Here is a 65,955-nt window from a genome sequence, read left to right as displayed (position 1 = left end):
AAATAGTATCACACTTGGCATGGCATTAGGGTTGGTAGTCCAACCCGCCCCTGGAGGGTTTCAACCCGACTCGACCTCATAGGGTTGATTTTTTTTTTTTTATAAAAAATTAAGTTTCGGGTTGGGTCAGGTTAGGTAATGTTAAGAAAAAATTGAGGTCAGATCGGATTTAGGTTTTAGGCAAACCTGATCCGATCCGATATTATATAAAAATTATTTTTTTAATTAATTATTTAATTTTTTATTTATATATATTTATAAAATTATATATTTTATACTTTAAAAAAATATTTTAAATTTATAAAATAATATTTTATTAATTTTGGATAAGATCGGATCAGGTACGATTTATATAATATCGAGTCGGGTCGGATTCAGATATAAAAAAATAAAAAAATTTTGGGGTCGAATTTTATGAATATAAAATCGGATCAGGTTCGGGACAAGCAAAAAACCCGTCCTGATTCAACCCGTTGCCAACCCTACACGACATGTTCCATGTGAGTTATAGGCTACATGCCGTGCTAGGCCATGTTCATTAAAAATTAATATTAGGCCAATATCATCTATTAATATGTGAGTTGATGTTTAAATACGCTACATCTTTGACATATCTAAAGTAAGTTTTAATGAGTATTGTGTTAAATAACATGAAAAAAAATTATGTGATGGTATTAAATAAGGGTGGGATATAAGTTAACATGTTGTAATTGTTTATGCAATTTGTTTATTTTATACATATGAAAAGATAAATAAAATAAGGGGAAAAGAGTAAGGAAAGGTGAAAGTAAAATATTTTTTTCTCATTTGATAGAAAAAGAAAAATGAAAAAATAATGCGTGACCCTATTTCTTACTTTCCTCCAAATTTAATTTTTCAAAAATAAAAATCACTTATTTCAATTTAATTGATATTTTATTTATAATTTTATATATTGTTTTGTCAAAAGTGTTAATATCGTACTGAGTAACGTCTCAATTTTTTTTAAAAAAAGGGGTATACATCATTACAATTGTTTTGACATATTATTTCAATTTTTTTAATATAAATATATTTATAAAAATACATAAATTTGTACATAATAATACTACTAATAATCTATAAAATAAATATGCAATATCTTTAAAAATCAAATAAATAAATTTAAATGTATAAAAAAATAATATCATTAATTTATCATGATATTTTTAAATACTTAATATGATCATATAATATTTAAATGAATTTTTTTATATAAATATTAAGATAAAAAAAATAACCTTGGCTTCATGATTATTAAACCTTAAAAAGAGTACAATTACTTTTTTAAAAGAGATTGAATTATTTATAAACTTTGATTTGAAAAAATAAAGTATAAACGAAAATAGGTTATAGAAAAAAAAAAAGAAAAACTGAACTTTTAAAGGTTATTTTGTTAATTAATTTTATTTTTATTAAATTAAAAATAGTCAAATAACAAAAAATAAGTTAAAACTTACAAAACATGTTTCACATTTATATACTGATTGAAACAAATTAATCCATTAATATTTATTGAAACTAGTTGAAATCAACAAAAACAATCAATATTATCTACTACCGAATTCGATACAAAAAATTATCTTTAAGTATGTTATATGCCAATAAAACTAAAACGTAATAGTTGGTATAATTGATACTAAAACGAAATTAACAGTATTATTTTTATACCCAAATATAGAAAAAGAAATAAAATTTTCCTTCTTTATCTACATTTTGTTTCCTTCCAATAATGACGAGGTTGAATAACATGTTTTAAGAGGTATAAAATTGTAAACATGATTTTTTTTTTGAAAGAAATGGTCATCTGCATTCATCCAGTAGAAAAATTACATTCAGTCATAATAGTCTCATGAATAATGGGTGGGTATTCATCTACCCACTTTAGGTCCCTTGACAATCTTAGCCCAAACCTGGCAAATATATGGGCAGCCTCATTTGCATGACGCCGCACGTACTCCTCCCTAACATAATAGAAACTTTGATTCAGAATCTTAGCATTCTTCAGTATATTATCAATAGCAGATAAGCCATTATTTCCCCACTTTAGTTTGGATATAAATTTAAAAGCGTCACCTTCTAGGATTATTGATCTGAAAGGTAGTTCCTGCGCAAGAGATATTCTAGCTACCGCAGCAATTGCCTCAACTAGCAGCGCATCCCTGATATCTTCAACTCTCTTCACTGCTGCTCCAAGTACTTCTCTAGTTCTCCCTTATGATTTCGGACTACAACCCCAATACCTCTCATTGCAGTTTCGATGTTTAAGGCTCCATCAAAATTAACTTTAACAGCACTTGATGGGGGGTTTTCCACTGGGCAGTGCTTTTCCCTTGGCTCTCTGTTCTACATTTAGTTCTCTTATATTCCTCCAAAAAATCAGCTCCAAATCTAGCCGTGTCATCAACACTTATCACTTCACCATTCTTGACTAGCATGTTCCAGGAATACCATATAGCCCAGCACACTACAAGGCCTTTTTCAAAGCTATCCTTATCCACAGAGATTAACAGGCTAGTGATCCATCCCTTATCCTCTTCGTGTAGTTTGCAGAATCACTTATTATCACACCTTGAAGATAACCAAACTGCCATCGCTTTTTCACAATCTCTTAAAGCATGTAATAACGTCTCCCCAGGCATTCCACATTGTAAACATAGCGTACCTGCATCTATATGGCGCCTTTTCAAGGTATGGAAAACAAGTAATATATCGTGGTTAACTGTGATTTATTGTCTTTATAGAAAAAGAAAATATCTTGCATCAAGTTGATTAATTTTTTTTTTTTGAAATAATAAAATATCCATAGCATAGCGGTTTATGCTTGAAGGATTTCGTAAGCCTCCATGCAGAACATGTGCATAAGTAATCTCATTGAAGATAATTTTCTTGATCAAAAAAGATTTTAATTGCTTTTATTCAATAAATAAACGTGCTAATCGCATTTAATAAAGGTTAAATATTTTATTGAATTAAAATTTTAAAAATATGTTTTGAAATTATTTCATTTATAACTTATAAAAGCATTTTTTTTTTTTACATTTAAATCAATAATAATAAATCTAAAATAAAACAAAGTCAAAATTTAAAAAATTGATCATAAAAAACCCAAAAGTGATAATTTTTTTATGAATAAAATTTTGATAATTTAAAATACGATATGATGATACGACATGTAAATTATATAAATAAAATACACAAAAATAATATAATTTAAAATTTTAATAAAAATTATATAAATTTAATAAAATAAAAAATATATTTTATATTTCATATAAAATATAATATAAATACATAAATTATTAATATTTTATCCTATACAAGTATATAAATTTTTTTTTTCTCAAAACCGAAAAGCCGCTACTGATGTCAGAGTATCAATAAATTTGGAAAGGCTTGAAATATCTCCCCTCTCAATGGCGATAGAGTTTTTTCTTTAACTAAGGTATTAAAATATCTCAATTCTTTGATGGGAGTATTTTTATTCTTATTTCTCAAAATGGTGTGGTTTTTTACAGGTAAGCATAAGAGAAGCTACTTCAGCAAACCACAGAAAAAGTTAGTTTACTTTTATTACCCTTACAATTCCATAGTGGTTTCTCATTCAATTATGCACCTTATTTCTGCAGTTTGCATGGCAATGATTACTCCACTTCCAGAAGATTCCTTAAAGGTTGGCAAACCTAGAGAGGAGCAATGGAAAGCAGTAAGGTGGTGAGAATGGGGCTCTTTCTGGTGACAACGCTGTTGTCACTAATTCGGACCATCGTATACAAACAAGAATGCTTTCTCTTACTGTTCATGAGATTGTTAATCGAGTGACAGTTAATCCTCGAGATCCATGTATCCTTGAGACACAAAAGCTGCTTCAAGATTTAGTTCGGGGAGTTTTGAAATTTTTCTCATCAAAATCAGCACCTTTGGGACCGCTAGGTTGGAAGGCAATTGTTGCCTATGAAAAAGTCCACAAGAAGTTGGTATTGTTTGCAGATTGCAATGGCAAATCAGATTTTAATTCCAGCAATGGCGACTATGAAGTTTCCTGCCGTGGATGTGACGTACCCTAATGGCAGAAAGTTATAGCTACCGATTATTTTTAGTGGAAATGGGGTTGATGCTAACAAGTTGTCAACCCCTAAACCATCTTGTAGACATCAAATTTATTCAGTTTTTAGTCTCACGTGTATTGGGTTTTCAGGCCCAGGTCTGATTTCAATTTGACTGGGCTCTATGCTCGATTTGGGCTCAACTGGGTTTCAAGTGCGATTTTAACTTAATTGGGCTTCAGGCCAGATTTTGACTTAATTGGACTTAATTTGATCCAATTAGACCCAAAACCCGATCTCATTCTTTAAGCCCAAAACATATTTATATTTTATTTTATTTTTTTACTTTAATATTTATTAATTAAACAAAAAATAAAATTAAAAATAAAAAAGAGACAGAAAACAGGGGGCTATGTATGGCGCCGCTGCCGCCCCTGTCTAGCCCCCTGCTTAGTCCCATCAGATCAACCGCCTATCCAGCCTCCTATCCAGCCACCCTTACCCAATCCCATCAGACCAACCACTTTTACCCAATCCCATCAGATCAGTTGCCCTCACCAATCACTCGACCAGTCAACTTACAACCTACCCTACAGCCACTACGTACTCCACCTTACACCACCACCTAGCCCTATAAAGCACCTAGCCTCTCCTCATTTCGTCTCTCTTGGACACATTTCCATTCCTAAAAACACAAAACTCCCACACCCAAAAACTTAAAACCAATCTTAAAAACCTAAACACTCCCTCATCCCCACCTATCAAAAAATAAAAAAAAAAACTCAAAACAGATCCACAAAAACAAAAAAAACAAAATGAAATACAGTTCTCCCTATAAGGAGGAGCCTAAGCACCAAAGCCACTTGCATCAAAGAAAAAAAAAGGATCATTAGTTAATTTGCAAAACAAAAAAAAAAAAGAACACAAAAAACTCAAACCTCGATCTACATTGATCGGAGCTATTTCTTGTGAAAAGGAAAGTGGATCTGAGCTCAGGAGGTCGAAAAGAGTTTTTTGATGAATTTTAAAATTTTTCGATAATCGACGACCACTGGCAATGACCCAAAATGTGGTCGACACGACAGCAGTACACTGAACCCGGCTTGGAGTCAGAGAGACTTTTTGGGGTCGGAAAACTTTTTTTTCTTTTAGAGGGGAAGAAATGAGCTAAAAAAAATTGACTTTATATAGAAAAACCAAAGAGTAAAATGATGTCGTATTGGATTAAGAAGGATCGGTGCATAGACCCGAACTCGACCCAAGATCTGTGCAACCGCCCACTTACCCATTTCCCTTAACCAGCCTTAAACCAATTCAACTAAACCGCACGTCGAACTGCCACTCAACCGGTTCAACTGAGCCGTTTGTCGAACTGTCCTTGTTTTTGGCCCAACTAAACCGATGTTGACTGGACCGTTGATAGGTCTGGTTCAGGTAAAAAAACTTTTTTTATTATTTTTATTTTTATATATTATTTATTTATATCATTTTTAACATTATTATTATTGCTATTTATGCATGTTTTTAAAGTTTTAGAGTTTGTTACAATAATTTTTTTTTGTTTTATAATAATAATTAACAATAATAATCATTAAATGACAATAACAATAATAATAATTCAAATGATTTTAAAACTTTTAAATTCCTTTTAATATTTTTTAATAATCCAAGTATTAAATAAAAAATAAAAAATAATTAAAAAAACTTTCTCTACCTAGATGTTGGAGGGAATACAATTGTACTTTAAATAATAATAATTTCACCTAGATGTTGAGAAATTATTATTAAAAAAAATTTAAAACTAAGTAAATTAATATTAACTCTTTATAATAAAAAAAAGTTAATTTTTGAAAATCATAAAAATCGAACTTACTCCGAAAGTCTGTCGAGATGTTGGGGATTTTTAGAGATGTTCACATTTTTTTAGCCCTAAAATCCAAACCCTTAAATCCTAAACCTCAAACACTAAAATCAAAACCCCAAATCCTTCAAACCGTAAAACTAAATCCTAAAACCTTTAAAGCCAGAAATTGAAACCCTAAACCCTAAAACTAAACCCTAAACTCCCTAAACCCCAAAATTGAAACCCTAAAATTCAAAATTTCAAACCCTAAAAATTGAAACCCTAAAATCCAAAATCTCAAACCCTAAAATCAAAAATCTCAAACCCTAAGAGTCTGAACCCCAAATTTAGCATACACCCCCTAATCATTCCCAAAAAATCATGCAAGTCTTAAACCTCGACGTAAATCTATTTCAAAACTTTAAGGATACGTGTGAAAATCTCACATGAAATGATTTGTTCCCGAATGCTACCTAGATGATGAGGTATCTAGGAAACTTTATTTCATTAAATTTTTTCATACGAATTCTTAATTCACATTAATAATGGGATTAATAAATAAAAAGTATAATAGTAAATTAGGATCCTAAATATAAACAGTCGCGCCTAAGCTTTATCTAGAAGTTAGAGAGTCGGGATGGTCTCATTATACTTAAGAACCCAACTTTAAAATTACATTCCATCTTACATAACATTTATTGGCATACATACGTTTAGGGGTGTAAATGATACATTAGTACTCGCAAGCTACTCGGGTTCGATTCGAAAAAAACTCGAATTCGATTCAATTATTGTCGAGTCAAGCTCGAGCTCGAGTAGCTCGACTTATCGATCGAGCCAAATTCGAGTATTCTTATATCTGACTCGAGTAGCTCGCGAGCCTAATCGAACTTTTATATTTAAATATATTTTTATTATTTTAATTAATAAAATATTTTGAGTCCAAGTTTGAGTTCGAATTCGAGCATGAATAATCGAACTCTTGTCAAATATACGAATCGAGCTTATTTTTACATATTAATTGAGCTTAATCGAGCGAGCTCGAGTAGCTCGAATTTGATCATGAATCGAGCTCGAGCCAAGTATCGAGCCCCGAATTGTGAGTCGAGCTCGAGCTCAAGCTTCTCACTATTCAGCTCGGCTCGGCTTGTTTATACCCCTACATACGTTAACGTGTTATCATTGGTAATTGTCTGCATTCTTCTATCTTTAATTTTTATTTACTACATGATGATAAAATATTTTATGATGAAAAAGGGACAATACATTTTATTTGTGATATTATAAAATAAAATAAAAATAACATTCTGAAGAAAATAATTCTTGGTACTCTACCTAGATGTTGGAGAGTTACCAACAATTATCTTCTATAAAGAGTGTTATTTTATTTTAAGGATTGTTGTGTTAAATCTTAAGCGAAAAGAGTTATTTTAAATTCCGCCTATATGTTTGAGAATTTAAAGATAATTCTTTAACTTAAATATTTTTTCAATATTCCTAAATAAAAAGCTTCAGCAAAATTTTAGTTTTTCAAACGAAAGGGATTATTATTAAATTTCAAATTAAAACTATTTTATCTAACATCGAAAATAGTGCATAATTAATTGGTATGGGCGTTGTAAAGGTGTTAATCCTTCTTCACACGTAACCGACTCCCGAACCCAACTTGGTTTTCATAGACCGAAATTGATCTTTTTGATAAACTTTAAACCTGTTTTTAAAGTTTTGTTAAAAAGATAAACTTTTGGGTGATCAATCACACCCTAAAAGAGATTGGTGATGACTTCTCTCCAGTTTTCTTGATTTTATAAACCCTTTACGTCTAGCGGTCCCAAAATCGTTACGACAACTTGACGACTCCACTAGGGACTAGTTGAGAGTTAGGCCAAAATTTTAATTATGCGCTATTGACTATGGTTGGATTTAATTGGTTTTATTTGATATTTAATTTAATTCCTTTATTTTATTTTTAAAAAATATAGAAGTTAATGAATAAAATAAATTGTATGTTAGTTATTACTTTATTTTGGTTTTGTGCTATGATTTATTTATGTTATGTTGATTAATACATCACTTTGTACACATTTTGCATATTCATTCGCATGCATAAGCTCTAGACCCAAGTTCTATTCCTTTTAGAAGGAAGTGAAGTAGCTACGCTCTTGTAAGTTGATAATCTTCGCATTTACTAGTGAAACACTTTCATTTAGATTGAACCCTTTCCGTTAATAGCTTATAATAGGTAAGGATTGGGGAACCTTACTAGTCTATAATGGATAATGATGTGGGGAATAGTTTGAGAACCTTTAGACATATAAATCTTAACTCGACATATAATGAGCCGTAAGGCGTAGCCTTAAGATATAGCCATGCCATCATTTTTTAAAAAATTACCTAAAATTAAGACACTATATATTATGTTTTGTCATATACTTGTTTATTTATTTGTTTTATTTATATTATTAATTTTTTTAATTCTTTTGTTGCCTTCAAATTTGCTGTATGCATCATATAGGTAGCACATTTCTTAAAAGGGTATTGTTTTGGACCAATCTTTAACAAGAAAAATTTTCAGAAAACCTATTGGATGTCATCCGCGTGTAAGAGCTACTTAGAGGTTAAAAGCCAATCAAAAGATACTCAGGAGAAAGAAGGAGATTGTTTAGTAGATGGTCATATCGCATTGCTACTGCAGTTAGTGCACGTCGATCTTAGTTAAAATGACACATCAGAATTAAAGGCTATCTGGAAATAGTGGGAAACAAAAAGAAATGAATCATTTTCCAAGAAATATGAGGATGTGGCAAAACTCATGTCAGTAAAGATTGATGAATAGCTGATTAGAGCACAGTACAATTCTGGGATCCATTTTATCGATGCTTTGTGTCCAACCAAAAAGACTTGGCCCTTACAATTGAAGAATATTCATCTTTACTTCAGATAGAGTCTACCAATCAAGCAAGATCTATTGGAAGGAATAAAAAATGACTGGATATAGAAAAAAGTTAGCCAAGATCATACAAGTAAGGGTTGAGGAGATAGAAAAGCACAAGAAGAAAAAAAATAGGGTTAAGACTATTCCATCAGCTTTTCTGTTTGACTATATAAAAAAGTATATTGATACTGATCAGGGGTTGGATGTGTTTACTTTGGTCGTGTATGGATTGGTGATATTCCCTAAGGTGTTAAGACATATAGAAGCATCAGTGGTTGACTTTTTTAAGCAATTGGATAAAAGGTATAAACCATTTATCAACTATTTTGGCAGAGACTGTTAGATCACTTAATTTTTATCAAAAGAAGGGTAATAGGTGATTTATAAGGTGTGCTCAGTTACTTTTTGTTTGGCTCAGAAGTCACTTTTGGGAAAAAGAAAAGATATCATTTTGGCCATTCTCTGTTCATTTCGTTCCTATCAAAGAGTTTGTTGCCAAAGAATGGAGAAGGGATTGGACAATAGGACAGTGGATGTCGTTCTTTCTGGAACTCACTAGTGAAGATGTAACATGAATGGCACCATGGACGCTTTCTATGGCCATCTTGTATAGTTGTGGAGATGAGTCATGGGTACCCTTGTTAGAAATATGAGGGGCAGTGAGTTATGCACCTCTTTGGTTCAAAGACAATATAACTCACAACAGTTCATCCCTATAACTTATAGACTGAGTTCACTTAAGATTGATTATGAGGCATTCGATTATGTGAAAAGGGTCTGTGAAATCATCAAAGCATGGAAGTAGGTCAATCGAATAAGCCCAGCTATATTTACAGATAATGTTGCAAAAGGTTACCTTATTTGGAGAATGGAAAAGGGTTGACGAAATCAAGCCTCTATCAGTCGATGTTTCAGAAAACTTACCAACTCCTATTTCAGTATTGGTATTATCAACTCTTGAGATTGCCCAACGAAAGTTTGAGATTGCAAGGAAAAAGTTAGAGAAAGAGAAAATGGCCATGATGGATTAGGTTAACCTATTGAGATATGATTTGATGATAAAAAATGATGCAGTATAGAAGTTGACCAAGGAATGAAAGGTATTAAAAGAAGATCTGTAAAATTTACATCAAGAAAATAAGAAATTAAGGTTGGACAGTAGACTTTTGAAAGGATCTAAGAAGGATATGGAATAATTAAGAGATATGGTGGAGTATTGGAAGAATAGAGCTTGAGGAAACAAGGAAATAATCTCTACACTTACCAAAGAACAGCATGAATGGAAAAAAAAACTTTCAGGAGCTTCTAAAAAGGTAGCAATGTGCCAAAAAGAAAATGAAAAGCTGAAGGCAGAACTAAGGAAGGAACAAAATAGGAACTTCGATTTTCAAAATGAGAATAAGGCTTTAGAGTAGGAGTTGATGAGCTTGGAGCTTTAGTTGATAAGCAATCAAAACCACATAGGCAAGATTTTGGCTAAATGGCAAGAAAATAAGGATTATTGGGCCTGCACTTGTAATATGGAAGTGGATGCTCAAGAAATGTGGAGAACTAAAAGTTTAGGGAGACAACAATACATAGAACATTTGACCACTCAAATTTACAAGGCTATCCGAAAAGTAGGCTACATGGTCGAAAATGCAGAAGGACTGGAACGAGAGATTGTACCCACCCAAGGCCATAGTCAGAGATTATTAAACTTTCTGTGTGAAACTAAAGAGCAATATGCTCAAATCAAATGTTTTTATAGTTTTAATGCAAGGATGATCGGATTGATGTATAAAAATTTCCATGGCTAATGAAAGTTTTTTTTTGTTCTGATTGATCCAAAATAGTACCTACAATTTGCATAACATTCATTCCATACATGCATTTTAATAAAGGCAAATACTAACAATAATAAACAATGATATTATATCATGCGTTTTAATTCATGGTTAATAAACTAAAGTTCAAGGATAGCAAAGCCAAAGAATCTAAGTCAAACAATCCTGTATAGATGTAATACTCATTCTTAAGCTCGAGTTATGGAAGAAGATAACGTAACTAGATTTGAGAGAGTTGAAAGGGCATAAGAGTAAATAAGAGAAAGAGTGATGGAAATACAACAAAGTATCGAAGCACAGATGTTTGAATTAAGACAATTATTAACTGGTTCATTGAAAGGTAAAGGAGTTACTGATGCATCAAAAACAATGAAAGAAGTTAATACAAAGGAACCACTTTATCCTTCGAGATTCACTCCTTCTCAGGCCCAAGCTCAAGCTCTTCATGCCATACATATAAACATGTCTTTGATACGGCCCCTAATAGGCTATCATTACAAAATATGGAGAAAAAATCAACAAAAACCTTTAAAGAATATGCACATCGGTGGAGAGATACAACGACCCAGGTCTAACCCCTATTGACTAAAAAAGAGATAACTGTGCTATTTGTTAACACACTGAAAGCCTCGTACTATGATAGGTTAGTAGGGAATGCCACAAAAAACTTCTCTGATATGGTAATCTTGAGAGAAATGATAGAACATGCCATCAAAAGTGGTAAAATTGAAGAGGTCGAAAGGAAGACAATGAATTCAAAAAGAAAAGAACAGGAGACACTTGTTTTAGTCACATAAATTCCTTATATCGTCTTTTTGTCCCATATAATCCAAACCCGCCATACCCTTCCTATTACCCTGCTACCAACCAAATTTCTCAACAACCTTATTATTATCGAACCCCCTAACAAACACCGCACAGATCGAGCTTTAGCCTTCAACCATCTAATTACACCCTTGCGCCTTCAACCCAACCATTCGCCTAACTAACCTACCAAAACAACAATCAAAGAAACCCATAAAATAATAACAATCGGGAAAGACCTCATTTCGAGCCAATTTTTATGTTTTATATCGATTTGTACCCTCAGTTGATAAGAGACCATCTTATCGCTCATTCTGACGTGAAACCATTAAAGCCACCTTACTTGAGTTGGTATGACCCTAACGTTAAGTGCGATTATCATTATGGTGTTCAAAACACTCTATTGAAAATTGCATGGCATTTGAACATAAGGTGTAGGGTTTGATAAATGATAGGCTCTTAACTTTTAACACCAAATTCAAGCCAAGTGTCAGTGAAAACCTTTTGCCAGATCACATCAAAGGAAAAATTAATATAGTGGGTAAGAAAAAAGATGTGAAGATCAAAAGATGCGTGGATAAAGTAAAAACTCCTTTTGAATGAGGGTATGACTGTTTGTGTGAGACATGCATAATTCAACCACTATTTTTGGATGAGAATGAAAGTCATGAAGACCCCAACATTTTTACAAGTACCATGGGGGAACGGTTAGATATTTGATCCAAGGTTGTGAAACCTTTAGATGAATATTGCAGAGCTTGATGAATGAGGCCATCATTGAGTTTTATGATGAATATGATGAAAGTAATGTGAATGCAATGGGTGATGGGCATCTTGGTAAGTCTTTTGTTCCTAAATCTCTCACTGTCTATTATGATGAGAAATCGAAGCCTACGGTTGAGAAAGCCATTTTCTCTTTTAGGACAACAATGACAATTTATGTCTCCTACCCATTCCCTTATCAAATCGATAAAACAGTCCCATAAAGGTACGATTATGATGTTGTGATGCTAGAGATTGATGTGACCTCGAATAATCTAGGTATGAAAAATATTGCCAACATACCAAGAATAGAAAGAATGACTCGAAGTGGTTAGATTTACATTCTTGAAATGTCAGAAGCCAAAAATGGGAAAGGTAAAATATGAGAAAAAGACATAAGGGAAAGTTAGAATTCTCAACCAATAGCAAGCCCAGAAGTGCAGATCAACAAACGAGTGTCAGAGAAAAAAGCCTGTGAGTTTTTAAAGATCATAAAGCATAGTGAGTACAGTATGGTAGACCAACTGACAAATTACCAGCTCTATTTCTTTATTGTCACTATTGTTGAATTCTAAGCCACACAGGAATTCTTTGCTGAAAGTACTTAATTAGGCTTATGTCGAGCATAATATTTTTATTGAAAAGGTAGATCACATAGTCAAAAATATTATAGCTTCAAATTTTGTCTCCTTTAATGATGATAAAATACCTCCATAAGGACAAAATAGCATTAAAGCCTTGCATATTACTGTAAAGTGAAAAATCCACACTATGGCTAAAGTTTTGATTAACAATGGATCATCCATTAATGTCATGCCTCTAATGACATTGACAAGACTTTCGGTAGACCTATCTCACATGCGAAACAGTCATTAATTGTAAGAGCATTTGATGGAGCACGAAGAGATGTAATTGGTGATATAGAGATTTCGTTGTAGATCGATCCTTGTACATTCAACGTCCTTTTCAAGTGATGGACATAACTCTTGCATATAGTTGTCTACTAGGAAGACCTTGGATTCACATGATCAAAACTATACTTTCATCTCTGCACCAAAAGGTCAAATTTATCATGAAAGGGAAACAAATCTGTATAGATGGTGATAATGATTTATTAGTGACAAAGACCTTAACCACTCTTTATGTTGAGGTTGCAGAAAAAGCAATCGAATGTTCATTCAAAGCTTTTGAAATAGCAAATGATACTTATGTCTGAGAAGGGTCAAAGATATCGATCTTTTAATTGTCAAAAACTACAATTATGGTGATCAAACAAACTACTCGCAAGGGTTGGCAAGCCAGGCAAGGCTTAGAAAAAACTTTACAAGGAATCGCAAAAGCACCATGCTTGGTTGAAAATAAAGAAAGATGGAGGTTAGGCTATAAGCCTATGGCTGTTGATAGAAAGAACATAATGCTGGAAAAGAAAGAAATGAGAATGGCACACCTCAAAGGGTAAGATTCGATTGATAAAAAAATGGTATTCTCTTATTTATATAAAACATTTTGTTCAAGTGGGTATGTCTATCTTGGATCAATGGAGGTTGAACAAGGAGAACCAATAATGGGATTAGAGAAAGCCTTTTCTCAATTTCAAATTAGAGCAAATGAAGGAGTCATGCAAGATGAAGAGATTTTTTTTTCTTTTTAGGTTAAGAGACCTAAGAATGGTGTACCATTTTTATTATCCTTAAACCTTTTAACTCGAAAATTCCAATTGCTTTTACCCAAGAACATTCAAAGGTTAAATGTATGGGCTTATTGTTATTGTCTTAACAAAATGATGGATGCAATGCATTTCACATATACCATGTTCTCTATTTTTCATTTTTCTGTCCTTTTCGTTGCTATCCTTTTTGGCCTTACCAAGATCAATATATATATATATTTTTTATGATTATACCTATTTTTAGGTTTTCTAATAATGAACATTATGGACGATCAAGGCAATAACATCGAATTTGATTTTGAAAATTCGATTCACATTAGCGAGCTTGATAGCGATATTGATTCATAAGACTATAATTTACCTCATGATCTATTGAAATGGATGAAACAAGAGGAGAAAATTATAGAACCCCATCAAGAATCAACTGACTTGTTGAATTTGGCAGATGGTGAGAATAAGAAAGAAGGTAGGATCGATACTTCATTATCACTGATTGAGAAACAAAAACTAGTGCACTTACTACAAGAATATGTGGATGTATTTGTATGATCCTATCAGGATATGCTTGGACTTAGCACAGAGGTGGTTGAGCATATATTGCCTTTAAAACTAGAGTGTCGACCAGTACAACAAAAGTTGAGATGCATAAAGCTAGAAATGTTATTGAAGATAAAAGAGAAAGTATAAAAGCAATTTAACACTGGTTTTTTAAAAGTAGCCAAGTACCCTGAATAGGTAGCTAATATAGTCCCAGTTCTTAAGAAAGATGAAAAAGTTAAAATGTGTGTGGACTACCGAGATTTGAATAGGGCTAGCCCAAAGGATAATTCTTCATTGCCATATATTGATACCCTTGTGGATAACACTGCTAAGCACTCCATCTTTTCATTCATTGATGAATTCACCAGCTTTAATCAAATCAAAATGGCTCGTGAAGATATGAAAAAAACTACATTTGTGATAATGTAAGGGATATTTTTTCTATAAAGTCATGCCTTTTAGGCTAAAGAATGCTGGTGCCACATATCAAAAGGTAATGGTCACTCTTTTTCATGATATGATACACAAAGAGATAGAGGTATATGTTGATGATACGATAGCTAAGTCTCAAGAAGGTGAAGATCATGTTGTTAATCTCAAAAAGCCCTTTGAAAGATTATAGAGATACCAACTCAAGTTGAATCCAGTCAAATGCACATTTGGTATTAAATTTGGAAAATTATTAGGGTTTATAGTTAGTGAAAGAGGTATAAAAGTAGACCCTGATAAGATTCGAGCCATTCAAAAGTTGTCAGCACCACAAATGTAGAAAGAAATGAGAGATTTTTTAGGGTGATTGAATTATATTTCTCGCTTCATATCTCAACTCATCTCGAAATACGATCCAATCTTTAGGTTGTTTCATAAAAATAATCCTGGTGAATGAGATGAAGAATGCCAAAATGCCTTTGAAAATATTAAAAGAGTATTTGACAAGCCTACTAGTGTTAGTACCACCAGTTGTAGGAAGGTAATTGATTTTATATCTAACTATGCAAGAAAAATCAATAGGATATGTATGGGGGCAAAGAGATGAAACTGGTAAGAAAGAGCATGTTATCAACTATTTGAGTAAAAAGTTTACAGAGTATGAAGCCAAGTATCCCCAAATTGAAAAAATATGTTGTGCCCTAGCTTGGACTGCTCATAGCTCAAATAGTATATTCTGTATCATATGACTTGACTGATATCAAAATTGGATCCCCTCAAGTACATTTTTGAGAAACCATTTTTATCAAGCAGAATAGCGAGATGACAGGTCATGCTCTTGGAATATGACATTGTGTATGTGAACAAAAATCTAAAAAAAAGTACAATTACTGATTTTCTTGCTGATCGAACTATAGAAGATTATGAACCTGTGAAGTTTGAGTTTTCAGATGAAGACTTGATGACGATCTTGCAAGACAAAGACAAAGCACCTATAAAAAATGTGTGGAAAATATTTTTTGACAAGGCATCCAATATAATGGGGCATGGCATTGGGGCGGTGCTAATATCCCTAGAAGAAAATTATTATCCCTGTACTGTGAGGTTGGATTTCATATGCACAAACAATGTTGCTGAATATGAAACATGTGTCACAGGGTTATAGATGGCTATTGAAAAAAAGATTAAAACACTAAAATATATGGGGATTCAACCTTGGTAATTTATCAACTAAAAGGTGAATGGGAGACTAGGGACTCGAAACTAGTGTTATATCAAAAGCACATAATCGGCTTGATGAAACATTTTAAAGATATCCAATTTCAGCATGTTCCTCGAGAAGAAAACTAGATTATTGATGCCTTAGCTACTTTGGCAGCAATGTTTAAGTTAAATGATAGTACGAGAATTCAACCCATTAGAGTATAAATGAAAGATTCACTAGCCCACTATTCGAACATGGAAGAAGAGGTAGATCGACAACCATGGTATTATGACATTGTACAGTATATCAAGTGCCAAAACTACTCAGAGCAGGCTTCAGAAAATGATAAGAGGATCATCCAAAGATTAGCAGCAAGGTTTATGCTTGATAGAGAAATCTTGCATAAAAAGAGTCGAGACCAGATCTTGCTAAGGTATGTCGACATTGTTGAAGCAAGAAAAATACTTAAAGAAGTACAGGAAATAATTTGTGGAACATATGCTAATGGGCATATAATGGCCAAATAGATTATGAGAGTAGGTTACTACTGGTCTATGATGGAAAATGATTACATCAATTATGCCAGAAAGTGCCATAAATGCCAAATTTATATAGATAAAATTCATTCCCCTCCAGTCCCACTACATGTCTTAGCATCGTCATGGCCCTTTTCTATGTGAGGAATGGATGTGATTGGACCCATAACCCCAAAAGCTTCAAATGAGCATCATTTTATCTTTGTGATAATCGATTACTTTACCAAATGGGTAGAAACAGCTTTGTATGCTAGTATTATACGATCGATAATATGCAGATACATAAAAAGAGAAATAATATGCTGGTATGAGCTCTCGGAAAGGATTATCTTAGATAATGCTAGTAATTTAAACAATAAAATGATGAAAGAATTATATGCATAGTTTAAGATAAAGTATCACCATTTAGCACCATATTGCCCAAAAATGAATAGTGCAGTGGAAGCTGCGAATAAAAACATTAAGAGAATATTAGGAAAAATGACTGATACATATATAGATTGGCATGAAAAGTTACCTTTCACCTTACTTGCCTATAGAACATCAATTTGAACCTCCACGGGGGTCACCCTGTTTTCACTAGTGTATGAGATGGAAGCTATACTACTAATCAAAGTGAAAATTCCTTCCTTGAGAGTTTTGATTAAGGCAAAATTGGATGAAGCAGATTGGGTTCGAGATCATTTCGAGCAATTGAATCTTATTAAAGAGAAAAGGCTCTCGACACTCAGCCATGGGCAAATGTACCAAAGAAGAATTATGCAAGCATATGACAAAAAGATATAACCTCGATGCTTCATGAAGGAGAATTGGTTTTGAAAAGGATTTTGCCATATCAACATGACAATAGAGGAAAATGGACTCCCAATTGGGAAGGTTCATATGTGGTAAAAAAGGTATTCTCTAGCAGAGCTCTGATCCTTGCAGAAATGGATGGTGATGAATTACCAAATCTTGTAAATTCAGACACTGTAAAGAAATATTTTGCTTGAAAAAATAAAAAAAATTTTAAAAAATAAAATAAAAAATAAAAACAAAAACAAAAACAAAAAAAATGTAAAAAAAAAAAAAGGAAGTGATTCAGACTGAAAACCCGAAAAAGGTGATTTAAACCAAAAAGGGGTCATTTAAGTTGAAAACCTGAAAAGGTAACTTAAATGAAGGTAAAGCTAGGAGAAAATTCTTCAAAGAACGAAGAAGTGGCACAAACTAGACGAATCAATGCCAGAATTAAGAGAGATGAATTTTAGAAGCAATTTTTCATTAGTCGCAGATATGGGGCAAGGATTGGTTATATGAAATCAACCATGACAAGATCACAAATGTAATGAGTTTTAGGGAAAAGACCTGGTTTGAGTAGGCCAAGGTCTTTCAAATGTTCATTATCTAGAGAATTGATATTTAATTCTTGAAATACTTTTGAATTAACTATCCTTTGTGTCTCGAAAAGTTTATTTTTATCTTTCTAAGCCCAAAATATCCCATTATTGACTGTGTTTCATACCCAACCTTGAACCTAAAATCATTGCATTTGTCATTTAAAATTATGATAATGATTGATAAATTTCACAATAGACCAATGCATCACTCAAAAAGAGAATGCAATATAAGGATGACAAAAACAATAATACGGGGTCAAAAAGAATGAAATGAAATTGATTGATCATTGAAAACAAAAAGAGAGATAAGATAAAGAAAAAATTCGAAAAAAAAAAAGATTTTAGAGCAACTAAAGCCGAATGGGTCCATTAAAAGATAGAGATTTCTAGTCAAAAATTGAAAGATTTAGAAGGACGAGACTATTAGAAATGGCTTTTAAAGTTTGAAAGAATTGAACCAAAAAGTTGAATTAAGTTGGATGAAAACGCATGATATAATTCGTTGATTGCATCTTTGTCTTTTCATTCATCATAATCATTGCATATATCTCATACCTCTTGACAAGTGGCATAGAAGGTTTCTTTATAAGACATTAGGAATAATCAACATTTTTCTTTTTTAGAACAAATATGATGGCCTTAAAGGTGACATGTTACCTCTAGCACGATTCTTAGAATTGAAACTGTAATCTATAAAGTGCCCAACCCCCTATTGTTCAACTTATAGCTCAGTTTTGGTCACATTTATTCCCTTAATTCGCTGTTTAATCCCAACCTCTGTTATATTTTGACTTGCGGTTTAATCTCAGTCGTTTTTATTTTTGACTTGTGGATCAATTCTAGTTGTCATCTTTTAACCCGTGGTTTAATTCTGGTTTCTTTATTTTTTAACTTGTGATTTAATCCCAGCCGTTCTTATTTTTAAATCGTGGTTCAATCTCGATCTCTTTAATTATAAATCACGATTTAATCTCGATCATTGTTATTCTCTGACTCGTGGTTTTAATCCCGATATCCTTATTTTCTAACTTGTGATTCAATCCAAGTTAACGTTATTCTTGACTCACGATTTAATCCTAGTCACCGTTATTTTATGAGTCACAGTTCAATCCCGATCTTCTTATTCTTTGACTAGTGATTTAATCCCGATCGTCGTTATTTTATGACTTACGGTTCAATCCCGATCTCATTATTCTCTGACTCGTGGTTTAATCCTAGTCATCATTATTTTATGACTCATGGTTCAATCATGATCTTATTATTTTTTGACTTACGGTTTAATCCCGATTGTCGTTATTTTATGACTTGCGGTTCATCCCTAATCATCATTACTCCCTGACTCATGGTTTAATCCAAGTTGTTATTATTTTTTGATTCACGGTTTAATTTCAGTCGTTGTTATATTCTAGACTCATGATTCAACCCCAGTCCTCGTGACTTCTTAACTCGCGGTTTAATTTCGGTTACCTTTATCCTCTTGACTCGTAGTTCAACCCCAGTGCTCGTGATTCCTTGACTCGCGATTTAATCTCGATCGTCATTATTTTCTTGACTCGTGGTTCAGTCCTAGTCGTCTTTATCCTATTGACTTGCAGTTCAATCCCAATCGTCTCTATCCTCTTGACTCACGATTCAATCCGAATCATCGTTATTCTTTGACTCGTAGTTTGATTCTGGTCTTATTATTTTTCAACTTGTGATTAAATCTTGATCTCTTCAATAGGTGGTTTAATCTCGATCTCTTTATTTCTAAGTTACGGTTTAATCTCAATGGTCATTATTTTTTGACTTGCAGTTAAATCCCAATCTCGTTATCCACCGACTCACAGTTTAATCCCGATCATCTTAATTTTCTGACTCACGATAACAAAAAAAAAAAAAACAACAAAAACAAAAATAAAATAAAATTTTTTAGCTTCAGACAAAATTGACGTCTTTATCTTTACCTTATTACTGATTCTCAGTAATGTACAAAGAGGGATAGTTGTAGACAACAAATTTGTTCGATTTTTAGTCAAGTCTCATTTTAAAGGTCATCGCATGTATTGGGTTTTCATGCCCAGGCTTGATTCCAATTCGATTGGGCTCTAAACTCGATTTTGGCTTAACTAGGCTTCAAGCTCGATTTTGACTCAATTGGGCTTCAAGCCCGATTTGATCCAACTAGGCCAAAAGCCCAATCTTATTCTTTAAGCCCAAAACATATTTATATTTTATTTTATTTTTTTACTTTAATATTTATTAATTAAATAAAAATATAATTGAAAATAAACTAAGAGATAGAAAACAGGGGGTTGGTGTATGGTGTCGCGCTATCGCCTCTATCCAGCCCCCCTGCCTAGTCCCATCAGATCAACCGTCTGTCTAGCCCCTTTATCCAACCACTCCTACCTAGTCTTATTAGACTAGCCACCTTTACCCAGTCCCATCAAATCAGCCACCTTCACCAGTAACCCGACCAGCCAACCTACAGCCTACCCTACAACCATCATTTACTCCACTTGGCACCATCGCCTAGCCTTATAAAGCACTCAGCCTCTCATCTTTTCATCTCTCTCGGACACATCTCCATTTTCAAAAACACAAAACTCCCACACTTAGAAGCTTAAAACCATTCTTAGAAACCCAAACACTATCTCATCCCCACCTATCAAAAAACAGAAAAACCTAAAACAGATCCACAAAAACAAAAAAAACAAAATGAAACATAGTCCTCCCCGTAAGGGAGGAGCCTTAGTGCTAAAGCCATTTGCACCAAAGAAAAAAAAAAGATCATCAGTTAATCTTAAAAAAAAAACACACAAAAAACTTCAAACCCTGATTTACATCGATCGAGGCTATTTCTCTAAAAAATGACAGCAAATTTGAGCACAAAAGGTTGAAAGGAGCTTTTCAATGAATTTTAAAATTTTTTGGTCACCGATGATCGCTGGCGATGACCATTGGTGGTAACCCAGAAGGCGACCGATGTAGCAACAGTACACCGAACCCCACCCGGAGCCAGATAGAGTTTTGGGGGCTGGTGAACCTTATTTTTTAGAAGAGGGGAAGAAATAAGCTAAAAAAAACTGACTTTATTTAGAACAACCTAAGAGTAAAATGACATTGTATTGGATGAAGAAGGATCCGCGCATGGACCCGAACCTAACTCAGGATCCGCGTAATCGTTCGCTGACCCATTTCCCTTAACCAACCTTAAACCGATTCAACTAAACCACACGTCAAACAGTCACTCAATCGATTCAACCGAACCATTTGTCGAACCGTCCCTGCTTCGACCCAACTGAACCGGCATTGATCGAACCGTTGACCAGTCCAGTTTAAGTAAAATTTTTTTTAAAATTTTTATTATTTTTGTTGTTATATATTATTTATTTATATCATTTTTAACATTATTATTATTGTTATTTACGCATGTTTTAAAACTTTTAGAGTTTAGTAGAATAAATATTTTTTTGTTTTATAATAATAATTAACAATAATAATGATTAAATGACAATAACAATAATAATAATTCAAATGATTTTAAAACTTTTAAATTCCTTTTAATATTTTTTTAATAATCCAAGTATTAAATAAAAAATGTAAAATAATAAAAAAAAACTTTTCCCTGCCTAGATGTTGGAGGGAATACAATTGTGCTTTAAATAATAATAATTTCGCTTAGATGTTGAAAAATTATTATTAAAAAAAATTTAAAACTAAGTAAATTAATATTAACTCTTTATAATAAAAAAAGTTAATTTTTGAAAATCATAAAAATCAAACTTTTCTGAAAGTCCACTTGGATGTTGCGGATTTTTAGAGATGTTCGCATTTTCTTTAGCCTTAAAATCCAAACCCTTAAATCCTAAACCTCAAACACTAAAATAAAAATCCTAAACCATTTAAACCTTAAAACTAAACCCTAAATCCTTTAAACCCCGAAATTGAAACCCTAAACTCCCCAAACCCCAAAATCAAAACCCTAAAATCCAAAATTCCAAACCCTAAAATCCAAAATCCTAAACCCTAAAAACCTCAAAACCCTAAAATTCAAGATCCAAAACCCTAAAATCCAAAACCATAAAATCCTAAATCCCAAACCCTAAGAGTCTAAACCCCAAATTCAGCATACACCCCCTAATCATTCACTAAAAATCATACAAGTCTTAAAACCTCGACCTAAATCTATTTCGAAACTTTAAGGATATATGTGAAAATCTCACATGAAATGATTTGTTCCCGAATGACACCTAGATAATGAGGTATTTAGGAAACTTTATTTCATTAATATTTTTCATAGGAATTCTTAATTCGCATTAATAATGGGATTAATAAATAAAAAGTATAATAGTAAATTGAGATCTTAAATATAAACAATCTCACCTAAGCTCTACCTAGATGTTGGAGAGGCGGGGTGGTCTCATTATGCTTAAGAACCTAACTTTAAAATTATATTTCATCTTATATAACATTCATTGGCATACATACATTAGTGTGTTATCATTGGTAATTGTTTGCATTCTTCTGTTTTTAATTTTTATTTACTACTTAATGATAAAATGTTTTATGATGAAAAAGGGACAATACATTTTATTTGTGATATTATAAAATAAAATAAAAATAACATTCCGAAGGAAATAATTCTTGGTGCTCTACCTAGATGTTAGAGAGTTACCAACAATTATCTTCTATAAAAAATGTTATTTCATTTTAAGGATTGTTGTGTTAAATCTTATGCGAAAACAATTATTTTAAATTTTGCCTAGATGTTGGAGAACTTGAAGATAATTCTTTAACTTAAAGATTTTTTCAATATTCCTAAATAAAGAGCCTTAGCAAAATTTTATTTTTTTCAAACGAAAGGGATTATTATTAAATTTTAAATTAAAACTATTTCATCCAACATCGAAAACAGCGCATAATTAATTAGTACCAATTTATGAGCGTTGTGGGGTGCTAATCCTTTCCCACATGTAACCTACTCCCAGACCTAACCTAATTTTCGTAGATCGAAATTTATTTTTTTGATAAATTTTAAACCCGTTTTTAAAGTTTTGTTAAAAAGATAAACTTTTGGGTAGCCAATCACATCCTAAAAAATATTAGTGGTGACTTCTCTCCTTTTTTCTTGATTTTATAAACCCTTTATGTCTTGCGGTCCCAAAACCGTTAAGACACATCTTTTAGTCTGTCTATGATCATTAAGAGCAATTTAAGTATGCACTTGTATGGAGATCGAGCGAGAAACAGAAGCCCCAAAGAGTTGGCAAGGATCGTAAACTTGAGGATGAAGATGTTGTTCAACTTATCAAGAAAGTGTAATTACATAATATGAAATTATCATGAATTCTTCAGTAAGTTCAAGGTTTAAGAAGTCTTCATGTTCACAATTATCAGCTACCATTGAGATTCCTTATTTGGATGGAAATTAGGTAAAAGAGACAGCTTCATGTAATTAAGCCATTTTGTTGTCAAGCTCCTTTGCTGGAATTTTCTCATTGCATGTTTTGCTTTGTTACATACTATTCTGCTTGAAACCTAGAACAAGATTAAAGTGCAACAGAACTAATTGGAAAATTTTAATTTAAAAAAACAATTAAGTCTCTGGAAGAAAAGAGAAAGACTGAACAAGAAAATAAAGAAAGAGATTATTATTTTTTTTTTTATCTTTTCGCTCTCATTGTTTCTCATCTCTCTAACCACGGAAAAAACCAAAAAAAAAACCTTTAGAAATCTGTCTTTTTTAGCGGTGTTAATTTACTGCTTGATAACAAGTCCATTTTTTATTTAACAAAAAAAAGAAAATTAACCTCATTATAATCCCTATCATTAGCTCTTTCAGAGAAATACTTATAGATTACCAGTAAGAATGAAACGAATTCCCAACAAGGAAACCTTCCACTGCCCCAGCTTTTGGGCTGGATCTAACGCTTTAAAAATCTAGACCTAGATGTTAATCTGACATTTGCTCATCGGTGACACCTCTTGACCGCGGTCGTTCCTCTCAACCCAACAAATTCTCCAATGTAAACACTACGAGTTCTCCTCCATGCTTCTTCCCATCTATTTCCTTGGCTTCGTCAGCTTTCTTGCTCTTCTTTCTGCCTTCGTTTTTTCAGCCTGCAGCATAATGGCATCATCATTATTACTTCCTTATCTCTTCATTTTATTGATATGGCTTTGGAAATAAAAATAAATAAATAATGTCAAAGTAAATGAAACGGTAAAGCAAGACAGGTGAGGATGAAAATGATGATATTAATAGGTGAAAGAGATCAACTAAGAATATGAAAAGATGGAGAGTGTTCTGAGAATTTTTTCCTTAAAAATTTTAAAAAATACAATGTTGTTGCATGCTTGTAGCGGGAGAGAGGGTGGACGAGTGAGTGAAGAAAAGGCTTATGTGAAAAAAAATGCTTACGTGGAATATAATTTAAGTGAAAGTGCCTGTATTCTGAATAAAGTTTAGAAGTGTTTTAGTTAAGGAAATAAAATTAAAAAGTATATGCATTTGGAAAAAAAACTCAATGTTGATAGCTATAAATAACTTACCGATCATGAATAGTCCAGTTTGAATTCAAATAACTGAATATTAAGGGTGTATTTGACTGATTGATAAGAATTAATTTTAGTAAGATTAAAAATAATAGTGAAGGTGATAGTGATTATTGTATTAATGAGATTAAAATTAATGATTGAATGCATGTTTAGATAAAAATATAATAATAACGGTTAGATAAATTATACTGAGAGAAAAAAATAATTATTAAAGATATTAAAATAAAAATTAATAAACAATTAATAATTAATAATAAAAATAAACATATTTATTGTTTATTACATAATAAAAATTATTAATTAATTTATTGTACAATAATCAAAATAAAAATTATTTATTAGTTTTATTATAAAATAATTTATTTTATTTTATTTTAAATTAACAAAATCATTTTATAATTTTTAAATAAAAAATAAAAAGCTAAAAGTTGTTAACTTAGAGTCAAAATAAGAAAAAAAAAAAAGGCTTATTCAACTCATTTGTGGCTGTGGTGAGAGTAGGAAAAAAGTAGAAAAAAAAAATATTGAAGCTGATGATGGTGGACTGCAACCCTAAATATCAGTGGAATTACACCATACCACAATAGCATTTGGATTTCAAAGCGGCCATTTGTAGAGCTTCACATAACAAAGGCAATCTCACTGGAGTTGCGTTTAATTTCAAAAGAAGAATATTTTTAGATGTACAGTAAAATTAAATAATGATAGAGATAAAATTAATTATCATAATAATGAGATTAAAATTAATAATAAAATATGAGTTTAAATAATAAAATAACGATGGTAGTCAAGTAAGAATGAAAATGATATTAATGATTTACTCTAAAAATATATTGATAAATTATTTATATATTTTAATATTATTCATAACATTTAAAATTTTAAGAATTTTTTTAATCAAAATATTAATATATTTTATTTATTACTATTAAACTAATAAAATTATTTTAAATTAAAGAAACGAAAAAACAAAGAAGTAAAAGGTTAAAGTTGTAGGGATATTTTTGTTAGGTCACTAAAACTTTAAAGATAAAAGAGAAAAAAAAAAAAAAAGCAAAAAAACAAGGGCAAATTTGGAAGATGGTTGCGTTGAGGGACAATAATTTTTCACTAGAGCTCTTAGCTCCAGTGGAGAACTGGAGATCACCAAAACTCACTGATATTATCCAAACACCAAAATAGCACGATTTAAGTCAAAAAGTGATGTAAATCGCACCTCACTACGGCTTCAGTAAAATCCAAATGGAGCCTAAGTCTATGTAGATGAATTTAATTAAATGAGTTTAAATAATTTAGATTTCATCTCAAGTCAAATTTGAATTTAAAAAATAAAATTTAATCAAAGTGAAGTCAAGTTTTAAATCTTGAATTTAAAATCGTGTTTGAGATTGAATTTTTTATTATATTGGTTTAATTCGATTATATCTAGTGTTTTATTTCCTTCATAATAATTGTTAGATTTTGTTTGATTAATATTTCTATTATTTTTATAAATAAATTAAATAAAAAAATATTGAAATATATCAATATGAGCTATCTCTTTATTTGTCTATGAAATTTTGTTTCAATAATAAAGAAGAGATCCAAATTTGAGTTCGATAATGCGAATTTAATTCAACAATATATAATTAATTAATTTAACTAATTTCTTAAGCAAAATATAATAGTTAATTATAATGAAAAAGATTAATTTACACCAATACAAAATTAAAAAATTTTATATATTTTTAATAATTTATTTCAATATATCTAAACGATGGAATTAAACTATTTTTTTACTTATCTATTTCATTGCTTGGATCTATTTAAATTAATAATTAAAAAAATGTAAAACATTTTATTTTCACAATGATGTAAGTCGATCCATCTTCAATTATAATTGTAATTGCAATTGCAATTTTTATTTTTATATATAGAAAACCACCGGATGTGTTAATAAAATATAAATATGATAATTAATTGTAATTGTTCTGCTTTGGGGCTTGCTAAGAGACCATGCTGCTAAGTTGAAAAGAGTACAGAAAATTTAAGGTTTGGGCAAAAAGGAAGAAAAGCTTATGTGGCAAATTGTTTAAAACAGCTTACAAAAAAAAAAAAATGCTTTTACACGGCAGCTTACTACTTAGATGTCATTTTTCCATCCATTGTTTTGATGAAATCTGTTTATGATGACTAAATTTAATACATTTAATAAATTTGAGTGATTTTATTGATATAAATTAAAATTCAGTGATCGATTTGAAAATTTGGTGATACTTTAGTGAAATTTACTCAATATGAGTAAATAAAAGGACGAATAAATATGCTAGAAACATGCGGAATGTTGAATGTTGAATGCTGGAATGCCTGTACACCTTAAAACGCATTACCAGAAAGCCGCAGTGAACTATCAATTTCACAGTCACGGATGCGACTACAAAGGCATTCATTCAAACATTATAAGAGCATATATCAGTCAAGGCCGCCAAACATTGCATGTTAAAACTTAAATTCCATAAAAGCAATTATAAAAGCATAAGATGATAATCAAACCCAAAGGTAGTTGTTACTACTTCTATCTCAAACTAAACACTTGCTAAGAACAATGGTAAACCAAACAGCAGCAACAGAATCGAAAAACCTGTTCCTAATAATTCAAGAACTCATCTAAGAACAATGCCCAAATGCAGACTAACTGTTTCAATAGTTAACAGAATATGTATTTTGTGATATCTTATTCCAAGGGATACAACACATTGTTTAAACTGTTGTCTTCCCTGAAAGATGCCAACATGGATAAAATATCATCATCATCAGACACTTGAGGAGCCTGGAAGAAAAAATCATAAGCATTACCAACCATTTGACCTGTCATATGTAATGAATGTATCATTTTCAGTGAAGAATTCCAACATTGATAAAATGTTATCATTTGATTCTTGAATTGGAGGGACCAGAGCAAGTTGAGCAGATTCCAACAATTCAAGAACAGCCTTAGCATCAGCAACCACTGGAGCTTGAGGGGCATCCACACATGCAGGGGTAGCATAAGCGTTATTATCAATATCAGAGGTAACACACTTAGTAGCATTAGCTTGAACCACCAGAGGTAGACTGTACAACCCACTTGATTCAATAGATGGTCCAGCACATAGGCTCTCAGGGACACATGAGTTACTAGCACCACCATTGGCTAGTGTAGACATACCGAAAGAGATCCGGTACTAGGCAAATTTGCATCCTCATCATCACTCCAATCCTCCTCTTTACATGGTACTCCACATTGGGCACCATTTCTTGGGCCCATGCCATCCTTCTTGAAAACAACACAAAGCACATACGTATCCTGAGCATAATAATAATAATAATAATAATAACAACAATAATAATAATAATATTATTATTATTATGTGCATGCAAAATTTTAATTTGATCAAGTCGGTTAGAATGATTGACTGAAATGGAATAAATTTGATTAAGTCGGTTTGATTAGTTTAATTTTAATTATTTTTGGTTAAATAAATCAATTTTATTTAGATAATTTAGTCGATTTTTGTTTTTAAAATTAATAATCAAATCAATTGAATTTATTAATTTCTTAAAAAACATTTTAAATTTATTATACATACGTAAGATAAATATATAATATTTTTTATTCGTATTTTTCAGAATGGAAAATATGATATTTGTGATAAAATTATAAGCTGAGTTTTATTCAAAATTGATTACAAAATAATGAACAAAAAAATTTAATTTTGTATTGAATTGACCGACTTTTATGTTATTTTATTTATTTTTTAAGAATAGTTGGTTATGTCAGTTTTCGGTTTTTCAAAAATCAATCAACAGATTACTCTCTCTTACTTTACTTTGTATATTTAAATGTATCCCTAAAGTGTTATCTTATTATAACTTTGGGATGGTAAATATGTATTTTAAAGATCGTAAACATATTAATTAATTTTATGTGAGATTATGATCTATTAATTCCATTGATCCGATATCAATGTTGGAGGTCTTAAAGTAGGGGATTGTTATTTTGAGTAGCAAACCACGCTCAAAACCTAACCTCAACCCTTCGTTAAGGGTCCCATCTTCTGCTATTACCGCCAAGCTTTTCTCTTCCCTTCACCTTCAAGTTCCTTCATTTCGAATTCTCCCTTCCTTATGTCTTAATCTCGGCTCCTAGCACAAAGATTTTGCATAGAGGCTAAGTTTGGAGATTGAGGATTACTAGTGAAGAGTTTGTGATAAAAGATTTCGCATTTGATGGGAAAAAATTTTCACTTGAAGTTAGAAAAATACAAATAATATTATATTTTAAATTTTTTAATTTAAATATTTTATCAATCATGTCATTTATTAATAAATTATTAAATTTTAAGTTTTAATGATTTTAATTGTAAAAAAAGTCAAAAATTCAATTTAAACACATTTCGTGCTCTATGGCTAAAAATTAAGCGATATCTTATTATATTAACTTACCAAGCGTTTTAATGGAACATGTTGTTCACATGTCAATTTCCATCCACAGGAATTCAAATGTGTGAAGTTTCGTAAAATTAAAAGAACTGATTTGATCTTAAGAAATTTTAACGTGTCAAATGAAGACATTTTACTCACCAGCATGCATGCGAAAAATTAAAGAACAAATCAAACCTGAAAAATATGTAACATTTCAAAATCAACGTCCAAATCACAACTTTACTTTATCGAGAATCAGCGCAAAAATGTAAGACTTTCGTCACGATGACAGGAGACTCAATCGGTGCGAAATATAAAAATCTGAACACGTTGGACAACGAGGTGTCGGGCAGGGAAGAGCAGAAGACAGACAGGAAATGCTTACTTGCCTCACCGCCAAATAAAATATACAAAATTCCATGTCCAAACTCCAAAGTCCTGATACTAAAAAAAGAATGGATAAAACTAGAAATCCCTATTGGGAAAGCAACAAAAAGAGAAAAAACGAAGGCGCGGCTGGGTTGTATTTCAGTTTTTACTCACAAAGGTCGAATGAAGAAAACAGCGGTTGGCTTTGGTGGTTTTCCCTTGTATTCTAATCCTTCTGCTTGCCCCTTCTCAACTCAATATTTGTACCTTATAAATACCCTCTCAAAGTAGGCTTCCCTAAGAGGTTAAAATCATTCCATTTCTAAATATAAGAGAAGCAAAAACCAAATTCTAATAGTATATTTTTCTAATATGTCAAGAACTACCGGTCAAGTGATTCGTTGCAGAGGTACGTTTCTTTCTATTTTCCATTTCTCCTTTCTTCTTTTGCATGTATTAACATCTTAATAAAATGTGGTTATCAACAGTTTTCAAGGTTTTTGCATGTATACAAATTTTTATGTATTAATTAATGGGATCATTTACGTAAGACTTGCCATCCATTTTCCCAACTATAGTTTGGGAAATTCAGCTCTCTGCTTGTCCTTTTATGGTCATGCTTTGCGGGTTCTTTCTTGTGTGTTTTTGTCGTTTTCGTTCTTTTTTTCCCCTTTTCTCAGGAAGATCTAGGTCTCACTGTATATTCTTTTTTTTTTTTTAAATGGAATAATTTGCGATTATACCTAGCTGCCGTGGCATGGGAAGCCGGAAAGCCACTGGTGATCGAAGAGGTAGAGGTGGCACCACCACAGGCAATGGAGGTTCGTTTGAAGATCCTCTTCACCTCTCTCTGCCACACTGATGTTTACTTTTGGGAAGCCAAGGTAATTACCTCTTGATGATTCATTGACATTGCAAAGCAATATTCATTACTTGCGTACTCGGAACTAATTTAATTATTTGTCAACTTACAGGGCCAAACTCCATTATTCCCTCGCATATTTGGTCATGAAGCAGGGGGGTAAGTTCAAAACTAGTTTCAATTTTAATGGATTGGATGATGTCTCTGATTCCGGTGTCTATTGGTTTACGTATAGGATTGTTGAAAGTGTGGGCGAGGGTGTGACAGAACTTAAACCCGGTGACCATGTGCTTCCTGTGTTCACTGGGGAATGCGGTGACTGTCGTCATTGCAAGTCTGAGGAAAGTAACTTGTGTGATCTGCTAAGGATCAACACCGACCGAGGGGTGATGCTTAATGATGGCAAGACTAGGTTCTCTATTAATGGACAACCCATCTACCATTTTGTCGGGACGTCTACTTTCAGTGAATACACTGTTGTGCATGTTGGCTGTGTTGCCAAAATCAATCCCAATGCTCCACTGGACAAAGTTTGTGTTCTCAGCTGTGGAATCTCTACGGGTGTGAAAGAATTTGTTAGTTGATTTAGCATTTTCGTTCTCCTTTTAATTTGTTAGTTTAATGAAAACTTTTCATTTTCTAGGTCTTGGTGCCACCTTGAATGTTGCAAAGCCTAATAAGGGTTCAACTGTGGCTATTTTTGGACTGGGAGCAGTCGGTCTTGCTGTGAGTATCCCTTCTTTCATATCATGGTTTTCTTCACTCCTGCTGCTGCTAACTTGGGACATTGTTATTGTGCTCTTTATAATTAGGCTGCTGAAGGGGCCAGAATTGCAGGCGCTTCTAGGATTATTGGAGTTGATCTGAATTCTAAGAGATTTGAGGAAGGTACATTAATAACACTAATAAACAAACACCCTTACCCCTAGAAGGAAATTCTTGATTTACGGCCTTTTAAATGCTTCCTCTAATGTTCATTTTCCTTGTGCATCTAACAGCCAAGAAATTTGGTTGCACTGAATTTGTAAACCCAAAAGACCATGACAAGCCCGTTCAAGAGGTTTGTGAAAACCGTAACTTATGCTTGAAGGTATAATAATTAAATAAAGAGAACACTTTATTTACAAATTTTACTCGATTGCTTTCAGGTGCTTGCCGAAATGACAAATGGGGGAGTTGATCGAAGCGTAGAGTGTACGGGTAGCATCAATGCCATGATTTCCGCATTTGAGTGCGTCCACGATGTAATTCCCTGAAATACATTCTTCAAGCTGTTGTGTAGACTAGAAGGTAGAATGAAGCAACTAATAGAGATTATCATGTTTGACATATTGGGTTATGTTTTTCCCTTTTGTTTTTTTGGTGCAGGGATGGGGTGTTGCAGTATTGGTGGGTGTGCCCAACAAAGATGATGCATTTAAAACCCATCCCATGAATTTACTGCATGAGAGGACTCTCAAGGGTACCTTCTTTGGCAACTACAAGCCCCGTTCTGATCTTCCTTCAGTGGTGGAAAAGTACATGAACAAAGTAAGCTTCCTTCCTATTTTAACATGGAATACATCATGCCAGCAATTGGATTGCTAGTTATAACATGCATTTCTCATGAAAAGGCTCAAAAGAATGAGATAAATGCGCATTTCTTGTTGCAACATTGCAGAATTGTGTGTAACCTGAGAGTTTGCGATATATGCAGGAGCTTGAGCTGGGGAAATTTATCACCCATGAAGTCCCTTTCTCAGAGATCAACAAGTCCTTCGAATATATGCTTCGTGGGGAAAGCCTCCGGTGTATCATCCGCATGGATGCGTGAAAGAAACTTCTTTTGTATTTAGCAATCAATCAATAAATCATCTGTCTTTACCTGCCTACTGTTGTTTCCATTTTTATGCATTGTACTTGAACTATTAATGCCATGCCTGTTGCATGGACGAAATAACAAGTCCATTTGTGTTTTCTTTATTGTCTGTCAAACATATAGTGGAACATATAGTGGCTGCAACAAATTCTCTGTTACATGCTGCAGCTTTCTTCTAATGACTCAACTAAATTTTCACCCAAAATAGCAAACCAAAGGTATCATCATGTTGGTTCTCATGTATTTTTGGAAAAACTACATTATATAAGATGAAGAAGCCCAAATTTTACCTCAATCATCCATTTAATGTAAGAGAAGAAGGCAGCTCAAGTTGTTTGAGCCTATACTTACTTTATTGACTAGTGTTATGTAATAGGGCTAAGCCCACAACAGAACATGGAATAGGACAAATAATAGGGAGGGACCAGATTCATGCAATGAAAAAAGTCAACGGCAAGACATGTAAGATACCAAAACAAGAAACAGGAACCAACTTTAAAGTGAAAAAAACAAAAAAGCCAAAACAAAACATATAAACAAACAAAAGGGCGCTGTGGGTTTGCAGTTTACCGTCAAAGAGTAAAGATTTCCAGACAAGAACAGCGTTTTTAGTGAATGGCTTTTACCTTTATTTAAGATTAATTATTGTAATTAGAGATTTAAATTGCTATTATGATTGCATTTTCGATTACGTCACATTTATCATAATTATAGATATAACGAAAATTATTACGATAATCATGATCATGAATTTTTTTTTTTTTTTTTTTTTACACAATTTGTCATAAAATACAATAATTCTAATTATAATAATAAAAATTTTTATTTATTATTTTAAAAATAATTTATAATATTTCATTTCTTTTATTTACTTGATAAAAAAATTATTTACAATATTTTGGAGATTATAATAAAGTAATATAAAGTAAATAATAAAATTTCCTTGATCATAAATACTTTTTGAACATCTAACATAAAATTATCAAAAACAGTAATGTTTGTTCAGTTACATTTCAAAAATTTCTCCCTAAAAATTTCTCTTAAATTAATTGCCCGTAAAAAAAATAAAAATTTTCAATCCATTTTTCTAAATCAAAATTTCCCACTAAAACAATAAAATCCCAACCCTTCCCTAGGCCCAACAAGACTTTCACCCAATTCCTCACCCACTTAGTCACCCACAATCCACACACACACTCCACACACATTTCACTTTTACTTTTCTCCCATCTTCCCATTGTCCATCATCCCCTCAATCCACTCCTCCTTTCTTTTTTCTTCTCCATTTTCTATTTCTCTTTTCTTTGTATGGTTTCTCTCATCATGTATAAATCTCCGACACAAGCAAAAAGCTATTCTCTTCCTCTCATTTCATCCTCTCTTACTCAACAATTTGACTCCTACTCTCAAGGATTATCAACCAACAAGCCAATTAGCTTGCCACCTTACCACTCTTAGCTGTAAAACCATGGAATGTGGATGGTCAGACAAATACTCAAGAATGGAATATTAAAGGGAAACAAAATCAACAAAAAAGATAATTTTATGAACCTTTAAAATTCAAATCAATTACTTGTGTTATGCTAGTTAATGTTGATAATTGAGGCTGAAATTCTAAATTTTGGTGTGAATTAAGTTAAAAAAATTTTCTTCTATTTTTGGGCTTCTTTAAGGTCAATTTTGAATAAACAAAATAAAAAATTTTCCTACCATTTTTTGGACAAAAAATAGAATAGTAAGAATAATAGGAATAATGGGTTATTATTCTTGCTATTCTCTGTTATTCCATTCTGCAACGGCCGATTGCGGCCACTACGGTCGAGATTGAAATTCTCTCTCATTTTTTCTTAAATATCGATGGTGGTAGGTGGCGTAACCACGAAATAGCAATCACTATATTGCTTTGCCAATGCTATTTAAAACCTTGATTGTAACATACAAATTGAGAAAAATAAAAATTATGTTTTTCTTCAATACTATAAAAACGAACACCAGTTGTTTAAGCTTTTCAAAACTTAAAACCAGTAAGGTAGAAAAATAGAAATTTTTGAAAGAAAAATGCCAACCACTATTCGTCAAGTTATTCATTGTAAAAGTATAATATTCAAAAAAGGTGGAATGCCATTAGTAATAGAGGAAGTGGAAATAGTTGTAGAGACCCGTATTTAAACTACCATGTATTGTCTATTTTGACTTGAAAATCTTATAGTTTTATACCATAAAAGATATCACACAGGTTTGGGTTTAAATCTTAATTTATATATCATAATAGATCCTTAGAACATCCCAATGTAAGATTAAAGTGTTACAATTGCACCTTTGACCACAAGCAATTGATGTTCACCTGAAAATCCTATTCGTTTTCCTTTGCCATATATACTGATGTTTACTTTACTTAGAAAACTTCATTTAAGTTTTTGTTAGAAAATTTGGAGAAAATAAAAATAATAAGAAAAAAGAAATATGGCTTTGAAGTGTGAAGAACATTATCTTAAAGGAAATTATGCCTATAGGATACAATAAGGTTTTAAAAGTCTCAAATAAAAAGTAATAAAATTTGTCAGGTAAAGATCTATTTATAATAAACAAACATCTGTAAAATTCTTATTTACAAAGTCATAGCAATCTATATAGTTATGTTTTCTTGTTTAAACATACTTAATCAGACAATCATGTTTTCTTGTTCAAGCATGCTTATTCAAACAGTCATGTTTTTCTATTCAAACATGTTTATTTAGAATATAAACAATATTTTATTAATATTTCAAAATTTATAAAAGTAAAATATTTAAATAAAACAATCTATTTACTAAACAATTAAGCTTAAGTGCCCCAAGTTTTCAAGTGCCCAATCTTTGCCTTTTAAAATTATTTGACCCATTAAGAAAACTCTTAACAAGCCCAAGTAACTTGACCACTCTAACACTTGGCTTAATTACTTAAATAATATAAGCAATCTTTTTTAAACTACATACGAATGATCTTTGTATTTAATTATGGATACACCACATTATAAACTATCAATAATGCCCCACTAGTTTGGAATATAGGTGTTTAATCTCTAACATTTTACGCAAATAAATATAATGAATACAATAAGGTATCTTTAGATTTGAACATTTAATTAGCATACATATCTTAGAATTCTAATGAAGTTGATGATGTTCGTAGATTAAATCTCAACTCCTATTGTTAAAATTGAAAATAACACACACAATATTTATTTAATCTTTTATTAGAGGTTTATAATTGTTTTAGCACTATTATAGCCATGTGTTTATCCTTATTCATAAACATTTACAAGAAAGTTTTTAATTTTCTTGTTGAAGTAGCACCACTTTAATGTTTATATAGGTGGAGTTTCTTATTTTATGTCTCCATTGCTATAGAAATTTAATTTATGTACTCCATTAAGAGTTTAATCTCATTTTATGTCTCCATTGCTATAGAAATTTAATTTATGTACTCCATTAAGAGTTCAATCTCATCCTTCATTTATGCAATGGTTCACACTAGTATTTTAAATATTTAGAATGGGTTGACTAGTATTTATAGATAGATAATAATAACTTGTTGTTACCTATTAACTTTGTAATTAGAAATTACTAATTCAAAGTTAAATTCCCATTATTTGTGTCTAAAAAGAATTTTAAACCCATTCCACTTATGGTGCTTCTTACCAAATTTCTATGTAGTGCCTTAGTAAAAAAATCCATTAAGTTATTAGTGGATTTAACATATATTATGGTAATTACCCCATTTTTTTTTATCAATTCTTTAATATAGTCATAACTTAGACTAATATGTCTAGATTTTTCATTATAAATTTCACTACAAACTCTAGACATAGTAAATTTACTATAACAGTACAAGGAAATGGTTATCATCTATTTTGGTCACAACTTTATAGCGATTAGTAAATTTCTTAGCCATTCTATTTCCTTGCCTGCTTATCTAAAGTTATAAATTCAGATTCCATAGTTAAATGTGAATTGCAAGTTAGTTTCTTGGATGCCTAACTAATTGTACCACTTCTAAGAGTAAACATCTAACCTGAAGTGGATTTATTGTCACTTAAACTAGTGATCCAACTTGCATCTGAATATCCTACCAAAACTACTAGGTATTTCGAATAAAATAAGCCAAAATCTTTTGTTCTTTTAAGATAGCTAAGAATTTTTTCTATGGTTTTCCAATGACTTGTACTAGACTTACTAGTATATCTAGATAACTTACAAATAGCAAAAGCTATATCTGGCCCAATACAAAGCATAGCATACATAATACTTCCAATAGTACTAGCTTATTCAAGTTATGTAATTACATGACCTTGATTTTTTGTTAACTTTATACTTGTATCATATGGAGTATTAGCTTCTTTTATATTAAGATACTTAAACTTATTAAGTAGTTTCTCAATATAATGACTTTGATAAGTATGAAACCCTTGGTATGTCTCTTAACTTTAATTTCCAAAATAGTATCAACTTCATTTAAATCTTTCATTCTAAAATTAGAAATTAGATACCTTTTGGTTTCATTTATGCTATTCATATTAGTACTAAAAATTAGCATATCATTCACAAAGAGACATATTATGACTCCATATTCTTTAGTAAATTTTGAGTAAATGCACTTATCCACTCCATTATGTTTAAATCATTGGCCAATATAATTAAATCAAACTTTCATGCCATTGTTTAGGAGCTTGCTTTAGCCATAAAGTGACCTAATTAATCTGTAGACTTTATTTTCATTACTTGAAAGAATAAAACCTTTTGGTTGTTTCATATATACTTCTTCCTTTAAGTCACTATTTAGAAAAGTTGTCTTAACATCCATTTGATGCACATGCAATTTATAAATGGAAGCTAAAGCTTTAAGAACTCTAATGGATATGTATTTTCTTGCTTTTGACTTGTTATTTTCTTTTATTCATAGTATTTAAAACCATTATTTGTTAAAATTTATTGAGACATTTGATTTTCTAACATTTATGTTTTTGACCTTTAATTTTGTTTATAACTTATGATTTTTCATTTTCTTTTTTAAGGATAAGAGGGTTTTTAATTTTATTATGACTTGTGATTTTGTCTTCTTTTTTAGGAATAAGAGGGTTATATAAACGTATTTCATATATGTATTACATTTTTCTCAATTGTGTTTTTTGTTTTTTTTTCATTTTATTTGTATTTTTATAATTTTTATTTTTTTAATCATGATTTATGATTTTTATATGGCATTTCAAGTTTTTTAATCGATTGGTGTATTTTCCTATTTGCATTTTTTGATTTTGGTCATGCTCATGATTTCTTTATTTCAAGTTTGTCTTTTATCTATATTTGTTGATTGTAGGATGTTTATAGTTATAAGACTAAATAATAAGTTGGCATAGAAATGATGGTGGTTGATATAAAGGTACGTAAATAAATTTATTTTTCTTTTTATTTTTATTTTTATTGCTTTGATTTATTTTATCATTTTTTTTTACTTACGTAGAGATTTTAAATTCATGATATTTTTTGGAATTGTAATATATATTGATTGAAGACTAAGATTCGAGAAAGCGGTTTATATTATATCAAAATTTTTTCTATTGTAAAAATAAAGATGATTATCAGATAATTGTTACCAATGATATGATTCATTTTATTGCTAATACCATTATAAAAAATACCATCATCAAATAGATGTTTGACAAAGGTATAAATATTTCACAATATGTTTTTTTCTTGTTAGTAGGTTATAAATATTTCACAATATGTTTTTTTCTTGTTCGTAGGTTATGATTCTTTTAATGATGGTTCAGCTTATATATGTGTCTAATAGTTTTTTTTTATATATAATTTATTAAGAATTTTGAGTTTAGTGCTTTTCTTTAAAATACGCTTTTATTCCAAAAATTTTTTTCCATTAGATGGTGTTGTTGTTCATATAAATCTGTTAATCTTCAAACTTTCAGTGATGAGTTCATAAATTGTATAATGTTATGGCTGCAAGAGTTAAGGTTTTCTAATTTTTTTTTTTTATATTGGCAATATCATAAGAGCGATAATTTACTTTTAAAAAATAAACTTTTATTATCATTAAAAGTAAATATCATTTTAATCATTTTTTTCTTTAGCAAAAAAATTTATAAGCGTTTGTTTTTTAGACAAGTTTATTTTTTAATTTTAAGATAAGCACTTAGTTTTGGGAGACAATCTCAAATTGTTATACTTTTTTTATTGCTCAGAATTTTCAAGATTAGTCAATATTGCATAAAAATTGCAAAATGAAATTTGAGTTGTTATAGTTATTTCTTTGCTAGCTAATAGTTATATTTTTTTATAACATTTTCACTATTTTATTGGTTCATAATTTTTTCATTGTGGTTATAATTGATTTATTTAAAAATATTATAATTTTTAAATTAATAGTTTCTTTGTTGATTTTATTATAAATTTTCTTAGACTTGTGACAGTATTTGAGTTATATTGTATTTTTTATGATAAATCTATTTACAAAATTAAATATTTCTTTTAATATTTTTTAATTTAAAAGTTAAAAGTATAATTTTTTTTATTCTTTGAAAATCCATATCTTCATCTCTTAAATTTTTAATTGTATTTATTGTAATCTTTTTAATTTTTATTCAATCTTCACTTTAAAGATTTTTATTATTTTAATCTCTTTTTTATTATTTTTGTCTTTATACAAAACTTAGCTATTAACAATCCAATCCTTTTTATAAATGAGAGGTGAGAAAGATAAAAGATGTTTAATTTATTTTTTGTTTTTGTAAAATTCATGTTTTATTTTATTTTTATTTCAAAGAATTTTTAGAGTAATTTCTAGGGTTTTATTACTTTTTTATGGATGAAAGGTTGAGAAAGATTAAAGATATTTGTTTCTTAAAAAATATTTTTTATTATTTGTTTTATTTTAAAGATATTTTAGAGTTATTTTTAGGGTTTTAATTTAAATAAGTAAGTTTATAGTCTTTCATGAAAATATCTTCCTAATGGGACTATTGATGATTCATTCATTTCTATGAATAAAAAGCTGAAAAACATTATAGGTTTTAATTTTTTTTTTTTTTTGGTTTCTTATAGAATTTATACTTTAATCCCTTTAATTTTTTAATGTTATTTATTTTCATCTTTTAAGAGTTTTTTAATCTTAAAATTAAGGGTATAATTTTTATTATTTTAATATCTTATTTATTGTTTCCTTTTCTAAAAAAAACTATTAATATCATTTTTATATTATTTTGTAAAGGGTTAAAGATTTTTATATTATTTTTTGGTTTCTTATAAAATCTATTTTGCATTATTTTGTATTAATTTTTAAGTTTTTATATTCAATAATTTTTCATATAAATTACATTAGGTAAGAAAATTTATACATTAATTTAATTAAAAATAAAAAGTGCAATTTTACTCGCATGTTATTTTACAAGTTCCATGTTAAAACTATTGTTTGATATTATATTTGTTTGTCTTTCTTATTTGTCACAATATAGTTGTGATTTTATTTTTGGTTACTTTTTTGTATTAATTGTTAGATTTTAAGTAGCTTTACATGTAAACAAATAAAATCTATCAAAGCTAAAAATTTTAATTTCCACATTTTTTAGAAATAAATTTTATTTATTTGTAGTAATCATGAAATATAAAATTCATTTTTATGTTTAAATTTCTATTATCAAGTTATAATTAAATGTTAGCAATGTTTGAGGTGTCTTCAATTTATTATTGGTTATACCATTTTTCAATTGTAATTATTATTTTTTACCTTCTTGAATTTATTTTTTATCAAATATATTAAATTATTATTTACATTTGTTATTGATGGTTTGAGTAATGCTATATGTCAAAGATATTAGTGTAATAAGTTTTCTTAATTATTACTTAATAATTTTATTGGAAAAAAATCGTAACGTTTATCCTATCAAGTCATTTTAAAAGAAACATAAAATATATGTTATAGATAATATTATATTAGAATATATGTTATATAAGATAATATTTTTTAATTATAATTTGCCAAATCCCATGTAGATATGAAAATAAGAAAAAAAAAAAAAAAAGGTCTACTTATAATAGTCTTTAATAAAGATTTTCATTTAGTAATTTATTTAACCAAAAAAAATGATTTATTTGTAAGATGTATAGATCTTTAATTTTCATGTTGTAAACTTTGTAATGCTAAAATTAAAAGTTCTATTCTCATAATAATTTATGATTAATATTATTTATATTTTTAAAAAATAAAATAAATAATTAACGTTGATTCAAATAAATATATTAAAAAAAGAAACTTAAACAATAGATATTACTCATGCAAATAACTCATGATTTTTTTTATAGTTGATTTTATCATTATTTTAATAACAAAAAAGAATAAAAATAAAAAAGTTGAGTATGAGAAGTTTTGAATTGATATTAAATAACGTAACACTCAAAAATATTATTTTTTTATTTGCTTTAAAGACTTTACCAAACATGTTATATTTAAATAACGAGTTATAATTAAAATATTATCTCTTTTTTATATGTTTAATATAGCTTGTTATTAGAAAATAAATATTTTGTGAAAGATGAAGAAATAATAATATTTTTTATTATTTAATATTTACTCATCATTTTATTGAGTTTCACTAAATTTCTATTTTTCATATAAATAAATTAAAATAGAAATAGAAATAAATAAATATTGGGGTAAAAATGATATTTTAATAAATATTTCTAAAAGTTTTCATTAGGAACTCTTTTATTACACATTCATATTATATCTATATGATTGTCTGATGATAATTATGTGAATTTGAATAACGAGTTTTTCTCATTTTTACAATTTTTAATTTAAGTGCAATTGATTTACTAAAATCTTTTTTATTAAATTTATTTCTACCTTATGAAATAAAATAATAAAAATAATTTTTTTAATAAATGAATTGTGTAGTGTTTGGTTACATAAAACTTAAATCTCTTAACTTTATTACATAAAATGCAATCATTTAATTTATTATTTTTTAGACTTTTGATTGCCTTATATTTATATAAATTTTTTCCTTTTGATATTCTTTGCATTTATAATATTTTTTTAAATTGTTTTGTTAAAATGTTTGTAAAATTTTGATTTTTTTCATAACTTATTGTTTTTCTTTTTATTTTCTCTGACTATATAAGTGACATTCCGTTTACCACCTCATCTCTTGAATTTATTAGAATCAATGTTTAAAAAAAATATAAAACTAAAAAGTTTTATATTGGTATAAGTTTATTCCTCGTCAGATACATACATACATACATATATATACATATATATATACCACCCATATTACAAAATGAGATTTCTAACATTATATATTATTATGAAAATACAATTTCTTATCAAATTTATAAATATACTATTTTTTAAAATAAAAATTTTGTTTTTTAATAAATAATCCTTTATTTTTTAAATAGCAGTGTATGTAAATATATATATATATAATCGATTTGTTTGCCTAAGCATAATATGGGTTTAAAACTAGTTAAATAATAATTTCATGATTTTTTACAAAAGTTTAAGAATTTTTTAATTTAAATAAATTTAAACCTAACTCTTCTATGTGTTTTAACAATAGTTGAATCAAATGCTCATTTTGTAATTGTACCATGCAAAGCGAGGATGATTATAGTAAAATAGTATACTTGTTTAAAAATAATATTAATAACAAAGTGGTGATCCTTTGATTTTATATTGTTATAATTGGTTTAGCTAATGTTCTTTTTATTTGTTTTCATCCTAGTTGGAAAACTATTATGCTTGTATATTTTCAATTTTGAAAAACCTATGATTAATTCATCAGTTATCAGTTAACTTCATCAATCTTTTTTAATTTGATATAATTGATTCAGAAAAGGAAGTATATATTACTAGTTTTTTAATTTATTCGATCAAAACACTTTTAACAAATATGGGGAATTCAATAAAAATATTCCATTCCATGCCTTAAACATAGCAGGATTATTATTAAGTAGCATGACAAGCGAGCTCTTTGTTTGGTGCTGATGCCATCCACTTTCATAACTTAAGATGGTGATGATGAGCGGGGCCAGGAGGCTGTGCTGCCGCCCTATCCATATCGGAAGGTTGACGGTGGGAAATTTCTTGTGAAGATTTAAGATGTGAATGTGACATTCCTTCACTAAACTTTTTGCTTTTCTTGATTTCTTCTTCAATATGAAGATCCTCTTCTATGAGTAATACCTCGTTTTGTTCACCATGACGGCCTGGTACAATGGTTTCCTGGATTTTCACATGTTCATCTATGCTTACTATTTCTGTTTTCTGAACCATTTTCTTCTTTCTCTTCTTGATGAAGCAGCATAGAGCAACCGAGAGGAATGCAAGAAAGAACAGACCGCCGAGTGAAACAAAGACAACGACTATTACATTTGAATGATGTCCGGATGCTGGTGATGGAGGTGGAATTACTTGAGGTGGTGATGGTGGAGAAATAGAGTGAGGAGGTGGTGGTGCCACAATAGGAGAGAGAGGTGGTTTTGCTGCAGGTGGTAATGGATAGAATGGATGATGTGGTGGTGCTGGCACTGGATGAGGTTGTGGTGGTGTAGGATAATGTGGTGCCGGAGGAGGTACTTTTGGAGGAGACGATGGTACTTTGGGGGAAAATGGGGAATTAGGAGGAGGTGATTGCACCTTGGGAGGGGTTGGAATAGTATGGGGTGGTGCAACATTGGGATGGCTTGGAGTTGGTGGTGCCACTTTTGGAGGAGTTGGGGGTTTATAAGGAGGCGTCAGCTTTGGAGGGGAAGGAGGTGGTGGAAGTACTTTTGGAGGAAATGGAGGATCATGGGGTGGTGGCAGAGGAAAATAGGGAAAATAATTGGTCTTAATAGAAGCCATAAATGGAATGTGAGAAAGTGTGCATATTATATATAGATGCTACTTGAAGTGTGTTGACTGCAGCCTCGTGCCTAATCCGATGGTTTTGAATACTTCTACGGTTTTAGTTGCTTCACGTTCATGCCAAGATTGTTGTTTGAATTGTCATTGATTGCATTGAAAAACACTTCTTGTATTTTAGAACTATTTCTCATTTTCCATTGGAGGTTTGATTTGTGTGTTACTTTCTCCATTAACCAAATGATCAGGATTTGCAATCTTCTGAAAATGACTAAATGAGCCATATATGAGATAACTCTGTGTCATTTTACATAAAGAAGGCATGAGGAGTTGGTACTTACACGTCATGCCTGAGAGAGATGCAGTGTTGATTGCAGGAGGTGTTGGAACAAAAAATTCATCATTAGTCCAGTTAGTCTCACCCCAGAGTTTTAGCATACTCTTCCAGGAACATAAATTGTCGATACACTTCTTTAAGCGCTTGTCCTGAACTTTGATTCTCCAGTGACCATCACTGAAATTTGCCTTTTCAGCTTGCCTTCTCTCAAACTCTAATTGTGCCTTTTGCTTTGACCTTAACATGCAGAACTAGTGTAATTGCTTAGGCATTGCATCATGGACTTTCCACCATCTTTCACGGCAACTTCACTAGCAAACTCTAGCATTATATCTACATTCCAATTGCAATCATAATCCTTGAAGCACAACCATGGCTTTTTACCTAGGTAGTGAAGTACATAAAGAATAGGTGGTTCAGCACCGAAAAGGGGAGTTTTCTTTTGCTTAACCACTTCCTCATCACCAATCCAAAAATGCTTCAGAAAATTCATGCGTCGTGAAATCCGGTACCCCCATGTGAAAATCTCGTTTAAGTATCCCTGATCCCCACCATTATAAGATTCAAACACATCAATGTGTTCCATCAAAAGCTGGAAGGTGCAATTTGAAGGCTCAATGACCATGACACCGGAGTAAAAGAGTGTGCCATTATTTCCTGTAGCTGATATTTCGGGCATCCAGAATAGGAAATCAATGTTTCGAAGTATAAGCAGATCTGTATCAATGAATATGATTTTGTCATAATCTGTCAGCTGCCATAAGCGGAACTTGCTGTAGTTCCATTCGTTGTAAGCATCGTTTTCTGCTTTTGGATTCCTGATCCTTTGAATAGTCCTGACTTTCCATCCAGCTGCCTCAAGTCCACTCCTGTGATAAACACTGATTGTCTCATCTACAAGTATCACAAGGTCTCGGTTTGAGCCAGACATGCGGATGCTTTGAGCAGCAGCTATAGCTCCACATACATATACATGAGCTGAATGGAGAACTGTAGCATATGCTTCTAGAGATGGATTCCCAGAATAACTCTGTATTTAACATAATGTAATAGCTTTTATAACTACTAGTGATGAAACATAAAGAATCTCTAAATTCAGAGATAGTGCTAACCTAAAAACTGGATTAGAACTGACCTTTGACCCCGATACGAAGTGCAAGTTCAAAAGATCCTGCTGGAAACTGGAGCTTTTCTCTCAACACATTCAAGTCTGGTTTGTACAACCAGACAATCTTTTCACGTGCTACAAGTTCTTTGCAAGTGAACATGTTTGGAATGGGAAAGCACTTTGAAACAAAACGCACATGAACCGGATAAAAGCCCTTGGTAGAAGTTGCAAGACTAGCAGCTGCCAGCTGCAAATGCAGCCGAGCAACATCCCTTGACCAATTCCCCTGATTTCTGCAAGGAAGCTTGACAGCAATCAGATCAAGACGTTTTCCAGGGACTTCAAGCTTAGGTAGAGATGGGCAAACCGGGACGTCTGGTTCTTGCTCCTCATCAATCCATTCTGGATGCAAGGATCCCAAGTTACAATCATGTCAGCATAGTTCAGGCGCAGAACAATGTGTTTGGCATCGGTATTAGGTGCTTCTGTTGTTATTTTGAAGCAAAGAAAACTTTACTCACAGTTGCTTTTCTTAACATCAGAAACATTACAATTTAAAGTCTAATTAATAACTACCCACTAAAATCATAATCCTAAGATTAGGCCATGACCACCAGCATGAATAACAAAAAAATAACCAACACCAGAAAAACAGGAACAACATGAAACATTCAATGAATTCACATTAGCAGTCCTAAACACATCTTCTAACACTCCTCCTTGCTTTAGGAGCTGCAAACACCAAGTTTTGTCCTCAGAAATTCAAACTTGCTAACTGGCAGTGGCTTGGTAAAAACGTCTGCAACCTGATCTTCTGTTTTGCAGTAGACAAGAACAACAGCTCCATCTTTTTGTACTTCCCTTAAGAAGAATAATTTAATATTAAAATGTTTAGTTTTCCCGTGAAACACAGGATTTTGAGAGATAGCAATGGCAGCTTGATTGTCAACAAGAATCTTCATGCTTTCCTCCTGCTCTAAGTTAAGATCGATTAAAATCTTCCTTAGCCACAAAGCTTGATTAACAGCAGCTGTTGCAGTAATAAACTCTGCTTCAGCTGTGGATTGAGCTACAATTTCTTGTTTTTTTGAGCTCCATGAGAAAACACCAAAACCAAGTGTGAAACAATAGCCTGAAGTGCTCTTCATATCATCAATGGAACCTCCCCAATCACTGTCTGAGAAACCAACCAGTTTGAACTCTTTGCTCTTTGTATATTTAATGCCAAAATCACTTGTGCCTTTCACATATCTAAGCACCCTCTTTGCAGCCTTGAGATGCCATTCACTTGCACAATGCATAAACTGAGACAAAATGCTTACAGCATTCAAAATGTCAAGCCGAGTTGCTGTGAGAAACATTAAGCAACCAATCAGGCTTCTGAAATATACCTGATCAATCTTTTCTGTTCCATCTTCTTTACAGAGCTTTTCTTTTGAGTTCATTGGTGTCCTCATTTCTTTACATTCTTCGAGTTTAAACTTCTTCAGAATCTCCTTGGCATATTTTTTCTGATAGATGAAGACTTCATGTTCATTCTGTTTGAGTTCCATTCCAAGAAAAAAGGTCATTAATCCAAGATCTGTCATTTCAAAAAACTCCATCATCTCTTACTTAAACTTCTCCACAATAATTATGTTGTTTCCTGTCACAAGTAAGTCATCCACATATAGTGAGATGATAAGAATGTCAGCTCTATTGTCCTTGACATATAATGTTGATTCAGATAAGCTTTTGACAAATCCCAAGTTCTGTAAATGTTCATCAATCCTGCTGTACCAAGTTCTTGGAGCTTGCTTCAATCCGTAAAGTGCCTTTTTAAGAAAATAAACCTTGTCTTCTTCTCCTTCCTTAACATAGCCTTCTGGTTGTTCTACATAAATCTCCTCCTGCAGAAAACCATTCAAGAATGCTGACTTGACATCTAATTGGTGCACTTTCCAATTCATTTGTGCTGCAACGGCGAGTAAGAGCCTGATGGTGTCGAGTCTAGCAACTGGTGCGAAGGTATCTGAGTAGTCCACACCGAGTATTTGAGCATATCCTTTGACCACGAGTCTAGCTTTATACTTGTTGATTGAGCCATCAGCATTAAGCTTGGTTCTGTACACCCATTTGACTCCAATTACTTTTCTGTTTTGGGGTCGATCAACCAACTCCCATGTTTCATTCCTTTCAATCATGAATAGCTCCTCCTTCATTGCAGTAATCCAATTTTGATCTGTCTTGGCCTCTTCATAATTTGTAGGTTCACACACAGCAATATTGCATCTTTGATAAACATCAGAAAGTAGTCTTATTCCTCTGATAGGACTGTCATCCACCATTTTATTCTCCCGATCTCCAATGCTAGGAAACTTGAGCTTGTGCTCTTTTAAGGTTGGATCCATCTTTTTTGCATCATCCCAGTTCCACTCTTCATCTTCCATAAAGTGCACATCCCTGCTTATAATAATTTTTTCAGTTTGTGGCTGGAAAACTTTATAAGCTTTTGCAATTGAGCTGTAGCCAATAAAGATGCCTGGAAGTGCTCTTTTATCTAATTTATCTTTCTTGGTCTGTGGAACATAAGTGAAGCACAAACATCCAAATATTTTAAGGAAATTCAGAGATGGTTTATAACCATACCATGCCTCAAAGGGTGTTTGATCCTTCACTACTCTTGTGGGAAGCCTGTTTTGCAAAAAAACAGCAGTATTTGCTACTTCAGCCCAAAATTGCTTTGGCAGGTTCTTCTCATGTAGCATACATTGTGTCATCTCCAATATGAATCTATTCCGTCTCTAACTTACTCCATTTTGTTGTGGAGTGTATGGAGCAGTTAATTGATGTTGGATGCCTGCCTCTTCACAAAAATGAGTGAATGCTTCAGAAGTGTACTCTTTGCCATTGTCTGATCTAAGAGTTTGAATTCTGCAGCCACTCTCGTTCTCAACTCTGGCTTTAAAGTTCCAGAAGACTTGAGCCACCTCTGACTTGTACTTTAAAAAAAAGATCCAACACATACGGGTGAAATCATCAATGAATGCAATATAATAAAAACTACCTTTCAAAGAAGGCGTTCTTTGTGGGCCTGCAATATCAGTATGAATTAATTGTAACTTCTTTGATGCTCTCCATGTTGCCTTGGGAAATGGTTTCCTACTTTGCTTTCCAAACTGACATGCTTTGTAGTTTGGAATATGATCATCAAGTTCTGGAAAATCATTTACCATATTCTCGGATTTCATCTGCAGCAGCCCCTGATGATGATAGTGCCCGAGCCTCTTGTGCCATACTTCAGTGATATTTTCTTTGATTGGGAAAGCAGTTTGCTCCTCCTCCAATAGATTTAGAGCAAAGCTTTTCCCTTTCATTTTTACTTTAAAAATATCTTGGCCAACTGCATCTTTAATCAAGCAACTTTTATCTTCGAACACAACTTTATAACCCTTTTCAATTAGTTGTCCAACACTTAACAAGTTTTGATCAATTTCAAGGACATATAATACATCAGAAATGAACTTTGTACCTGAACAAGTTGAAATTGTAACTGTTCTTTTTCCCTTCACAGTTATGTACTTGCCATTACCAACTCGAACTTTCGATGAGTTTGCGTTGCTTAGTTCCCTGAATAGATCCTTGTCATGTGTCATGTAGTTAGTACAACCACTATCTATAAGCCAACTCTCACTTGATTCGATGTCGGAGAAACATGTAGCTACAAACAGGTGATCTTCCTCCTCTTGATCAGCAGTCTTTGCATCTTCACCATGTTGCAAAATTTTGTTTTTGCAGATAACAGCTTCATGCCCCATCTGATTACATTTAGTGCATTTAGCATCAGGTCTTCTCCAGCATCTAAATGAAGGATGACCCTTCTTTCCACAATGTTGGCAAGGTGAATAGGATTTCTTCTGATTTTCATTCTTTTCTTTTGCATTGGCTGATGCAGTACTTGGCCCATTTCCTTTAAAATCCTTTTTCTTCTTTCTTTTGCTTTTGGCCACATTTTGATGCTTGACTGCCAAAGCTCCTTCAATTGTTGTATCTTCCCTCATCAATCTTCTTTGTTCTTGTGCTTGCAAAGCATTAAGCAATTCTATTAAGGAAATTTTTGATAGATCCTTTGTATTCTCCAAGGCAGTGATGGTTGCTTCATATTTTTTAGAAACTGTAACAAGAATTTTTTTTACAATTCTTGAGTCAGTAAATTCAGATCCAAGAAGCCTTACTTTGTTTGCGATAGAAGCTTATCGGAGTAATCTTTGATCGTCTCGGAGTCCTTCATTCTTTGAAGTTCAAATTCTCTAATCAAGTTAAGGACTTGCATCCCTTTAATTCTTTCATCTCATTCATATTCATTCTTGAGATAATCCCATATCTCTTTTGCTGACTTCAGAGACATGATACGAGTGAAGATGATGGATGAGACTGCAGCAAACAAGCAGGCCTTTGCCTTTGATTTCTTTGTCTTCTTTTCTTTCTGTGCTTTAATCTGTGCCATGGTGGGATTGTTTGGAAGTGCAGGAATTTCATAGTCTTCTTCCACTGCTTCCCAAAGATCTAAAGCTTCCAAGTATGTCTCCATACGTACTGCCCAAATCTGGTAGTTATCTCCGTCGAACACCGCCGGAGCAATTGCGGAGAAACTGGCTTTAGCTTCCATGACACGTGAATTTCACACACAGATCCCTTAAGAAGAAGGCTCTGATACCAAATGTTGTTATTTTGAAGCAAAGAAAACTTTACTCACAGTTGCTTTTCTTAACATTGAAACATTACAATTTAAAGTCTAATTAATAACTACCCACTAAAATCATAATCCTAAGATTAAGCCATGACCACCAGCATGAATAACAAAAAAAATAACCAACACCAGAAAAACAGGAACAACATGAAACATTCAATGAATTCACATTAGCAGTCCTAAACACATCTTCTAACAGCTTCCAATGAGTGACTTCAGTAGTATTGAAGTTCAAAAGTCCAATTCCCTAGTAGCCATTCTGTTCGCCCATCTTCTCTATAGCTTTCATGGCATCATTCCAGTTGGTATCAACATCTGATACATATGGAAAATCTGCTTCTCCCCATATCCACCTGTTCATAAAATTTCGCCTGCATGGAGTATACCTTTCATTAATCATTGGTTCACTATTTGATTCCCTTAATGTCATGTTTCGAATATATGCTAAAATGCCTTCACAATTTACTTAGCTACTGTGAACCCATATACTGTTAAAGCAAGAGGATACATGCCGAGATTTTGTGCCTGATAGATGGTCATTGTTATAGACCTCTTGAGAGTACAAAAGCGTTAGCCACATACAATAACAGCCAAGACAAGTTTCAGCAGAGTATATTTGCAGCATGAGTTCCGAACTTGGATTGGGATGTGGAATGGCTTCTCAACACCTTTTACTTTATTTTTATTTAACCTCCTTTTATATATGGCCTCGCTGCAATGAGAGTAATTGAGAAAAAAAAAAAAAAAAAAAAGATGCTGTAAAGGAAATATAAGAAAAAAAAAGGCAAAGAAATAACTAGTAAAGAATGAAAACATAGGTTCAACCCTTTGTTTGGTGTATGCACTTGTTCTACCCCTGTAAAACATAGGTTCAAAGTATCTTCCCAAAATAATCTGTAGAAGTCTTATTTTTCAGATTTTTGCACAAAAATTAAGCTAAAATAAAATAAGATCTGGCCATCTAATTGTGTAAGTTATTGGATATAATCAGCATAAATCAATGAGGGATGCTGTCAGTGCATATTGATCATATGTGGTGGATAGAAATCTTCAGTTGGTGGCTTTTATTTTCAATCTTTTAGACGCGAGGTATTGAAGTAATTGAATTTTTATCTTTCAATTGTTAGACAAAATGTCCCTGATCACCATCCTAAAAGCATACCATGTCCCAATATATTGAGTCCAAAATATCCAACCAAAAGGAAACACCAGTCAATTAAAGCCACTAAACATATTAGGTTCTAGTCATAGTACTCCCTCAGAGTGTGAAAAAAAGATTACCTACCCTTTTTGATGAATTAAGAAAGGATTAGTCAACAGTCTATGATCTGTTGATAGAATGCTAAACTCTTAATTCTCGTTATCAAAGTACAAGTACTGATAATCTCGAAAAAAAAAAGTCTAGCTAGAGGGACAAAATTTCATGAATTGCTCTCTTTAAGTCAATTTGGACTCATAATTTGATCTGAAGCCTATTAAACGTGCTAATGGGGGACACGAACTTGAGCAAGCTAATTAGTTCGATTTATTGTCATACCTTAAGCCATCCAAATGCCAGAGTAGAGAGTCGAATTCATACGTTGAATAAGAATGAATACAAACAATTAAGCCACCTGCATTTTTTATAATCAAACCACTAATTAATTATTCTAGATTTGGCAATTTATGTATCTATATTATATTTTTTTTTATGTCAATCATATGTAAAATACAAAAATTATAGTCTTAATATTCATGTTCAGACTTTAAATTATGAAATACGTTTTTTTTTTATTTTTTCCAAACCCATATACTATTTTTACTAAAATTTTAAAAAAAAAATTTTCATATCATTTTTATGTTGCGATTAAAATCCATATACACATTTTTTTAATTAATTTGAAGTTTCAAGGCAATGAAAAAACATTCTAGTTGAGAAGAATACAGTCTTCCTTCATTGAGCCAAAATTAATTAAATCTCTTAAAGGTCGGTCTTCAACAAACTCAACATGAATAAAAATAACAGAAAAACTGGAAAGATTTATATTTAAAACCTGACTTGCAACTAAAGAAACAATCTAAGTTCACATATCAATATGTTACAAAGCAGAAGCAAACTCTTAGAGGCCTCTGCTGCAATGTAAATATTAGCAGTGATTTTGACATTTGTACCTCAGTAGGAATCTTTTTTGACCAAAATTGGTTTGTCATCAAGATGAAAACCACACGGTTAAAGGCAGCGGCATGCGGTTGGTCAATCATTGGAAACAGAAGTTCAGAGCTCTAGACAAATAAGCTGCTTGTTTTACTACTAAGCATTAAGAGCAAAGATAATTGTGTAATTGAATTAACTCAGCCGGTCATGCAATCATCTTAAAAATTGATATTCATTAGGTTCAACTTCAAATTTCAAAACCTGCATTCTTTTTCTTTGTTTGCAAACTACGGTCTCATTTGAAAAAAAAAAAAAGAAAAAAAACTTGTATAATTCCTTAGAAACTGAGATTAACGATAAAAAGCTAAGATTTGTAGATCAAACAGTTTCCAGTTCAGGTGCTAAGAAAGATCCGAGGAACCTAAGGAGAAGCTAAGATTGATGAATCATATCAAACTCAAGGCTGTTTGCTTAATCAGTCCACTGAAATCACAATATAAGCTATAGTACTACAGCATTGTAATAAAAAAAGGGTTCGCAGGACAAATTCGGTGATGAATTCCTCCAAAAAATATTGAAAAAACTAATAAAGAAAACTCGATGCTGAAACTGTAAATTCTAAGCACTGACTGACAACCATTTTGATTTAAATTTAAACAACAATTAGAAAGATGGCAATGAAAGAAGGACCTCACATTGATGCGGATAATCGGTGTCTAGTCTCGACAGAACGAGGTAAGTTTCCCATAACTCCTCTCATTTTTAAGCTGTTAGCAGCTGGGGCATGCATGCAGCATCTGATGATACACAAAAAATGGAAAAATAGAAAATAAATAAATAAAAGGAGAGGAAAAAAAGGCAATTAGCTGCTAGTCTATGGGGGAAAGCATCTGGCATAAGAGCATTACAAAAAAGAAAAAAAAATTCAGAAATTTGAGAAGCAAAAACTGCACATGAGTAACATCAGAAGCATTTTTCTATTATAGACTAGAGTAACTTCTATCTGAATTTTTCTATTATTTACTTCAGTTTTCAACACTCATTTTAGTTTTGATTTCTTACCAACTTTTTTTTTTTAAATTTTTATATGTGTATCACATAATTCTCTTATTTATTTATTTACTAATATTTTAGTTTTTACCAATTTGGTCTGTGGGGCTCCACCAGAACGACTTGCACCCATCATGCACTTCTTAAATATATCTATATCAGTTCCATTACCACAAGAAATTATCCTCCTTTGCTTTCTCTCTCTTTTTTTTTTTTCCTTTTTTTCTTTAAAAACTCTAGGGGAAAAAAATATATCAGTGCATTGCTTTAAGGAGTGCCTTAAGAATTCCCCATAGAGAATTGGCAACTTTGTTTCCAATGTTGATCTTTTTAACAACTTAAAAGACACTAATTTTTACATTTCCAAGGTTCATTAATAATGAATTTATAATTTCACTTTCAATATTGGAATGGTTTTCAATTAAATATATATGATGTGTATATATTAATTTAGACATCAAGAAAGAACTCTCTTTCATGTTATAATTTATTTTATTTATACATGTTAAGATTTAAATTCAAGACGTGTGATCATCGAACATACATACGTTATTCTTAATTATATCAAAGCCTATAGTTGTTAACTATGTAAAACTTGATTTGTCTCCAAATGAGATTAAATTAGGATATTAACGTTTTGGTTGGGCCACTAACTAAAGTAATCAATGCTGAAATGATCTTTGGCAAATTATGTTATCGATCCAGTAAAAAAAAAAAACTGATTTAAAGAAATAATTTGTCATGTTTGAAGAGTAGTTGACAGATTAGGTTAATGAAAATAACTAGTTTGGTTGATGATAGAAGGGGATTTGGATTAAGAGTTTAGATATTAAGAAAAAACTAATGACTGTAAATCCAAACTGTAAAAATAGTAAAGTTCACTTTTAATTATTTACCTCCCAAGTCACAAGACATGACCATTTTTGTTCAGATTTCTTTTTTGCAGCAGTTTTATGACATTTTCTTTCTGTTTTGTTTTCATTAATCTTGTTGGAAAATTCAAAGGTTGTTGCCTTGTTTAGTGAGAGGGGGAGCCCTCTGACACCTAATTCACAGTTCTGGAATAACAACATGAATGCTTTGGAAGAGTAGGATCTGGAACTTAATTTGTTTGGGTAAGTGATGAATTTCCTCACTTGTTATATCTTAAGTCACCGCCGACATGTTGCTCTGTTGCCACTCCCTTTTCTTTTTGCATGGAAAAATGTTAAATTGCTTGCTTCCCAATTTAGATTTCCTCAAGTGGTTGGAGACAAGCGCCTGAGTCAGGCTGCATCTCTTGCTTGGGTGTCAGTAATCCCGTCCAAAATCCAAAAGAAAAGAACCAACATAGCAGCCTTTTGCATTCAACAACACTGATCCCTGACTCTCATTTTATCTTTTTTTTTCTTTTTAAATTTTTGAGTGCTGGTAAATTTCCAGCTCGGCACTTTGAAAAAGAATACAATAAACACCAACCATAGAGCCAAATATTCGGACGCAATTCTGATGCAATTCTCACTTCATCAGTCTAACTAAAGCCAATGTCGCCAGACGCAGGCTGAAGAAATGGATGAGGCCAAAACTTAGAATTTCAGACCAAGCAAAGACCTCAAAACACAACGAAAAGAGGGTCACTAGTCCGACACCAGGGCAGGATCATATTTTCCTGCACCAAAGTATCCAGAAACAATTATAGCATAAAAACAAGGAGTTGCCTTGACATGTTTTACTACGGATTAACAAACTGCCAGAACTCATCGCACTGAACTGTAAGGGTTGATACTAAACCCGAGAATGCATTCAATTTTAACAACATTTAAAATCATTTCACATAATTATTAAAAAAACAAAAGTAATACTTTATTCCATGCTTACAGGACCTTCCCCCAAGACGCAGGTAAGACATGGGATGCCATATTGACATATACTCTGCCCAGCATGCTTATTTCTGCTGCATCAGGATAATCCACAAATGCTGTATCTGAAAAATTGATAGAACACTGAGAAAAAGGGCTCATGATTTATATCTCAGATTCAGAGCTTTTCTCCTCTTTAGGGGGTGCAAACTGCCTACTAAGACGGGATCTTGTCCAAGGATCAAGGGGAGGTCTCTGCGGTGGCTGAGGAGTTGGTGGCTTTGACTGTCTAAGCTCATTTTCTCTGTCAATAAACCTGTTCAAATGTGCAAGCAAATCATCAAAATGTATGCTCCGTGTCTTTGTTTTGTGAACATGCAAATTTTATCAACCCTTCAGTAGCACAGCTAAACATTTGTTCAGTATTCTCAAAATAAAAAAGAGAAGCAAAACATCTGCTCATGTAGATGCAGAGCGCATCTGATCTTAGATGTCTGACACCAGACATTAGTCTACATTGCCAAATATATTTTGAACTCAAAAATCACAAATCTTAAGGTGCATGATCCACCGAGAGTAGATATTCAATCATTGGGTTAGCAATATTCAGTTAAAACCGGATTAACCAAATTAATTGAAGAAATTCAGTTAAAACAGTTCAGTTAATTCAGTTACTCGGTTAAATTCAAAAGTGAGCTTGGTTACTTAAACTAATTCAGTCAGTTTTGGTTTTGACATTTGAAATATTTTAATAGTGATATGAATTAATATAGGCATCTTTCAGGGTTGAAGCCCATGATGTATATAGGATCTAAGCTCAATATGTGAATACAATACAAGCCAACCAAATACACCTTATCTTAAAAAAAAGTAAAATTTATAATTAAAAAATGCTCCTAGTGTATTTTCATTTACATTTGTTGAGACATTTTAATGTTTTTATGTATGGTGAACATTTCAATGTTTTTAAGCTTCTGTTCTTACGGGGTTTCCATAATTATTTACTTTGCCTCGGCATAGAACAAAATGAAACTAAGAAAATTGGGCTAAAGTGCATTAAGTCCTACAAGCCCTAATATTTCAATTAATTTGACTACCAACTGAATTAACCTTTCTAATTCAGTTAATCAGTTAATGTTTGAACAAGCAACTTGCAATTAGCAAAATAAATAGCCTTACTCTATATAGGCCATTGGTGCAGCATCACCAACTCGAATGCGAGTTCGAAGCAGTCTTGTATATCCACCTGCTCTATCTCTGTAACACATAGGATTGAATCAATATGACATAACAATAAATAACAAAGAAAGAAAAACGTAGAGTATTCACTTGTATCGATATGCCAGTTCAGTAAATAGCTTGTGAATGACATCATCCCCTCGCACAAAAGCAGCAGCATGCCTTGCAGCAGAAAGTGAACCCTTAAAGAATTCAGAAATGGAATAAGGCAATGTTGAAAAATCAGATTTAATCAAAAGAAACAATACCACAACATAACAACAGAGTTTATAATGCAAAAAAAGAAATTAAGTCTCCAGCCCCAGTTTAATAATAGGAGTCAGCAAAATACATGCATTAATTTGTAAATAGATTTGGCCATTTTGTTGCATTTTTAACCACCAAAAAATGAAAGCATCCAAGAGCTTTTCATTGATTTATCAATGATACTATAGACTCATCTTCAGATACTTAACAATCACAACCTCTGATGACCATTACACCATTTTCAGATGCCTTATAAAGAGATGTCTTGTGAAACAAGAAAGGTTCTTATAAAGAGATGTTGTGAAACAAGAAAGGTTCTAAGTGCCTACTCTCGTATTAAACATCTGTAAAGACCAAAAACCAGATCAAGATCATCAATCACTATCCTACATATTCTCTTGAATCTTTGACCAATGTAAACAATCTAGATATGGACAACAACTACAACATGACACATACAAATTTGCTGCTAAAAGAGTTTAACAGAATCTTAGGCAGATAATTAAACCATAACCTTCACCTCCAAGGGCAACTTCAAAATCAACATCAGGCAAATATTAGAATTTCAGGCTGTTTTAAAATTTTCCCATGATCATGGTTATAAGTGGATACAACAGTCAAATGTAGAAAAAATGTGCAAAACCATTCAAACTTCTACCCTACTGTGTCCAATTCTCAGATGTCAATTAAAGTAGGTCTTTAGTAACAAATGTTCTATCCTGGACTAGAGATAGTCCAAGTTAAAAGTTCAAAAATTTCAAGCCATTGGGCCATAATGAATTTCTACATTAAACGAAAACCCATAATTGGAGTTAAACCTAAAATCCATTGCTTTTATCATTGCAATTCTGTTGCATGCAAGTTCTAAAAATATCAATTACTTCCACACAAAAGCACCAAATTAACAAAACTTGATTTGCTTAAAAAATTTCCAAAGTGAATATCAAGCTACAAATAGACAAATGCCACACCACCGAGAAATTAATGAAAGAGCCACATTCATTTGCCATCCTGAAACATTATCCATGTCAACATTAGAAAGGAAGAAAATTTTTCCTATGTTGCCTAACTAAAGAAACACTAGCTCTAATTGATTATAACAATTACAAAAGTAAAAAAAAAAATTAAATCAATATGTTGCAAATACCTCTTTCCCAAGCTGTACCATGTTATCCGCAAGTCGTCGAATCTCCTTCGCCTGCAATGGATTAAGTAAGAAAAAAAGGAAATAATATGTAAGATCCATGTAAAGTTTAATACCTATATACATTAAAAGAGACATAAACTCAGATAAATTCAGGTAAAATAAATAAAACCCAGATTTAATGACTCAATTGGGAGAAACCTATTAACAGGAAAAAAAAAAAAAAACTTAAAAGAAAAGGAAATACAAATAAATAAAAGAAAAACATTAAAACTCCAGAAAAACCTTAAAAAAGAACGAACCTTGGCAACAGTAGTTTCAATGCGCTCGTGCTTTACCAACTGGGAAACCATTGTTCTGCAATTAAAAAAAAGAAAAACAATTAAAATTAAAAAAAAAGGAGAAAAAAATCAAACTATCAAATTTATAAATTAAAAAAGGAAAAAAGTTGAGATATTGAAGAGAAAGAAGAACCTGAGCATCGACATACGATGACCCGTGGGTCGATTAAGCTTCCTGAATTTCGTCATTTTATTTTATTCTTTTTTGGGGAAATAAAAAGAAAAAAAATGAAGAGAGAGAATGAAGATGAAAGTAGAGAAATAAAAAACCCTAGCTAGAAACCTCGGAAATGCAGAGATTGGTCTTGTACAAGTGAAAGCACTAACTTCGCTTTCATGGGCTTATCTGGATTCGTTGGCCTAACCGGGTAACCCAAAGCCACCCCAAACTCTGTAACCCGTTTTGGGTTTGCCATTGGACGAGTCTAACCTTTAAATTTTTCAAGAAGCCTTCTTTTTTCTCTCTCTCTCTATTTTCGAAAAGCAATTTGCTTCAACATAATTTCATTCAAAAAAAAAAAAAAAAAGAACACTACTTTAATACTAGTTACTAATATTTTGGATTAAGTTCAAATTAGCAATTGTATTATTGATCAATATTGATTTCTATCATTGTATTTCAATTTCATTAAATTTTGTTATTGTATTTTTAATTTTATTGATTTTTAACATAAAATAAGGTAATTGACAAAAATTTATCATTTACATTAATAGAAGATCTCGCGAAATTGAAATATTTCAATTTCATTGCTTTTTGTTCAAAAATCAATGACATAGAAAATTCAGTGAAAAAATTGTCAATTGTATTAATAGAATATTGTGTGAAATATTTGATATTTTGTAATTTTTGTCCCAAAATAGAAAATTAAAATATTTTCAAAAATCAAACAAATTTAATGAAAATTTAATAAAATTGAAATATAATGGTAAAATTTAATATTGAGTTTCCTCATACTTAATATTATTATCATATTGCTTTTAATACAAAATATTTTTAAAGGGGTTCTATTCACACCTTTGCTTTTAACATCACGTTGCTTTTTAACATCTCATTTTTTACTTATTACACCTCTCACTCAAAATTCAAATTTTCAAAAAAAAAAAACAAATCACTCACCCCATCCTCCTTCTCCTTCTCCTTCACACCTCTTCCTTTCTCTTTTCCCTCAAACCCAAACCCTAAACAAAAATCAACCTAAATTCAAAGGAAATCAAGGGAAATTAAGTTATAAAGCTACTAATTAGAAGTAATTCGTTTGTTTTTGTGTTTAGTTCATTTGATTTTGTGTTAAATTTCAAAAAAATTAGTGTTGCATTTAAAAAACTTTCATTGTGATTCATAGGTTCCAAAAATGAATGTTTAAAAAATTTTCTAATATTTTGAAAATGTATTTTCGAAAATTTTGAAATATTAAAAAGATTTTCATACATTCATTTCCGCAATCTTTTAAGAGTTTTCAGATATTCATTTTCAAAACCCTTAAAGGTTTTCAAAAATGCATGTCCAAAATCTTTAAAAGTTTTCGAATATTCATTTCTGAAAACTCTTAAAAGTGTCCGAACATGAATTTTTGGAAAACCCTTACAAATATCGACATCGTATATCTAGAAACTTAAAAAATCCACAATAATTTCATTTTCTATGTATATATGATTATGTACTCATTGAGTATTGTATATTTGCTTTAAGAGCTAATGTGTTGACTGTATAATATGTAAAAACAGATATGGCATGAACGATAGGAACTAGCACTAGTCGAGATGAGGGACATGTTTCAAGTGATATTCGAAAGCATCTGGCTATCTTTGAAAGGAAATGACAAGTTGATAAACATGCATATAAGCCTATTATTAATTCAACAGAATAGCCCGCAAAGCAACGGGATGGTTATCCTGTATAATTTGTTGTTCATCCCCTAGTGCCATTTCCTAGAAAGTCGATGAATGTTTCTTTGCTTCAAAGCTTTAGCACTCATATCGTAGCATAAATATAGAATGGTCAGGTAAAAAATTCAATAGGACCAATGCTTATTTTTGTTACTTAATGTGCACAAAATTAATAATTAGTTTTTATTTATTATTGTTGGTATAAGAGTGAGTTACTTTAAAAGTAATCAACCATAAGGTAAAGTTACAGTGTTGGCCTCTAAATCTTTTCAACAGCGTATTCATAGTTGGTGACATATGAGGTGAATTCATTTTTAGTGAGATTGCTTAGAGTATCAAAGGCTATGGTAGCCAATAAGACTAGAACTCCTCGTGGTGCATTTGTCAAACTATAATAGTTGTAGGATACCTTTAAAAATGTTACTGATAGCACTTCTGATCGAGATGTGGAGTGTGTTACCAAAGCTTTGTTACGCCATCTTTTTAGGTTACACATTATTTGTCGACAAAAGTGAAGATAAAGTATCAGTTGCATACTTATATCTATTAAATGACTTGAGCATAACCAATACATAAGTTTGGGGGACAACTTGCTTAATGTATTTATAAAGGCAGTTTGGTATAGTGAGTAGAGCTCAAGTTCATCAGATTGCTAGTTATATTACACTTATTCAAATATCTATATTACATTAGTTTAATGATTTATAAATTAGTTATATTTGTTTATTTGATTTTATATAACATATTATTTATGTTTGTTTAATATAAATGCATGTATGGATTTATGAGCACTTTTCGATGCTTGTTCCAGTAGCCAATATTAGGATATTCTGATCATGAGACACAAGTATATCAGGTAATCAAATGACCTATATCAGGTAAGGTTATTCATTTTTTGTATGAGACACAAGTATCCAAAGACAATAAGGTTTCTTTCAATTCCTTAATACGCTTTATGGATTCAGACAATGTGACATTCACCTCGATATTAAATCAACTCATCAATTAAATCTTGTCGCATTTATACGTAAACATCTATACCCAATCCAAATAATCCATTAATAAAATGAAAACAACAATATCCATCTACCTCAACATCAATGATGGTTTGTATATATGGATGTAACTACACCAGAAAACTAGACAAATATTACATTTTTTGTTTATCATAAGAACGTTAAACAAAAGTTTATCAATTTGTGTTGTCATTTTCACTAAATTCATGGTGGTTAGTAGTGATGTACTATCCTATACAGATAACACAATCTTTTAATATGACAGGTCATGTTGTGTAGATTTATTTGCTTCATTAGCTCTATGACCTTTTGTCTTAGCAATCTATAGTGGTGGAATCAATGCAGTTATTGCTAGAACACTTAGGTTTTACAACTTCTTTTTATGGTTAATTATTGAACTCATCACAATCGTTAAAGCATTTATGTTTCATTCAACCTTAATATAATGGTCAACTTTTTAGATATTTCATCCACTGGGCTTTTTATTAAATCGAACTTATTCTAACAAGGATGCATTTCAAATAAAGAAATTGAATTTTTCACCCTTATGTGCTTTATATTTTCGTATGCACAAGGTATTCTATATGTGCATCTAATAGCACAACAACAATAGTGTTTTTTATTCTCAATGTGATTTGCTTGCTTTACCTCTATGAATATCATATTCAGTGCTCTTTTAGATACCAAATCTCATAACTTTTTAAACAATAAAGACTTCTAAGTATGTTCAACAATCGTAAGACTTCTATTAAATAAAGTCTTTATCTCTATATGCTGTAACTCAATAAGGGTGTTAATTGTACTTTATAATAATTCAAAATCTCCTTGAAATGATCAAAGATTTCTCTTCAATTTTAAATGTGTACTCTCAGCCCTAAATGAATTAATAAAGGTATACTAGAACGAATATCTTGTTATGAATTATGTAAATCTAAATAATCTTAATAAAAAAAAAACCAAACCATACTATTTGTTGTAACATTTCAAAGTGTTTTACTTTATCAAATCAAATCATACCTATTTGTTGTAACATTTCCAACCAGCAACAAATCACTCATTATATTTTGTTAACCATTACTCTTTCACATACTTGATTGCATCAAAATAAGTCTAGTAATCAATCTCCAATGAACTTAGATGCCTTTTACACTCATCATCGATAAAAGAGAACACAAGGATACTCTAACTTGCCATGAATGGCTCGCACTTTTCTTTTCATTTAAAAAACTTATTACAATTCGCAAGCATGTTTCTTGAGATATACAATCTGCACAAAAAAATTTGTTGTATTGGAAAACATAGCCTCTATTGTATTCATCAATGCCAAATCTCTATCAGTAACAATGACATTAGGATATATACTATAAAGTATCAAACCTTTTAATGTCAATAATGTCTAACTATAGTTGTCATAGCACTTGGTCTTCATGTACACAAATGCAATAGAAAATATCATCTCAATGAAAGTCACATCAACAATCTCAAGTAAGTGGAAACTGTTCATTTTATAGGTGCAATCCATAATCATGACACTTGAAAAGGCATGCAACAAATATATACCAATAGGATAAACCTAAAACAAATCTCTCATACAATCGTTTGGCTTGTTAGTCTTATGCCACTCTATGTATTTATAATCAGACAACTTGTTCATGAGTTATTACATTTGTGACCTATTAGCTTTCTCAACATAATTGTTTTTATGATGCTTATTGTACATAATCTTTATAGTGCTGAAAATTTTCTCATTATGTGTTCCTAGGTTTAACTATAATATTTGTCATATCAACCACCACTGTTTTTTCTTTGTCAAATAATCAACCTGCAAATGAATATCCCTATAATTGTTTTGCTAATAAATGATTATAAAACCTATAGACTATCTTCACACCTCACTCATCTTCGCTTGCCAATTTAAAGCCATATAATTGAAATGGGCAATTACACTTCTTTGTTCTCATTCTCTTACATTGCATTTTTTATACCTTTGCTTTATTATTTTGCTATTTATATTTTCCATTGCTTTCACATGCTAATCTTATTCTAGGTTTTTTGCCTAGACCTTTCAAATCAGAGTTTTTAATCATAATCATAAAACCAATAACTTTTTCTACTCGTCTTACCTAAGAAATCAATGCTTCTTTACTACAAAACACCTGCACAACAATTTGAATTTTCACATTTTGTATCTAGATAAACTAATATTAAAAACATAATCTTTTATGCCTCCTAAATATTTCGTTAAAAATATAATCTTACCTTTTCAGTAGTAAATGAAAAACTACAATAATGTTTTGTATCCAAATTCTATGGTGATTCATTCTACTCTATTAGTGTAGTTCCCAAATCATTTTGCATGTTAATAAAAAAATTAAAAAATATTACTTTTGAAAATGCATTTTTGGTTCGTTGTATACTTTTCCCAAAAACCAAAAATGCATTTTTTATACATTGCATAAGTTTTTGAAAATGAATTTTTGGTAAATTGCTTACATTTCCAAAAATAAATTTATGATATATTACATGTTATTTATGGAAATGAATTCCTAAAAATTACTAAACAATCTCGGATATGTATATCCAGTATTATAAAGATTCTTCTAAAAATTCATTTTCGATAACTCATATCTAGATACATATGGATATTTTAGAAAATGAATTTCTTGATACTAAAGTTTGTTTCAAAAATGTGATTTCAGAAAGTGCGAATTTAGGGATAAAATTAGCTTACTCAATCTTTATATTTGAAATCTTCATTTTTGTAGATATTTTTCTCAAATTTACTTTCCATTTTCACAATATATAGGATATTACAATTACTTTTACAAATTTTGGTTGTAAATTTTGACCATAATGTGAAAGTTGCTAGGAAGAAGAAAGAAAAAAGAAAATGAAAGAAAAGAATAAGAGAAGAGAAGATGAATAAAGGTGAAAGAAAAACAAAAAAGTAATTTAATAATGGATATTTAAATAATTTCATTTAAGGTTAAATTTATAATATAATTATTAGGTTGTACAAAGAAAATGTTAGGATGTGAATTGTATCCCTCAATTTTTGAATAAAATCTTATTTTGATTTTATGCCTCTTAATTAGAAGTATTTATGAGTAAGGTCAGACCCAATATTTTGGGTCTCAAAATTTTTTCAATCTTAGTCCAGATTGAAAAAATAAATTTCAAATCTATTTATTAAAATTAATTTATATAATAAAAAATAAAAAATCTTTTCTTAAAATAAAATATAAAAAATAAAAATTCACACATATATATTTATATAGCTATAATATTTTAATTATATATAGTTTATTCCGATCAAGTTAAGTTAAATTCAGATTTTAATTTTTTTGTCTAAGATCCTACTTGAAATTTAAATAAATTTAAAAATTATATCTAAATTCGTTCAATGAGCTTTAAATTTTTACTTAAACCCTTTTAAAATTTGAATAAATTTTTAAATTTAGTAAGATAATTTGACCCTTGACGGTATACTTTCAATTATTCTATTTCAATTCTAAACCTTTTTTGATAGGATTTTCAACGGCTAGATTCGTCGTGTGTGTTAAATGAAGAATTTAACAAAAATGGGCGGCTAAGATCAAATCATAAGGCTCAATCCAGTTTAGACCCAAGAGTATCTAAACAAAGGAGCCCATCAATTTTCATACAGGTAAGGAGCTAGGGTTTCATTTTCGGCTGCTGGTGCATTTTAGAGAGCAAAATCGAGTGAAAATAACAGCGAAGAGGAGCAGCAGCCATGGTGAAGTTCCTGAAGCCAAACAAGGCCGTGATCGTCCTCCAGGGTCGCTACGCCGGTCGCAAGGCAGTGATAGTCAAATCCTTCGACGAAGGGACCCGCGACCGCCCTTACGGTCACTGTTTGGTTGCAGGGATTAAGAAATACCCAAATAAGGTTATCCGCAAGGATTCTTCCAAGAAGACAGCCAAGAAATCTCGTGTGAAATGCTTCCTCAAGCTCGTCAATTACCAGCACGTGATGCCCACGCGTTACACTCTGGATGTGGATTTGAAGGATGTGGTGGCTGTCGACTGTCTTCAGAGCAAGGACAAGAAAGTGTCTGCTTGTAAGGCTACCAAGGAGAAGCTTGAGGAGAGGTTTAAAACTGGGAAAAACAGGTGGTTTTTCACGAAGTTAAGGTTTTGAGATCTGGTTTTTTGTTATTTTTGAAGATTTTGAGATTTGTGTAGTTTTTAAGCTTTGTTTTATGGTAAAGATTGGATCTATTTTATCATCTCGTACTATTGGTGTTTTTTAATTATTGTTACTATTCTGTTTTTCTATAATAATTTTGTTGGATTTAGGCTGAAATGAAAGTAATCATTGGTTTCTTCTGCAATTGATCCTGCTTATGGCTACTTCTTGTTTTTCTCATTCTGATTCATGAAAATGGTTATCTTGACTGATGTTTATGATTGTAATTATAGGATTTGCACATTATATTAGTGTCTGTGGTTGTTACAAAGCTGAGTTTAGAGCAAATCAGGTTATCTTTTTTATGTCTGTAAGACCAAAAGTAGCACAACTACTGTGGCATGTTTTCCTGTTAGTAGGACAATCATATGGCTCAATTCAGGTAAACCACTGTACTAATTCCTGATTGCTACAATAATAGTATTTGGATGTGGGTCAAGGCTGCTATCACACTATTAAATCATTCTGTATCATTTGCCCTTGCATCTGCTTGATGTTTGAGTGATGGTCATTCTCCTACGAGGTCAAAAAAAATTGGGAAAGAATAAATCATACCCTTGTAGCCGGAGTACGGGTGACCCGGATATGATAACTATGTGCGAAAATTTTTAAGTCATCTTTGATTCTAAAGATGATGGATATGATAAGATAGGATAGGATACAATAATAATTATTTTATATTATATTTAATTTATATTTAATTAAAAATGATAAGATTATAAGAAGGATTATCATTTTTTTTATATAAGATAATTTTATCTTTTTAACGTAAAAAAAATTATTTTTTTATCTATGAAATTAAATTTATATGTTTTATTATATTTTTAAAAATTATATCAATAATTTAAATTGTATAAATTTAAAAAAAAGATAATTTTAATTAATAAATAAATTAATTTAATTTAATTTTTACACACATTAAATATAAAATAAAATAATATTATTTTATTTTATTTTATTTATAATATCATTTTATTTTATTTTATCATAATTTTTGTATCTTAATATTACGGATTACACTTGGAATTTAAGATCTTTTTTCACATTTTTTTTTTTTTACATCAGAAGAACAAAGTTTTAATATAAGTAAGGGAAAATAGAGAGATTTGATTCGAAATCAAACATTTGATGTATGTAATTAATCACTAGGTTAAAGGCTTGGGGACAGATTTTTATTTACACTTAACCACTTGAGTTAAATATAAAATGACTTCTAAGTGTTGATAACATTAGCACACTTGGATCCTCGTTTAAATGATCCTCGTGGAGCTAAATAATGGCAGTCAAAAGTAGTTTTAGTTCAGGTACCATATGAACTATTTTTTTTTTTATATATTCTCTTTTACATTTAAAAAAAAACCTTTAAAGTGAATTGTTTATTTTTAGAATTCATATAATTAGGATTTAACAAAATATTGGCAAAGTGAAGAAATCTTGCAACCAATTGAAATTCAATTTAGATAAGATTTATATGTAATTCCACACCCGACACGTCACAACATATTCTTGGAAAGCAAGCCACTTCTTCATCATCCTTATGCATAGGATTTTTTTCCCTTTATGCCTTCAAAAAAATTCCTCTCAAATATTGGTTTAAAGTACAAGTTCTACGTTTTACAGGAAATGAAAGCACTAGTTGCATTTCACAAATACGCCAGCAATCAACCCCAAGTTTCCTTCGTTAAGGTGAGCAAAATTGGGTTTCAACCGA

The 65,955-nt window shown here is 31.2% G+C and overlaps 4 protein-coding genes and 2 pseudogenes across 4 annotated transcripts; 2 read left to right on the top strand and 4 right to left on the bottom strand.

Moving 5' to 3' along the window:
- Nucleotides 1-26,977: 26,977 nt before the first annotated feature.
- On the bottom strand, nt 26,978-29,142 carry LOC149511895 (NAC domain-containing protein 82-like; annotated as a pseudogene).
- Nucleotides 29,143-29,497: 355 nt separating this feature from the next.
- LOC149511894 (alcohol dehydrogenase 1-like) lies at nt 29,498-32,166 on the top strand. The gene is made up of 10 exons (XM_089753479.1): nt 29,498-29,755; nt 30,094-30,230; nt 30,321-30,367; nt 30,444-30,769; nt 30,852-30,934; nt 31,021-31,096; nt 31,207-31,268; nt 31,357-31,452; nt 31,577-31,738; nt 31,905-32,166. The coding sequence occupies exons 1-10, from the start codon at nt 29,719-29,721 to the stop codon at nt 32,019-32,021; spliced, it is 1,143 nt and encodes a 380-aa protein (XP_089609605.1). The 5' UTR covers nt 29,498-29,718; the 3' UTR covers nt 32,022-32,166.
- Nucleotides 32,167-41,964: 9,798 nt separating this feature from the next.
- Nucleotides 41,965-44,154, bottom strand: LOC111316349 (uncharacterized). The gene has a single exon (XM_022918332.2). It carries the CDS (start codon nt 42,963-42,965, stop codon nt 42,120-42,122), a length of 846 nt encoding a protein of 281 aa, XP_022774067.2. The 5' UTR covers nt 42,966-44,154; the 3' UTR covers nt 41,965-42,119.
- LOC111316042 (UDP-glucuronate:xylan alpha-glucuronosyltransferase 1-like) lies at nt 43,149-52,033 on the bottom strand (annotated as a pseudogene).
- A 2,035-nt stretch (nt 52,034-54,068) lies between these two features.
- LOC111316811 (uncharacterized) lies at nt 54,069-57,441 on the bottom strand. The gene is made up of 6 exons (XM_022918965.2): nt 57,265-57,441; nt 57,093-57,147; nt 56,794-56,844; nt 55,491-55,582; nt 55,341-55,418; nt 54,069-54,477 (listed from the first exon to the last, which is right to left on the bottom strand). The coding sequence occupies exons 1-6, from the start codon at nt 57,318-57,320 to the stop codon at nt 54,327-54,329; spliced, it is 483 nt and encodes a 160-aa protein (XP_022774700.1). The 5' UTR covers nt 57,321-57,441; the 3' UTR covers nt 54,069-54,326.
- A 6,248-nt stretch (nt 57,442-63,689) lies between these two features.
- On the top strand, nt 63,690-64,717 carry LOC111316810 (large ribosomal subunit protein eL27x-like). The gene is made up of 2 exons (XM_022918964.2): nt 63,690-64,168; nt 64,478-64,717. The coding sequence occupies exons 1-2, from the start codon at nt 63,789-63,791 to the stop codon at nt 64,494-64,496; spliced, it is 399 nt and encodes a 132-aa protein (XP_022774699.1). The 5' UTR covers nt 63,690-63,788; the 3' UTR covers nt 64,497-64,717.
- Nucleotides 64,718-65,955: the final 1,238 nt, after the last annotated feature.

This window comes from Durio zibethinus, chromosome 24, assembly GCF_047325235.1.
Source record: "Durio zibethinus cultivar Kanyao isolate XHJ-2024 chromosome 24, ASM4732523v1, whole genome shotgun sequence".
Classification (NCBI taxonomy): domain Eukaryota; kingdom Viridiplantae; phylum Streptophyta; class Magnoliopsida; order Malvales; family Malvaceae; genus Durio; species Durio zibethinus.
This window is presented reverse-complemented; position numbering and strand designations above follow the sequence as displayed.

What these genes read in the sequence shown, in the direction of transcription:
- LOC111316811 (XM_022918965.2), bottom strand. Translation starts at nt 57,320, where the DNA reads ATGACGAAATTCAGGAAGCTTAATCGACCCACGGGTCATCGTATGTCG. An exon ending in TTGAAACTACTGTTGCCAAG is followed by an intron (nt 56,845 to 57,092) that starts GTTCGTTCTTTT and finishes AATCCATTGCAG; the next exon opens with GCGAAGGAGATTCGACGACT. An exon ending in GAACTGGCATATCGATACAA is followed by an intron (nt 55,419 to 55,490) that starts GTGAATACTCTA and finishes TATGTGTTACAG; the next exon opens with AGATAGAGCAGGTGGATATA.
- LOC111316810 (XM_022918964.2), top strand. Translation starts at nt 63,789, where the DNA reads ATGGTGAAGTTCCTGAAGCCAAACAAGGCCGTGATCGTCCTCCAGGGT.
- LOC149511894 (XM_089753479.1), top strand. Translation starts at nt 29,719, where the DNA reads ATGTCAAGAACTACCGGTCAAGTGATTCGTTGCAGAG. An exon ending in TTTGGTCATGAAGCAGGGGG is followed by an intron (nt 30,368 to 30,443) that starts GTAAGTTCAAAA and finishes GTTTACGTATAG; the next exon opens with GATTGTTGAAAGTGTGGGCG. An exon ending in TGGGAGCAGTCGGTCTTGCT is followed by an intron (nt 30,935 to 31,020) that starts GTGAGTATCCCT and finishes CTTTATAATTAG; the next exon opens with GCTGCTGAAGGGGCCAGAAT.
- LOC111316349 (XM_022918332.2), bottom strand. Translation starts at nt 42,965, where the DNA reads ATGGCTTCTATTAAGACCAATTATTTTCCCTATTTTCCTCTGCCACCA.